This window comes from Glycine soja, chromosome 17 (genome assembly GCF_004193775.1).
Source record: "Glycine soja cultivar W05 chromosome 17, ASM419377v2, whole genome shotgun sequence".
Classification (NCBI taxonomy): Eukaryota; Viridiplantae; Streptophyta; class Magnoliopsida; order Fabales; family Fabaceae; genus Glycine; species Glycine soja.
The window spans coordinates 7,700,799-7,771,694 of NC_041018.1; the positions used below are offsets into that span (position 1 = coordinate 7,700,799).

At 32.2% G+C, this 70,896-nt stretch overlaps 6 protein-coding genes and 1 pseudogene across 16 annotated transcripts; 4 read left to right on the plus strand and 3 right to left on the minus strand.

The window, feature by feature from the left end:
* Nucleotides 1–209: 209 nt before the first annotated feature.
* LOC114393028 lies at nt 210–7,481 on the minus strand (annotated as a pseudogene).
* A 1,366-nt stretch (nt 7,482–8,847) lies between these two features.
* Nucleotides 8,848–17,150, minus strand: LOC114394037 (probable aldehyde dehydrogenase). Its single transcript, XM_028355585.1, has 16 exons — nt 16,935–17,150; nt 16,020–16,099; nt 15,473–15,576; nt 15,001–15,068; nt 14,237–14,294; nt 13,978–14,091; nt 13,590–13,673; nt 12,683–12,787; nt 11,877–11,990; nt 11,477–11,608; nt 11,300–11,389; nt 11,063–11,152; nt 10,149–10,358; nt 9,904–10,014; nt 9,417–9,496; nt 8,848–9,328 (listed from the first exon to the last, which is right to left on the minus strand). Exons 1-16 carry the CDS (start codon nt 17,015–17,017, stop codon nt 9,190–9,192), a joined length of 1,662 nt encoding a protein of 553 aa, XP_028211386.1. The 5' UTR covers nt 17,018–17,150; the 3' UTR covers nt 8,848–9,189.
* Nucleotides 17,151–23,661: 6,511 nt separating this feature from the next.
* On the plus strand, nt 23,662–28,542 carry LOC114392204 (probable WRKY transcription factor 61). The gene is made up of 5 exons (XM_028353256.1): nt 23,662–23,924; nt 25,547–25,624; nt 25,747–26,298; nt 26,603–26,716; nt 27,413–28,542. Exons 1-5 carry the CDS (start codon nt 23,820–23,822, stop codon nt 28,364–28,366), a joined length of 1,803 nt encoding a protein of 600 aa, XP_028209057.1. The 5' UTR covers nt 23,662–23,819; the 3' UTR covers nt 28,367–28,542.
* An 8,847-nt stretch (nt 28,543–37,389) lies between these two features.
* LOC114394009 (ubiquitin-conjugating enzyme E2 2-like) lies at nt 37,390–41,109 on the plus strand. 2 transcript variants are annotated; one of them, XR_003662632.1, is made up of 7 exons: nt 37,390–37,656; nt 38,265–38,407; nt 38,558–38,583; nt 39,251–39,340; nt 39,424–39,512; nt 40,382–40,493; nt 40,693–41,109. XR_003662632.1 is itself a non-coding variant. In XM_028355548.1 (6 exons), the coding sequence occupies exons 2-6, from the start codon at nt 38,283–38,285 to the stop codon at nt 40,819–40,821; spliced, it is 459 nt and encodes a 152-aa protein (XP_028211349.1). In that variant the 5' UTR covers nt 37,390–37,656; nt 38,265–38,282; the 3' UTR covers nt 40,822–41,109. The 2 variants fall into 2 exon arrangements, 1 of the variants encoding a protein (XP_028211349.1); XM_028355548.1 differs by lacking the exon at nt 40,382–40,493.
* A 2,129-nt stretch (nt 41,110–43,238) lies between these two features.
* Nucleotides 43,239–46,119, minus strand: LOC114391871 (muscle M-line assembly protein unc-89-like). Of its 2 annotated transcripts, none has more exons than XM_028352862.1 (6): nt 45,988–46,119; nt 45,749–45,860; nt 44,539–44,917; nt 43,774–44,335; nt 43,624–43,682; nt 43,239–43,540 (listed from the first exon to the last, which is right to left on the minus strand). In XM_028352862.1, exons 1-6 carry the CDS (start codon nt 46,022–46,024, stop codon nt 43,505–43,507), a joined length of 1,185 nt encoding a protein of 394 aa, XP_028208663.1. In that variant the 5' UTR covers nt 46,025–46,119; the 3' UTR covers nt 43,239–43,504. The 2 variants fall into 2 exon arrangements, with proteins under 2 accessions (XP_028208663.1, XP_028208662.1); XM_028352861.1 differs by having other exon boundaries at nt 43,239–43,549.
* Nucleotides 46,120–49,830: 3,711 nt separating this feature from the next.
* Nucleotides 49,831–56,998, plus strand: LOC114393223 (protein IQ-DOMAIN 31-like). Of its 7 annotated transcripts, none has more exons than XM_028354493.1 (9): nt 49,831–50,021; nt 50,139–50,216; nt 50,371–50,410; nt 51,775–51,872; nt 52,583–52,840; nt 53,823–54,026; nt 54,595–54,669; nt 55,334–56,441; nt 56,724–56,998. In XM_028354493.1, the coding sequence occupies exons 4-9, from the start codon at nt 51,789–51,791 to the stop codon at nt 56,753–56,755; spliced, it is 1,761 nt and encodes a 586-aa protein (XP_028210294.1). In that variant the 5' UTR covers nt 49,831–50,021; nt 50,139–50,216; nt 50,371–50,410; nt 51,775–51,788; the 3' UTR covers nt 56,756–56,998. The 7 variants fall into 7 exon arrangements, with proteins under 7 accessions (XP_028210294.1, XP_028210288.1, XP_028210287.1 ...); XM_028354487.1 differs by having other exon boundaries at nt 49,833–50,035; nt 50,139–50,228; nt 51,775–51,875; nt 52,580–52,840; XM_028354486.1 differs by having other exon boundaries at nt 49,833–50,035; nt 51,775–51,875; nt 52,580–52,840.
* Nucleotides 56,999–61,280: 4,282 nt separating this feature from the next.
* LOC114392367 (ABC transporter A family member 7-like) lies at nt 61,281–70,414 on the plus strand. 3 transcript variants are annotated; one of them, XM_028353483.1, is made up of 18 exons: nt 61,281–61,384; nt 61,486–61,894; nt 61,998–62,083; nt 62,528–62,669; nt 63,276–63,395; nt 63,467–63,594; nt 64,106–64,264; nt 65,118–65,280; nt 65,359–65,484; nt 65,591–65,674; nt 66,513–66,868; nt 67,917–68,117; nt 68,345–68,454; nt 68,561–68,645; nt 68,967–69,095; nt 69,189–69,294; nt 69,450–69,538; nt 69,794–70,414. In XM_028353483.1, exons 1-18 carry the CDS (start codon nt 61,313–61,315, stop codon nt 70,091–70,093), a joined length of 2,865 nt encoding a protein of 954 aa, XP_028209284.1. In that variant the 5' UTR covers nt 61,281–61,312; the 3' UTR covers nt 70,094–70,414. The 3 variants fall into 3 exon arrangements, with proteins under 3 accessions (XP_028209284.1, XP_028209286.1, XP_028209285.1); XM_028353485.1 differs by having other exon boundaries at nt 66,741–66,868; XM_028353484.1 differs by lacking the exon at nt 64,106–64,264.
* Nucleotides 70,415–70,896: the final 482 nt, after the last annotated feature.

Genomic DNA, 70,896 nt, shown 5'->3' on the forward strand with positions numbered 1-70,896 from the left:
TTGCTAAGCATGCAAGTAGCATGTTAGATGAAAGAAATGATTGTCAGCTTATTTTTGAAGAGTTAGACTGTATTTAATTACCACAAAAAATCTTTGCATGCAATTGAATCTTGTACGGAGAATAAATTTTTCGATGTGCAGCATAAATATAGTGCCCAGTCCCCTAAAGAACACTAGTTTTGTTTAATGAATGAAACACGATTGCCATAAGAAAGTAATTAATGATTTTATAACCAAAATGGGCAATGAGAAAATGTATGGAAGTCATAATAAACTGAGAACTGATTAGAAATTGATAATTTGAGTTATAAAAAGTCTTGCCGGTAAAAACAAAGAATCACTTGAAACTACAGCAGCTGTTAAATGTTTATGCATTCTTTCCATAGCATCCAATATAACTGATAGTTGACTGTTTTTGTAGTCCGTGATAACCTGGAAATATAAATAGAAAACTTTTATCTCACAAAAAGAGCAGAGTAGAATTACTATTATTATTTTTTTTAAAAAGCATATGAAAACTTTATTTAGTGTTCTCAGTGTCCCTTTCCATACCTGAAAGGGTCCAAATATTTCTTTTGTTACAAGCTCAAAATTCCCATCCTTCATAATTTCCTCGAGAGGAACATAGACAGCTGTTGGTTTAATAGCACCCTAAATAGATGGAATTGAATGGTTGTCTAGAGGACTACCCCCAAAGAGAAGCTTTGATCCTGGTATCTCAAGCAATTTATTCTTGTGTTCAAGCATCAAATCAGTTGTACACTGCAACATATGTGAAGAAAAATTAAGAATTTCAAAATGAAACTTGTCATTGCATGATAGAAAGCAAACAAATCTTCTGCCAAATGTGCACCAAAAATTCAAGAACTAAATAAATATTATAACATCCTGTTTGGATGCATGAAGAAATGGCTTATCAGAAAGCTATTTATTTTTGGATATATAAGGTTCACTATCCACCAACAATGTCAAACCAATGATGCACAACTTACATCAGCTAAGGCAAAAACTTCGAATTTGACTCATCATCCCAGCAGAACCAAAAATGAAATAATATAAATGAGTAAACACAAATCAGTGTCCAAACTTCTTTTAGTGTGTCAATCAATTGCATATCCTCCCATACCCCTCTTCCTCCACCCCCTCCCTTATTTAATCATTACATAAAAGCATAGATACCTTCTCCATATTTTAAATGTAATGTAAAAGAGATGATAATTGCAACTATTGCATTTTGCATATAATTAAAGTTAAAAAATATAACAAAGCATTTGAACTTTCATCGCCTTAAAGAGAAGAATGCCACAAACTTTGAGCGCACCGCCAAAACAGTTCTAAATGTTAGATCCTAGTTCAATAAGCTAAAAGGGGAAAATGATTGACATGTAATACTTACTGTGAGGACTGGGCCGATTGTCAAGTCTTCTAGCTTTCTTCTCTCAGCAAGATCTTTCAACTTAGATAGCAAGGATGTTTTAGACCAGTTCTTAACAACAGAAATTCAAATCCTGAAGTTAGTAAAGATGCAATACATAAAGTGCATCTTACAAAATAAATAATAAATGTACATTTTCATCTTCACCAATGAGATTAACCTTATGCATAAATAATAATGATTGTGCCGAGCATTTCTGACCACTGCATGCATATGCATCCTGATCACAGACCCAAGCAATGTAATCTTCCAGATCCTGAAACCAAGAAACCTTAGAGAAACTATTATAGAACTGAAAATTGAGTCGGTATGACATCCACAAAAAAATTGTAAGAAACCTGATGGACGTCAGGGCCCAGTATTTTCCAGTCAAATCCAGCATCTTCCAATTTAACGCGACCTTTCAAATCAACAGTCAACTTCTCTGCCACTCTTGAACTACCAGTAAAAAGGGTCATTCGTGGATGTGCCTGTAAATGTAATACTACTTCATGATACAATGTCATTGTCATATTATAAAAGGAACATGCAACCACATATAGATATTGATGTATGATTAACACAAAATAAAGGAGCTTGAAAGGCAACACGATCCAACAAGACTAAAAAAGGAGGTCCATATGAGTTAACATTGAGATCATCATAAAATAGAAGCATGAAAGTAAATTGGCAATCTTTCAGGAATAATATTATGCTTTTAAGAATCAATGCCTTGGATGTGAAAACAAAGGTACCAAACAACCAACCTCCAGCAACAGCTTGTTCATTGTCTTCCCATCAGAATTTATGAAGTCTGCATCTTCTACAGGTAGGCCACAGGTATGAAGCAGGCACAACATTTGTTCCATAATGGCTCACCTACATTAATTTGAATCAACAATTCAGAATTATAACTACTGAAAGATTTGAATTTTAAAGGTAAATAAAATTAATATTTCCAAAATCCGATAGATGAAAGAGTAATAGCCAATAGATACAATGATTTCTTTAACTGAATGAGAATCTGAATACCAACCAAATCAAAGATTATTGCATGGCAGGAAAAATACATAATCCTCACACAAACATTTGCAGGGAGAAAAAGCATTGCGTCACAATTATTTTCACCTCAACTAATTGAGATCAATATTTCATGCAGCCTATAGTCTAGCCCTGTATAATGTCATAAAAGTATGCCAAAATCAGAGCCAAAAGAACTTGCCTTGCTATCAACTTTAAGGACTGGCTTGTTGCCCATGTAAAGTGCACCCATCAATTGAAGGACAGCAATCTCCAAGGGAAAATTAAAAGGAGTAATAATTGCCACCTGCAGAACACACTTTCAGCTTTAAGAGTACATCAGGAGGGAAGGTGAATTATTTATTGGTTTGCATCAAGGGTCAACCCTTAGCCCCTACCTTTTTACCTTAACTCTGGATGTCCTCACGGAACAAATCCAAGAGATAGCGCCGAGATGCATGCTTTTTGCAGATGACATAGTCCTCCTTGGAGAGTCGAGGGAGGAGTTGAATGAGAGGTTGGAAACTTGGAGACGAGCTCTAGAAACATATGGCTTTCGCCTAAGCAGAAGCAAATCGAAGTATATGGAATGTAAGTTCAACAAAAGTAGGAGGGTATCTAACTCAGAGGTGAAAATAGGAGACCATATTATCCCTCAAGTCACACGGTTTAAATATCTTGGGTCTGTAATACAGGACGATGGAGAAATTGAAGGGGATGTGAATCATCGCATTCAAGCAGGATGGATGAAATGGAGAAAAGCATCGGGGGTGTTATGTGATGCAAAGGTACCGATCAAGCTAAAGGGAAAGTTTTATCGGACTGCGGTAAGACCGGCGATTTTGTACGGAACAGAATGTTGGGCGGTCAAGAGCCAACATGAGACTAAAGTAGGTGTAGCGGAGATGAGGATGTTGCGGTGGATGTGTGGTAAGACTCGACAGGATAAAATTAGAAACGGAGCTATTAGAGAGAGGGTTGGAGTAGCGCCTATTGTAGAGAAGATGGTGGAAAATAGACTTAGGTGGTTTGGGCATGTAGAGAGACGACCGGTAGACTCTGTAGTGAGGAGAGTAGACCAGATGGAGAGAAGACAAACAATTCGAGGCAGAGGAAGACCCAAAAAGACTATAAGAGAGGTTATCAAGAAGGATCTCGAACTTAATGATTTGGATAGAAGTATGGTACTTGATAGAACATTATGGCGGAAGTTGATCCATGTAGCCGACCCCACCTAGTGGGATAAGGCGTTTGTTGTTGTTTTTTGCTTACTAAACCAAACAATCGTGAAAAAAGTGCAAAACATCTAGCACAGCATCACTAATCACTAATCTAATTAAATCCAAAATGAGAAAACATTCAATTCCTTTTGTATCTCTTTTCTTGAGTAGAAGTTAGATCTATAGGACAAACTTTTTCTGTAGAAGACAAAAAACTATTTTTGATTAAAGATAGCACTTACCTTATAAAAGACATAAGTATTCTTGCAGGCAATGATGCCTGTGCCCAGGGTTTTGACCTCCCATCATATGTAAAAAATTGAAACCTCAAGAAGTATTCCTTTTTCTTTTCTTTTTTGGGATAAAAGACAATTTTTATTTTGCTTAATAACCAAAGGGAAATTAGATACTCCAGCCAAGGTCATCAATTTACATTGGCTTGATATATAGAAAAAACTTGCTTTCATTTTTCATTTCTTCCTTCTCTTAGAGTACACTTAACCAATTACTTCCATAGACTAATGTGCTTGACCACAAGGTAATCGATAATTTTGGCACAATAAACAAGCACCATTGGCAAGAGAACGACATAGACTCATTTTTTGCCTTTAAAATATAGTATAACAATTAAAAGAAAACAAAAATAAATGAAACAAAATCCTTACGGGACCATATGGCCAACGAAAACCATGACTTTGTTGTCTAAGATGATTTCCAGGGACACCAAAAGACCTTGCCAGGAAACGAACCTGAAAAGATTTTGTAAAAATGAAGCAAAAACAATGAAGAAATCACTAAAGGAATTGTGTGAGCTTTGTAAAATCCTAGGGAAACCACATAAGACAATGTTAGTTTTGTGGGCGTGGGTGTGTGCGCATGTACCAGGACTAAATTCTCCCACTAATGAAGAATCAATGACTCAAGGAAATTTATCAATATATACCATTCAATGAGCAGTTTAGATTCTACCATCATTCATTACAGAGAATGGCATATTTGAACTTGGGATTTCATTAATTTAGCAATAACATATCTTATTTTGATATACCTGATCTCCTCAAAAATTCTCTAGAAACTTTTGGGTCACATACACTTCCCCAAAAGCCTGCTGGTAACTCTTAGGAGAAACTCTTTGTATTAACTTTGTAAAGAAATCTGAAACCTGAGGGTCATGCAGTATAGATTATTTAATGTTTCCAATTAAACAAGAAAAAGTTGATCTTGAATACAACAAGTAGCAAAGTAAGATTAAAAAATAATAATAAATATTAAAAAAAAAACTTTCTTTAGTTTGAAATACCTTAGGAAGTGATAGCATGTGAGCTGCCTTAGTAGATATATCTCCATACATAAGATATCTACAAAAGATTTATAACAAAAACTACATTGCATTCATAAAAGATGGCCAAATAAGAACATAAGCATTGATATCATATCATGCTCTAAAGCATAAAATACTTGCAACAAATGTTCAAGTCACTTGTTTTCCTAAAGTGAAAATGAAAGGCATGTGACAGTAGATGATTTATTCATTTTCATTGTTATCATATGTAGGTTTAGAATACTAGGGTCTCATGTATTTTAGTTACTCCTCTTTGCATAAGTTTAAAACCAACCTTGTTGAAGTTCATTTTATAATCCAACCTTTGGTTAATCAGGAAAAATGAAAGCAAGTCTGAAAAGGATAAGTACTCCATTCACACTTTGCGAACCAACCATCTGAAAATTATCTCACGTTTCCATTTCAAAAGAAAAATAAGTGTCATATGCTATCCAAAAAAATGTTGTGTGACTTACAAAAGGTTTAAAAAAAGGCTGAAACCTCTGGGAATAGTCTAGAAACTCTAGATAATCCACCTATGCATAATTGCATCCTCAGCAAAAACCTGTTTGGGCAACAGTTTCCAATAATGGACAACACAAGGCATAGAGGTTTATATTCAACCATGAGGCCCTAATCACTTGTTTCTCTTTTGACCTATATGGAAATCATTAATTAATCCAACCAAAAGAAAGACAGTTTTATGTGTTTCTATTTCTATAAAGAAGGGAAGAAGAGATACAAATGACAATCTGCACTTACCTCTCTGGTGCCTTAAAAGGATTGTGTACACCATGTTTGGGACAGCTGGACAAGCTCTTTATAAAAGGCTGATAAGTCAAACACAAGAAAAACATTAGTCAAGATCTCTGTTTCAAACTAACTGTTGAATTCCAACCAAGTACCAACTCATCTATAGTCTTTAAATTGATTTTTTTTTATTTTCTTTTTTAACAAACTGATGAGAACCTTGTGTCATACAAAGAGGTTGAGGCTTCAAACTTGAACCTCCTGTCAACCAATAGGCATGGTGAGTGGTGTCTAGTAAGATAATGCCTCAGTCACTTTATATTTCATAGTTTGAACTTTGAAGGGTGAGGAAGTAATAAAAGAATAAAAACTTGAACATATCAAGCTGAATTCTCACTAAGAAGCAGTTTTTTGTGTGTGCCACAAAAGGAACATATTTCAAAATAAAATATTAAGTTAACAGGACAAATAGTTCATCACAGGGATGCACCTGAATGCCCGTTTCATCAACTTCAGCAACTTTAATAAACGAGTCTCCATTTAAAGGATCTGCAATTGTGTTCCAATTTGAAGATCCTACCCATTTACCTTGCACTGAAAGTGAAGACAATACAGAGGGATAGTCATCAAAGTACAGCACAATAAGTTTGATTAAAGATGAATTGTTGATAAATATGTGGAGCACAATTCCCAAAAAATATGCAGCAAAAATTTACAATAACTCTAAACTAAGTACAATTCAGATTTTGATGCATGGAAGGAAACAAAATTAAGGGAAATATGTTCAGGAATCCCTCCTTTTCCATCGCATTTCAATTTCTTTGATGAACATAATATTTAACGATCTGCTTTTGGATTTGATAAATACTTGAAAAGCAGGTTGGACAACTTACTGACAGAATCATGGAAAATAGAGATGAAAAAAGATTAAGTGCATCTTATGATGGTAACCCATTTCAATCTTTAATCACCAAATTTATCCAAAGGATTATGAAATTCATAAGAGTACTAATGCTATCTGCAAAGAACAATAGCATCACAGGTTGCTTGCCATACCCAAGTGCAAAACTTCAGCTGGCCTAGAACCTGATACCTCTTCTGCTTCTACTGTGGCAAATGATAATGAATGAGCACACCTGCTATATATTGTAAACAGGAATTTAGTGTTAATGTTTTAGAATTATATAAAATAAATATAATCAAATAAAAAAGAGTCACCAGTTAAGGCTGATACTTTTATCTTTGATTGTTTTTTAAAGGGATGAAACCACAAAATGGCTTTTCTAGCATCCCTGTGAGTGAGTTATTTAACCGAACAAATAAAAATCAACACAATGCCTCAGCTGCTCTTGACTTGAGTTCTGAAAAATGATCTAACCCAATCAGTTTGGATAAATGCAGTCAGACCAAAGTAGCAAAACAATTGACCCTCCCAAAACCAGTAAACTGCTGCCAAAAATATATTTATTATGATACAAATAGATCAGTGAATTGATTAACTATTAAAATTATTAAATTCCGCTAACTAAACGAGGATCAGCATTGCGAAAATCGAATTAAATTAAAATCCTTTGGGAATCAATTTTAGGGGACAAACAAAAACAAGAGATACCTAGAGAAAGCAAAAGAAGCAATGGCATTGTGGTTGCGTGAAATTGAATCCTTAGTAGCTCTGCTAACCAAAGACTTGAACATTCCGTTGGATCAGTTTCTAAAACCTTCACTCACTCACTCAATCACTTTCAGTTGACTTCAAAACGAAGTGACACTCTCTAATCCAATTTATTCGTATAAATATCAAAATAGAAAGGTGTCACTTTCAAGTTCGATAGAGTAGTTAGTTTCTGAACGTAATCTTCTAGATTCTATGACCCACGTGTTGGACACGTACGAGTGAGTCAGTCGCATGATAATATTACCCGGTCTTAGAAACACATGTCACATGGAGATAGCATGGGTTACCGAAACAAATTTGGACTGCGTGAATTAGGGGAAGATTTTTTTATAAATCTTGAACAAAAGAGTGATCTTAATTCTCAAGTATTATTCCTAAAAACCTTTTTATAAATCTTTCTATTATTTTATTAAAAAATACTGCAATAGTGAAAAAAATTAATTACATTTCCTATTTTAAATATGTATAAAATATTATAAAGAATTAAAATAATTCTAAAAATAATAATAATTAACCAAGAAATAAAATTAAGATACATCATATCAAAATATCAGCACATGGCTATGAGTCTATGACAAGGCTATTAATTAATATAAATATAAAATATAGAGATGTTAGAAACATATTGTACTTTTTAATATTCTCTCTTATACTGTATTCATTAAACCATGAACTTTTGTAATTTTCAGTAAATTTCTAGAATTTTTTAATATATAATTCTGCTTGTAATAGGAACCACTCGTAATTTGAAGTTGTTGTTAGCACAGAAGCGTTTCTTGAGTCTCATGAGGTCACACCCATTCACATTCACCTCCACTTCTATCTTTTTTCCTTCAATTCCCTGTGAATTCTCTACGTTTGGATTGAAGACCCGGAGGTATTTTTTAATTCATGGATAAGTATAAAAAAAATCAATGGAAAAGACACTGAAATTAAAACTACCAATGGAAAAATGATATGTTGGAAATTAAAAACAAATGATTGCTCAGGGATTTGAATTTGCATTATGCAATTGTTTTTAGTTTTTTTTTTTTTTTGTTAATTGTTCTTTGTCAATGCAAGTAAATGACTATCTTTAATTCGGGTACAAGCTTTCACTTTTAGCGTCTCCCACACAACACAAGCACCAAAACACAATAAAGAAAGCCATTGGATCAAGTGGCGATGCTTCAGATGATTAGTCATTTGATGCTACTGTATGTCCTCATTGCACACTTATACAACAATACTTCCATATTCTAAATGGTCTTTATTCATTTGACATTCACTTAACATAATAGAACATATTACTCTTAATGGAATTATTTGTCCTACTTTTTTATGCAATGCATTATATATGTTTATATTTTAAAATATTTATATATAGGGGTTTTATTTTATTATTTCATCTAGGCCCTAGGGCCCATAACATGTAAGGACCGACAAGCAAAGGAGCTCTGAGAGCCTGTAAGCCAATTCTTTAAATTATTTAGATAAGATTTTTTTTTTTACAGCATTAGATATGAATTATTTATTCTACACTGTTCGGCATCAATACAATTTGATTCCTTTTATCATGTCAGCACCTCAACCGATGATGATCTCACCAATTATATTTCAGCAATAAAAAAAAAGCCTAATAAAATATTTTTTTTTCATAAATTTATTCTAAAATCTAAAAATGTCATGGAGGGGCTGTGGCATATCCTACATGCAAATATGCTTCCTCTTACATTCTTACTCATCGCTTCTATCATAAATAGGACACACCCTCCTAATTTCGTTGTTCCTATCATAAATAGGACTTTTCTCAAGTAGAAGGAGGAACTTCCCAATTCTTTGGCACAGGCCCAAAATCATAGATTATTTCTCTGTGGCAAGACCATACAAGTTTTATAGCCTCTGGTGTTCCAATTCCTGCACCTCTAGCATCACCAGCGGGTCCAAACCTACAATGAAATTATTATTTTCAACTAACTAAAGCATCATTTCTTAGTTATGTACAAGTAAAACAAGTTGAAAAAAATATCAATTTACCAGTGATTCTGTGGAGCTCCGGTCGTCCTTGCTCTTAAACCAGCATAAGTAGTACCATTTACTGATTTGCCAATGACTTCCTGCAAATACGTGTTTAATCACAATGACCACATCAGAAGATAACACAATTATGTGCTCAGCAGACAAGTAACATGTTGGATATAAGTGTCAGCCATAACTTTGGAGTTGAACTCTAATTACTACAAAATATCTTGCAGGCAATTGATATAAGTAGAAAAAAAAAATTCAGCGTGCGGCATAAATAGAGTCCAATCCCCTAAACCATAATTTTGTTTCATGAATGAAATTATGAAAACACAAGGAAATAATGATTTTTATGACCAAAATGGGCAATGAGAAAAGTTGATAGGAGTCATTCTAAATTGAAACTTAAAATTGAGTCATACTAAATTGACCAAAATCACAATTATTAAAAATTGATAATTGTTCATGTCATACAAATAAATTTCAGTTATAAAAGTCTTGCCTGTAAAAACAAAGGATCATTTGAAACTACAGCAGCTGTTAAATGGTTATGCATTCTTTCCAAAGCATCCAATACAACTGCTAGCTGACTGTTTTGATAGTCCGTGATAACCTGGAAACATAAATATTTATCTCACAAAAAGAATAGAGTAGAATTATTATTATTTTTTACTAAAAAAAAGAATTTTTTTTTTAAAAGGGCATATAAAAACTTTATTTTCATGTTCTCAGTGTCCCTTTCCATACCTGAAATGGTCCAAATATTTCTTTTGTTACAAGCTCAAAATTCTTATCCTTCATAATTTCTTCGAGAGGAACATAGACAGCTGTTGGTTTAATAGCACCATAAATAGGTGGAATTGAATGGTTCTCTAGAGGACTACCCCCGAATAGCAACTTTGATCCTGGTATCTCAAGCAACTTATTCACATGCTCAAGCATTGAATCAGTCGTAACCTGCAACATATGAGATGAAAAATCAAGAATTCCAAATAAACTAAGCTTGTCATTGCTTAGAATAAAGCAAACAATTATTCCGTCAAAGATGCACCAGCTAATTAATAATTCTTCAGTTTACCAATAAATTATTCGTTTTTGGATATATAAGGTTCAAAGACTACCAAATCAAATAGAAGATATCAATTAAGGCATAAACTTTGAATTTGACTCATCATCCCAACAATAACGTTAATCAAATATTATAAATGAATAAACACAAATCAGTATTCAAACTTCTATTAGCCTGTCAATCAATGTACTGAAGATTGCTCTAAATAGCTGAGGACAAATCAATTGCATACCCGGCAACCTTTGATATCTAAAGCCTTATTTAGTTATAAGTTATCCTCCCACATTCCACACACCCCTCCCTCCCTTAACCATCACACAAAAGCATGGATAACTTGTCCATATTGTAAATGTAATGAAAAAGGGATCGAGGGGTGATAATTGAAATTTGAAACTAATACATTTTGCGTATAACTTACAAGAATGAATCCGTTCAATAAGTAAATTTACAAAATATTACAAAGATGGTTGAACTTTCATAAACTTCAAGAGAAGATTTGCCACAAACTTCGAGCAGGCCACCAAAACAGTTTTAAATGTTAAATCCTGGAACAATTACTAGAAGGGGAAAATAACAGGCATGCAATACTTACTGTGAGAACTGGGCCGATTGTCAAGTCTGCCAACTTTCTTCTCTCAGCAAGATCTTTCAACTTAGATAGCAAGGAAGTTTTAGACCAGTTCTGAACAAGGGAAAATTCAAACCATGAAGTTAGTAATGACACAATACATAAACTCATAAAGTGCATAATACAAAATAAAAAAACCAATGTAGTTCTTGGGGACATTTAGTCATGAACAAAGTACTCATAATAACCAATGTAACAAACCTCATGCATAAATAACAATGATTGTGCTGAGCATTTCTGACCACTGCATGCGTATGCATCCTGATCACAGACCCATGCTACGTAATCTTCCTGAAACCAAGAAACCATAGAGAAACTATTGTAGAACTGAAAATTGAACTAGTGCCTTTATGGTATCCACAAAAAATTGTAAGAAACCTGATGCACATCAGGGCCCAGTATTTTCCAGTCAAATCCAGCATCTTCCAATTTAACACGGCCCTTCAAATCAACAGCCAACTTCTCTGCCACTCTTGAACTACCAGTAAAAAGAGTCATTCGTGGATTTCCCTGTAAATTAATACTACTTCATAATCCAATATCATATTGTAAAAGGAACATGTAACCATATAAAAGTATTGATATTTGATTATCAAAAAATAACAGAGTCAAAAGGCAATAAGATCCAACAAAATTATAGAAAGAGGTCAAAATGAGTTAACATTGAGATCATCATGAAATAGAATCATAAAAGTAAATTGGCAATCTTTCAGGAATAATATTATGCTCTGCAGAATCAATCCCTTGGATGTGAAAACAAAGGTACCAAACAACCAACCTCCAGCAACAGCTTGTTCATTGTCTTCCCATCAGAATTTATGAAGTCTACATCTTCTAGAGGTAAGCCACAGGTATGAAGCAGGCGCAACATTTGTTCCATAACAATGCTCACCTACAACAATTTGAGTCAATAATTCAGCATTGTCACTGCAGAAAGATTTGAATTTAATAGCAAATAAAAGTCACATTTCCAAAATCCAATAGATGAAGAACAAAATAAGAAAGAGCAATAGATACAATGGTTTCTTTAACTAAATGAAAGTACCAACCAAGTAAGAAGAGATTGCTTGGAAGGGGACACCCCCCACTCCCCCCCAACCAAACACAAGTACACACTCAGGGACGGATCCACAAGTAGGGGCCTTGGCCCCCCCTCCCCTAGGACCCTTTATGTATATATGAGACAAAAAAAGAAAAAATAAAATTAAAAAAATACTAATTAAGGAAAATATATAAGAAAAATAAGTTTTTGAATTAGTATTTGCTTAATTTTGTTCTAGTAGTGGGTTATATCTCTAATTTTACACAAATTAATAATAAATATTTTTTAAAGCTTATTATTTATTAGAAGTTAAATATTTAAATAATTTTGTAAAAAAAATTTGGGCTCCCCCTTTGATATAGTCCTGGATCCGTCCCTGCACACACTCATAAACAACCCAGAAAAAAGCATCAGATAACAATTACTTTCGACACAACTGATTGCGATCAGTATTTCATGCAGCCTAGAAGCAAGCCCTGTATCAATTTTGTATTAGATGTAATGTCAAAAAGTATGCCAAAATCAGAGCCAAAAGAACTCACCTTGCTATCAACTTTAAGGACTGGCTTGTTGCCCATATAAAGTGCACCCATCAATTGAAGGACAGGAATCTCTAAGGGAAAATTAAAAGGAGTAATAATTGCCACCTACAGAACACACTTTCAGCTTTAAGATTACAATAGGAGGGGAAGGTGAATGTTTATGGTGTGAGAAAAAAATCTAAGCAATCACTTACTAAACCAGACACTCATGAAAAACTTCAAAATGTCTCCACATAGCATTACTAATCTAAAAAATTCAATTCAAAATCAGAAAATGTCTAATTCTTTTTTATCTCTTTTCTTGAGTAAAAGTAACATCTATAGGACATAAACTATTTTGTAAAAGACAAAACTATTTTTTATCAAAGATAGCATTTACCTTTCAAAAGACTTAAGTTTTCTTGTAGGAAAGAATACCTTGAGTCCAGGGTTTTGCCTTATTATTATATGTAACTAACTGAAACCTCAGGCAATATTCTTTTTCTTATCTTTTCTGTTTTGGGATAAAAGATGATTTTTTATTCTACTAAAGAACCAAAGGGTAACCAGCCACTCCAGCCAAGGTCATCGATGTACATTGGCTTGACGTATAGAGGCAACTGAATAAGCATAATAACAGTTATACCACAATCCACCTCCTTGATAACAAATCATAGTCACAACTCACAATTATTACGAATTACTAAGTTTTATTTTGGAAAACTTGGTTAGTTTTTCATTTCTTCATCTCTTAGAATTAACCCATTACTTCCACAAACTCATTTGCTTGACCAAAAGGTAATTGATAATTTTTGCACAATAAGCAAAGCACTGTTGGTGAGAGAATGACATGGACTCATTTTTTTTCCTTTAGAACATAGTATACCAATTAAAAACATATCAAAGCTAAACAAAACAAAATCCTTACCGGACCATATGGCCAACGAAAACCATGACTTTGTTGTCCAAGATGATTTCCAGGTACAGCAAAAGACCTTGCCAGGAAACGAACCTGCCAATATTTTGTTTAAAATAAAACAACAAAGAAATCACTAAAGGAATTATATGAGCTTTGTAACATCCTAGGGAAACCATATAGAATAATGTTAGTTTTGTGTGTGTTTGCATGTGTGCATGTATCAGTGTTAAATTCTGCCACTAACAAAGAATCTAGGTATCAATGATAGAAACAAAATTGATCAATATCTACAAGTCAATGGGCAATTATGATTTTTCTATTATTCTCTTACAGAGAATGGCATATTTTTACTTGGAATTTCATTTATTTAGCACTAACGCGTCTTATTTTGATATACCTGGTCTCCACAAAAATTCTCTAGAAACTTTTGTGTCACATAGACTTCACCAAAAGCCTGCTGGTAACTCTTTGGAGAAACTCTTTGTATTAACCTTGTAAAGAAATCCAAAACCTGAGGGTCATGCAGTATAAATTATTTAAAGTTTCCAATTAAGGAAGAAATAGTTTATCTTGAATACAACAGGTAATAATACATGATAAAGTAACAGTAAAAAAATAATAATAAAATTAAAAAAACTTTCTTTAGTTTGAAATACCTTAGGAAGTGATAACATGTGAGCTGCCTTAGCAGATATCTCTCCAAACATGAGATATCTGCAAAAGATTTATAGCAAAAAACCAGATTAAATTTCATAAAGTAGACAAAATAAGAACATAGGAAATCATGCTCTAAAGCATAAAATACTTGGAACTAAAATAGCCAAGTCAGTTGCTTTTTTGGAGAGAAAATGGCAGCTGGGTGACATTAGAAAGTTTATTTATTCAACTTCTTATCATAGGCAGCTTTAGAATACCAGGATCATGGTATTTTAGTTACTCCTCTTAGCAGAAGTTTGAAAGCAATGGGGTTGGAAATTTATTCTACAATCCAACCTTTATTTTGTCAGGAACTATTGAAACGCACCTGAAAAGAATAAGCACTACCATTCCATTCACACCTAGCAAACTAAACATTTGAAAATCACATCATGTTCTGCTTCAAAAGAAAATTAAAAACTAAATTGTCATGTCATTTGCTATACAGCAAACTGCTGTATTATTTACAAAAAAAGGCAGAAACCTCGGGTTAATCTAGATAATCCACCTATGCTTACATCCACAGTAACATCCCATTTGGGCAACAGTCTCCTATATGGACAATATAAGGCATGGAGGTTTATATTGAAGGATGAGGTTCCCATCATTTTTTTTCTTTCTTTGACCTATATGACAAACATCAATCCAACAAAGAAAAAAGATTTTTATATGTTTATATTTCTATAAAGAAAATAAATAGATACAAAGGATAATCTGGTCATACCTCTCTGGTGCCTTAAAAGGATTGTGTGCACCATGTTTGGGACAGCTGGACAAGCTTTCTACAAAGGGCTGATAAGTCAAACAATAGGAAAAAGTTAGTAAAGATCTCTGTCTCAAACCAACTATTGAATTCCAATCAAGTACCAACTCATATATAGCCTTCAAATTGAAATTTATTTCTTTTCATTTTTCACAAAAAGACGAGAACTCTGTCTCATGGACGGAGGTTAAAGCTTCAAACTTAAACCTCCTATTCAAAAAATAGGCGTGGTGGGTGGTGACTGATAACATAATAACTCAGTCACTCTATATTTCATAGTTTGAAGGGTGAGGAACTAACAAAAGAATACAGCCTTGACCCTATCAAGCTGAATTCTCCCTAAGCAGCAGTTCTTTATGTGCGCAACAAAAGAAACATATTTCAAAATAAAATATTAAGTTAACCGGACAAATAATTCAATACAAGGATGCACCTGAATGCCTGTTTCATCAACTTCAGCAACTTTAATAAATGAGTCTCCATTTAAAGGATCTACAACTGTATTCCAATTTGAAGATCCTACCCATTTACCTTGCACTGAAAGTGAAAACATACATTCAGAGTGATAGCCATCAAATCAGAGCACAATAAGTTTGATTAAAAATTAATTTATTGATAAATATGTGGTGCAGAAATTTACAATAACACTCAGTACCATTCAGATTCTGATGTATAGAAGGAAACAAAATAGTGGGAAATATGTTCAGGAATCCTTTCTTCTTTTTCATCACATTTCAATTTCTTTATGAACATAATATTTAACAAACTGCTTCTGGATTTGATAAATACTTGAAAAGTAGGTTTGACACCTTGCAGACAGAATCATGGAAAGTAGAGACAGAAAAAGATTTAAGTACATTTTATGATGGAAACCCTTTTCAATCTTCAATCACCAAATTTATCCAAAGTACTATGAAATTCATAAGAGTACTAATGCCCCTTCTGCAAAGAACAAAAACATCAAAGGTTTTGGGGCATACCCAGGTTCAAAACTTCAGCAGCCCTAGAGCCTGATATCTCTTCTGCTTCTACAGTTGCAAATGGTAATGAATGAGCATACCTACAAAAATGAATTCAGCACTCAAAATACACAATAAGACTTGTATCACAAGCTATAGAAATGAAATCGAGTAATAGTAAACTATTTTAGAAATATGTACAACAAACATGACCAAATAAAAAAAAATACTGGTTAGTAGTTAAATCTAATACTTTATCTTTGAATTTTTTTTGTATAAAACGTGAATTGGAGGAAATTACAAAATGACTTATCTAGCATCCCTGTGAGTCATTTAACCTAAGAAATAAAAAAATAATACAATAATGCTCCAGCTGCTCTTGACTTCAATTCTGAAAAAATTATCTAACCAAATCAGTTTGCGTAAATGTAGTAAGACAAAAAATAGCAAATCAATTGGGCCTCCAATACGACAGCAAATTGCAGCCAATAAAGCATTATTATGATGCAAATAAATCGGTCAATATATATTCTGGTTTAGAGTTATAGCCTTGCTAATATTCTAAACAGTACTCAGCTCAGGTAATCATTAGCTAAATTGTTTTTTACAAATCCTTAGTTACTCAAATCATTTTTTTTATATATAGAACTAACATCTTAAAATGTTCTGTAACAAACAGTACTCTCAGAAACATCAGTGTTTGTAAGCAGAACACGGACCTAATCATAAACCTAAATACATATAATATTTTTTATTAGATAACCCGAAGTTGATCGTGGAACGAATTAAAGTTCCAATGAACACAATTTCAACTGTTTCGCAGATAACTGGAGGCTATTTTTCATCTAAATCACAGAACAAGCTGGGTATCGAATTGATTAACGATTAAACTTACTAAATTCAACTAACTAGACGAGAGAAGATAAAAGAAGATACCTAGAGAAAGCGAAAGAAGCAAAGGCATTGTGGTTGTGTGGAGTTGAAACCCTAGCTGCTCTACTAACCAAAAGCTTGAACATGCTGTTCGATCACTTTCTAGTTTAGTCCAAAATGAAGTGATGATCTTGCTGAGTACACGTGGGATTTATCGTGTTTCTCTTGAGTGAAAATATTGGTTAGTAGTTACCGTGGTGCTGGCCTGCTGGGAGGTGGTTGATAATTTTTGCTTGTGTTAGTTTATCTTCTTTTATTCACATTTTATTTTGTACGGATATAATTGTTAATTACCTCTTTTTGTCAATGATTATTATATTGTGACTAATCAAGTTAAGCTCAAGTAGTAAAATAGATTTTGACTCAAGCTGATCTTCAACTAGCGAATAATTTTAGGCAAAAATATCAAATGGGGTTCTTTTTACAAATTATTTATCTAAATGGGTCTGTTTTGAAATTATTTACCTCGTGAGTCTCTTTTTATACTACAAGGCGCTTCTCCGTGTTGAACGCACCCCCCGAAATGGTGACACGTGACATGGGTTAGGAAGTGGTGGTCTGTCAGACGCGACCACACGTGGTGGCCTGCTGTCAGGCGTGACCACACGTGTCAGGCGTGACCACACTTCCTTTCAAATACTTTAACGTTTCAATCTTATTGCGCAATACTTTTAAAATAAATAAAAATAAATAACGATAATGTGAATGATACATAAAAGAATCGACATTTATTTGTAACGTCTATGTAAATGTTGGTTATTAAAAAAATATACCAACAACATCAATAATTATGAGCTTAACTAATAATAATAATAATGTGGTGGACATAAAAACAACTACAATAAATAATTATTGTCATCAACAAACAAATATAACATATATAAACACAACATAATTATAACCAAATATTAAATTATTAAGTTACAATAAATTACTATTTATCACACAAAAAATATAAACAAAGTTACAATAAATTTATCGTCCGTGTCAATTTGTTTATGCACCTACAAAATATAATCATTATTATCATCAACAAAATAAATACTAAATAATGCTATAATATATCGAAGATAACAACATTTATTAGTTTTGGGCAAAATTTATAACCGGTATAAAGCAATTCAACAATAATACATACAACAGTAAGGAGTGAGACTCAGTTGAGCGTAAAACACTTCAACGATTTCGTAGTGCAAATGGAACGAAGGAGGAAGAGGGGTTTTATAGAGAGGCGTGGAAGGAAGTGTCTGACAGACCAACATGTGTGATCGCGCCTGGCAGGCCACCACGTGTGGTCACGCCTGGCAAGTCACCACTTCTTAACCCATGTCACGTGTCGTCATTTCAAGAAACGCGCCCAACAGAGAAGCGCCTTATAGTATAAAAAGAGACCCACGAGATAAATAATTTCAAAACAGACCCAACCCATTTAGGTAAATAATTTGTAAAAGGAACCTCATGTCGTATTTTTGTCAATATTTTTATCATGCTGATTTTGAACTAGCCTAAATCATACGTAAGTTAACTCATTAAAATCTAACTTTAACCAAAATGCATTTTATTAATTTAAGTCAAATTTTGTTTTCCAAAAAAATTAATCATATTCAAACTTGGGAAGTTTTTATTGTTGAGTAATGCTAAATTATAAATAAAAATATTATTATTGTATCTACTTTTTTGCTGTAATCATTTTCACATGTGATTTTTTTTTACGAGCACGTGTGATATCAATTATTTGTGACTATTTTTTTTATGCTACCAATATAAATGTAAATTTGGGATAATTAGCAAAATACTAAAATATGTTAGTTTCAACTTTCAACTCTTCTTTTTCTCCTAGAAAAAAAAAATACTTCCAACATTTTTGCGGAGAGTCGAGAACCAAACTTCTTTTCGGAGGATGAAAACCAAACTTGAGATAAATTAAGAAGGGCCGAATTCCTATTTATTGGGAACTAGTCCGTTTTTATTTGGATTATTTTTTCTACATTATTTAAATTTTATACACCCAACATATTTTAAAAAAAAATAACTTTTTCTCTGTATAGTCTATGAATTAGCAATCCGTAAGACCAATCCGTATGAACTCATACGGATTATTAAAAATATATTTTATGAAATAATTTAAAATTAATGACTCAGGTCTCGAATATGTTATTTTTGTATTATCAAAGTTTAACCAATTAAGGTAATAAATCAATTATGTTAAAAAATAATTAATATCGTTATATATAACATTAAAATTTTTAATGTTTATTTAATATACATATAAGTTTACATAATAAATTTTGTATCAATTAATTTTGATATAGTAATGTATTTTTTTCATATATAAATTTTAAATAAAAATCATAAATTTAATAAAAATTTCTAACGTGTAGGACTTACGGATCCGTATGAGACGTACGAATTGACAATCCGTTGGGACTTACAGATTTACAATCCGTATGAGACTTCAATCTGTAAGTCTCTTATGGATCCGTATGAGGCTTACGAATCACCAATTCGTAAGCCACAATCTGTATGGATTGTATGTAAGGGTATTTTTTTATTTTTCCCTCTCATTGTTTGGTATATTGGAAAAATGTAGGTGCAAGATGAAAATCCCTTTTTATTTTGGACTTGGTAGGTTATATTAAACAAAAAGGCCTATGTTGTCCAACACATGCTCCATCAAGGGAGCTGCTATTCTGACTATCCTAACTGCTATTCTCACCGGTCACCATTACATCATTGGTCAGGTTCGTAACAAACATATTAAGTTCTCACATCCAAAGAGTTTAACATGTATTTCTTTTTTGTAATTTATATTTTTAAATTTCTGATCAACTAATCAGAGGATATCAACTACTTTAAAAATATGAAGAATTAAAAATACTATTTATTTAAAAAATTACGAGCAAGTATCATGTATTTATGTTAGACTCATTGATGACATGATAAGTTATCATTCAATGTTATTACTTGATAATATGAATTAAAATTATAAGAAAAAAATTAAAGAATTAAAATCAAAACAAAAATTTTTAAGGACTAAAATAAAAAATAAAAATCTCTTATTTTACAAGGATAAAAAGTTATTTAAAGTTAAAATAAATTATTTTAATTTGCTCAAATCATTCTCAAAGATCACTCAATTAGATATTATCATAATCGAAATTCCTCGAATCATTAGCACATTAAACAAAAGGAATCATTTTTTACCGATACATCTATTACTATAATTATACGTGTATTTGATAAGACAGTCGTATCTTAGGGATCCCTCAAAATTATATATATTGAGTAAGAAAAAATTAAAGAAATTAACGTGTTCGAGTTAAAAATAAGTAAACATATATAAATAAATAAATAATAACTAATGTTTTAAAAGTTGAATTAATGAATCTGTATTATTAGTATAAATTAATTAATTTAAATTCTTCATTGATAATTTAATATAATTTTTTAAATAATAATTATAAAAATCAATAAATTTGTTTATCAATATAAAATTGATTCATACGGTTAATATATATATATATATATATATATATATATATATATATATATATATATATATATATATTAATTGATTTGCACCGCTGTAAGAAATAAATTATTTCACTAATCTGTTTTATCTCTCTCTCTCTCTCTCTCTCTCTCTCTCTCTCTATATATATATATATATATATATATATATAATGGATAATAGATTATAGTCAGTTAATCACTTAGTCACTGGTAAGAGTAAAATCTCATTAGAAGAGTTGCATCCTTAATGGATAATTTAATATACGTATTCAACAATATCAATGTTTTTGAATCTTTTTGGTTCTAGCTCATAGAAGCACTATTGCAAAAAAAAAAAAAAAGAAGATATTTAACGATGATTAAAAGACACCTTTAACAACAATTATAAATTATCTTTATATTTAACATCCTTTAAACTTGAGACTTTTAACAACAATTATAAGACAAACCATTATAGAAAAGTCTAACTTTCTCAGGCTAGGAATAAATGAAATAATTGAACGTGAACGGAGTTGATCCCTAGATTGTCATTGCCATTTAAACAAAAAGAGAAAAGTTGTCTATATACTATATTACATACATTTAGAAGTACGGTACCAAACAATTGGATAACTAGTAGGTTAAATTATTCTACACATATACAAAGTATATGACCTTGAAAGTTCAATAGTTTTTTATATCTGTCATTTGCCAACCTAACTTGCCTCCCTCGTTTTCTATGGCTGCGGTGACGCAAGACATGTGTGATACATTGATACTACTATATTAACTAGTTGTCATTAAACAAATGTGTGATGCACATTAAATACGTAATAATTAACACGTTAATTAATTGTGATTACATATGATGATACATGAATATTAGTTGACTAAGATTATTATACTCTCTTTGGACTTTTCCATTGACCAATTTATATGGGTGTGCCTCGTTTATTCCACAATCTTACAACTTTTATTTTAAAGTTCATTTGATTAGATTAGGTTATATATCATATTAATCGTCTTTCTAAGAATTTGATCATTCCTCCTATATTTTTCACTTTGTTAGTCTAACACTAATTAATCTTCTTAGATTTTTAAAATAAATTAAATTCACATCTCGGACTAATCTTTAATTAGAAAACGTCAGAATAATTTACTCTTTACTTATGTACAAAGAGATAAACTATATATTATATATGAATGAAATGTATTCTAATAAATTTATAATTTGTTACACGTTAGTAATGTAACGTCCGTGATTGATAATTTTTTCGGTTACTCATATTTCATGGTATTTTTTCAGTATCAATAATTGTTCTCACAAATCAATATGAAATTTTTTGACATATTTTATTCTTACTTAGACGTTTTTTTGATAAATTTCTAAAAAAATCACTTATCTTGTAACTACTAAAAGTCATACACACTTAAAGGTAAAGTTTTTAAGTGACTATCGAAAAAGTAAATCCATCTTATTGGTATGAATATTATCAATTAATTATTTTTTTCATATCTACATAATCTTTTTATCATTCTCTTTTTAGTGTGATTGGTGGGATGTTACATAAATTAAATCAAAGCCCATGGAATTGATTGAGTTAAATAATATAGAGTTTTGCATATACTCATAATACACAAGTTGGAGCTCCTAGAGTTTCGTTCTTCTCTCTGTAGGAAGGTAAATGAAATATTTTGTATGTTCTTCAAATTTAACTGGAATACTCAATACTGTCCTCTCTTCTTAAATTTATTTGTATATTTTTATATCCAACAAAGTTAATTTAAACCTTAAATAGTGTTTAATTAAAACTTGAATAGCAACATAAAGAAAAATTAAAATTTCAAATAGAGAGAAAAACTGAATTAGCATTAAAAACGTCTTCCTTCAACAGTGGGCACTACACTGCGTTCAAAAGTCTATCTTCTAATGCTTATAATAGTACGTAGTGACCCAAAAAAAACAGGCGATGTGGGGGGCTCGTAGATATTAAACTTTAAATAATAATAATAATAAAATGAAAAATGGAGGAAGTTGTCTTCCCCTAACCCGAATCAAATCTAAATGAAAAAGAGAGGCTGACAACAAGATCGACTTTTTAGAATGAGACATTAAAACTCTTTTGAATTAATAAAAATAATTCATCAAAGTCATTATAAATTTGTTTAAAAATTATCTTTTAAATTTTTAAAGATATAAAAGTTATAAAAAGAGAAAAAAGTTATAATATCATTATTTGACCTGATTTTTTGAATCTTAAAAGTATAAATAATTAAGTATTTAAAAAGGTACTGGTGGTACCCAAAAGAATGTACAAAAAAAGTTTAAAAGCTAGCAACATAATTAAACACCTCCGGCCAACCGGTTACATTGCATTTATACCTCTCTCTTCATATAAAGTAACCAATTGTACAAAAAAAAAAAATCATCACATAGCATATTAATGCAATGACAAATAGATTATTCAAAGTAACCAATTATATTCCCCATGATCGTCCATTTATCATTCCTTTCCCTCTGTAGTTGTCACGTCAGTGAGCCATGACAAACAGACTATTCTTCATATCCACGAACAAGTTGCTAGAACTAGAAGTTTAAAACCCTAGATATTATCAAGCTAAGATATCATCATCACTACATCAGCATGAACCAATGAGGAATTCTCTCATATCATAGCCCTATACTTTGACCCTCGCTTGTCCCAGTTCTGATCGAATTTTCTTTTTCCTATCCAGATGATGGATGTAGTTGGGTGACTTGGGTCCATTGCAAAACGGGGAAAGTGAATTCTTGTAATATTCACACCCAGATTTATATTTACACTCTAATTCGTACATATCTTTTTCTCATAAGTTTTGTTAAAGAAAATGGGAAGAGACAAAAATTTATTTAATGTTTTACGTACAGTATTATATTCTAAAATGGTGTGTATATATACGCCAAAGGCAAGGAAGTCGCACTTGGTTAAAATACTTGACTCGAAGAGAAGACCAAGAAATAATTAAATAATATATGTTGATAAGCATAGGAAATTAAGTCCCCTAAAAAATATACATAGGAAATTAAGGGAGCTGGTTGCGGCCACTAGTGGCAAAAATTTGACCTGAAAACCGTTGTTGTCTTTTGGGCCATGTGACTTTACAAAACGTACGAAACTTCAACGATGGCACCAATCACTAATTTTCTTTCTTTTTTGGTTTAATTAGTCAATTCTTTTCATGCGTCAAAAACTTCATGCAGGCCCCTTTTTCTCTAGTCTCTATATCTCTATAGTCCATATTAATATAAAAGGAGGGCTTTGTTTGAAGACTTAGCAGAAGAAGAAGAAAGCTGAACAGGAATTGAAGAAGGGCTAGCGGAGAAGAGAGAAAGATCGAAACTTCCTTTTTCCATATATGGAGATTGCTTCGGAGAGATCTGGTGATGGATCTAGCGGACTCAAGGAAGAAAATAGTGTTGGTGATGATGATGGTCGTCATAAACAAGAGATTATTGTCGAGGTGAAGATTAATATTCTCTTCCTAATTAATATCCAGCTATTTATGGGCCATCAGTTTTAACTTTTGAATGGCAAAAGTATCTTTCTTTCTATATATAATAAGTCTCTTTTTTTTTTTTTGTAAGCATATATAGATCTTAATTTCTGTTAGTTCATGTTGGATTTGGTTTTTTCTAGACAGCCTTTAAGCTTTTCATAAATGACCAATCGATGAAATTAAATAGAAATTATGGAATAATTATGTTTAAAACATAATAATTTGATCATTTTAATGTTGGTTTCTCCTTAATTAATTCCCCCCTCTGCTATCTATATTTATTTCCCAAAATTTAAAGGGGCTCTTCGGTGAATTCGTTTCATGTCTACGACGCAGATAATCTTTACAAAAAATTCAATCCGATTAGTTAGAGCATAATATTATTGTAGGTTTTAATATGCTTTTATTTCGAAAACATACTTAATTAGGTTCTATTTTTGCCGTATCATCATCATCATCTTGATCGGTATAATTTGTACGTTTATCGTAAAATCACAACCTATAACATTAATCTTTAGGATGTTTGGTATAATTCATAATAAATATAAAATATAATTTATAGCTCCAGAATGATTTATCTCTTAGCAATAATAATAATAATAAAAGATTATGTATATATATCTACAGCTTGAACATTACATTTATCAGAGTAAAATTGAATTAGTCAACTCAAAGATAAGATTTATTTATCAGTGAAATCTAGTTTAGTTAGTTAATTAAGCAGAATGTGTAGATATTATAAATACAGGTATCTTATCTAGTTCCTATATAAAAAATAAAAAAAGATAAGATTTATTTTCAAAAGAATCTGTTAATATTAACGTCTATTAGCTCAAATGGTAAGGAAGTTAATTTCCTATGAACAAAATTTTAAATTCTAATTTTGTAAATAAAAATGAACAAAGTGAAAGAGCTTTTTCTCCCTTAAAAGAATTTATCTTATTCAGCACATATTAATCAAGAAGGTGTATCTTTTAAATAAGTTTATACTGAAAGTCTTGAACCAGTTTTTTAAAAAGAAATCTTAAACCAAAAGTTAATTAAAGAAAGCTGTTGGTTGAGAAACTAATACAAATGTCCAATCATACATGTCCTTTGCAAAAATTATTGAAAACATTGTCATTTTTTTTGGTAAGCATACTACTGAAAGGGTTATTTCAAATCTCTTATAAGAGTTGACCCATGCATGTGCCTGAGAAGAAAATTAATGATATCCAAGACATGATATAATTCATCCTGCACGTGCAAGTTAAAACCAATAGATTCTCACTGAGCCAAATAAGAAAGGGAAAGACTCTGGAATCAGTTTCTTAATAGCCACATATTTCCTCATTGCTCGCATTTACTTCCTTTATTAATTCGATTGTACGCATGAATTCTCATTTTCTTTTGTTATGACATTGCCGGCAATCAAAAGTACTCCCAAATTGTTTTTTATTTTATGTAGAAGGAAATTAACATTTGGAAAAACCTAATTGAATGCTTTGCATCCATGAAACATATTAGAGAAAAATATGTACCGAAAAAAATCACATTAGTACATGCATATTTATTTGATGAATATTGTTGATGCGATATATATACAGGAACCACTCGTGGCTAATACCGAAAGATCCATACTAGAGGCTGGACCTAGCACATCCCCAAACAAAAAGGAAGACGAGGTTAAATTTATAATGATACAATTAGTTTTTTTTTTTTTTTCTCATTTTCGTTGTTCAGGTTGAGGAACTAATTAATTATAAGAACAATTAGTACTCATATGTATCTATGGCTCGGGTTGTAGGTTGATGATCAGCTTGAGACTGCTAAAGCTGAAATGGGTGTGGTGAGAGAAGAAAATCAACGGCTAAAGATGTGTTTGAACAAAATAATGAATGAATATCGGACACTAGAGATGCAATTTCAAGATATACTAAAGCAACAAGGGACAAAAAAGAACGTTGATAAAGGAAAGGCTGATAGCCATGAAGAAATATTAGAGGAATCGGATCTTGTTTCCCTCTGCCTTGGAAGAGTTCCTACCATTAATGCAAGAAGTGATGAGAAAATCAAAGTTTCTAATAAGCCATTGAAGGATGATGAAGGGTTTAATAACGAAGAGTTGACTCTTGGACTAGAGTGCAAATTTGAAACATCAAAGTCAGGAAGCACGACTGAAGCTTTGCCTAATAATATTCCAAGCCCAGAAAATAGTTGTGAAGTACCAAAGGAAGAAGGTGGGGAGAGTAAGGAGGCACTCAAGACTATGAGAGACAGTACAGAGGATGAAGTTGCTCAGCAAAATCCTACAAAGAAACCTCGAGTTTGTGTTAGAGCAAGATGTGACACTCCAACAGTAAGTCTCGATCTCTTCTCTTAGCTCATTTTATTTATTCTCTATTAAGCATTCTTTTATCAATAAATAGTAATAGTTAGTTGGTTAATAATTATATTTGTTAGTGAGTGAAATTAACCTTTTCTTCTCTTTTAATTCTTGTATGATGTCTAAGTATGATACTATTCCTACACATGAGAAATATGATATTTTCACGCACGCCCTCTAATTTTTACATTAATGGACTCCTTTAGTATTGAACAGTTTTAAAATATAGAAAGCTATTTGTGTTTAAGCTTTGAAATATATTAATTACTTGAAACAGATGAATGACGGATGCCAATGGAGGAAATATGGACAAAAGATTTCAAAGGGGAATCCTTGCCCTCGAGCTTACTATCGTTGCACAATTGCACCGTCATGCCCAGTTAGAAAACAGGTATCTATATTTGGGAGTTTATACACTCCATTGAGTAAAAGAGTTAAGAAAAAGATAAAAAAGAAGAATAAGAAAAATTATAATCTATTTCTTGTTTTTCATTATAGCTAGTGCTATAACTTTTTTTTATATTTTTTTCTCTTCTCATTTATCTCTCCATTTCGTCCCAACCTACCCAAAAATAAAGTGAACTTTTATTATAATTCAAAATGAAAAAAGAGAAAAGTAAAAAATTGTAATAAAGTGACAATAAAAAAAAGAAAGATATAAAAATAAGCAGAATTGTAAAAGATATATTAAGAGAGAAAAAAAAACTAAAACAATAAGAAAATTATAACACTGGATCAACTAACTTACGATTGTTCTCATTTAATCCGTAATATTGATTTCAAGTTCCTAGTTAGTTAAATACTTAACTAAAGAATATTTATATACAATTGTGTTAAGGAAAATATTTGATGAAAAAAATAAAAAATAATCATAAAAATATATAAAATAAAAATAATTTATATATCATTACTATTGTATTAAATACTTAAAAAAAATTTATATCACCTATAATAGTTGTACCCACATTACCTATAAATGTCTGTGGTTTAGTCACACAAAAAATACTAGAATATAATTTTTTTTATATAGAAATACTACTATTTATATTATTAATTAAAATGTACCTGACTCATTTACATATTTCAGGTGCAAAGATGTGCTGATGACAAGTCGATTTTAATCACCACCTACGAAGGGACCCACAACCACTCTCTTCCACCAACAGCCACTGCCATGGCATCCACAACTTCCGCAGCTGCCTCCATGCTCTTGTCTGGTTCATCAACCTCTAACTCTAACTCCGCCTCAATACCTTCAGCAACCCCCACAAATCTCCACGGCCTCAACTTCTATCTCTCTGAAGGTTCAAAGCCAAGACAACTATACCTATCCAACCCTGCACTATCGTCTTCACCTTCACATCCAACCATAACTCTAGACCTCACTACTTCACACCCTGCAGCATCTTCCTCCTCATCATCACCCTTTTTCAGATTCAATTCAAACTACAACAACAACAACCAACCCAGATACCCTTCTTCCTCATCAAGCCTAAGCTTCAGTAGTAATAATTCCTCCCAAATTGCCAATGCTATATCTTGGAGCAACGGCTTCTTAAACCACAATAATAGGGACATCCTTAGTAGTGTGAACTTTGGAAGACAACAACAAATGGAGAACGTGTACCAATCCTACATGCAAAAGAACAACAGCAACAACAACAACAACAACACAAGCCTTGTTCCTCAAGCTGATACTATCTCTGCAGCAACGAAAGTGATCACAGCGGACCCCACTTTTCAGTCAGCTTTGGCAGCAGCACTTTCTTCGTTTATTGGTGGCGGTGGTGTTGGAAACACGCGAGGAAGTCAAGGTTGTAATTTCGGAGAAAGTTTGAGTTTGGGTCAGAAAATGAAATGGGGTGAGGTGTTTCCAGTGTCGGAGAAAGGTTGTGCATCGAGCTTCGTGAACAAAACGCCGGTAGCGAATACACAGACGGAAAGTTTGATGTTTCTGCCGCCGTCGTCTTTGCCGTTTTCTTCTACCACCAAAAGTGCATCTGCATCTCCTGCTGATAATAGCAACACCACCATCAATTGATTGAATGATCATATTTCGATCTATATAGCTATCTAGTGACTTTGTTTTAATTTTTTAATTTTTTTTTTTGTTGGATTGCATTGATGTAATTATAATTAAGATGCTAAGTAAAATTTAGCATAGACAGGTAAATAAAGTATGAACATAGATGTTTTTCCCTTGATTTTGGGATGAAATACGCTACCGATCGATCGAAGGTTCAGTCAAAAGCTACTGCACCAGTAAAATAATTTTGGGTAAATTGCATGTTGTGCAGCAAATTAAAGGATTGACTTTGACCTATTAAATTGTATGGCCCGATGATTATTGAAGGCCTAGAGCGTGATAAACGGATTAATAAGATATGTTTTGATAGTAGGTCAGAAAATGAGTTTGAACTTTAATTAATTTTTATAAAATTTTGCTAATAAGATAAGAATTGATTTTTATTTATATAATCGATCTTGATATTATTTTTATTTGATATGAAACTTTAATATATTTCATTTTCTCATAACTACATGTGGGAGACTTTCAACACATAAAATAAAGAAAAACTCATCTAGCTTAATTTCCTTGGGAATGGGCGTTATTATGATACTATAAAGCAGAATCAAGTTATATATATAGAGGAATAAGTTTGTAACTTTTATTGATGAATTTGATATTAGTTTACAGTGATATATATACAAGTGAACAGCCCTAATATGTAGTGAATCAAGCTACCAATCTCCTAATAATTCTCAACAAATCAGAATTGAAAATGACAGATTTGCACGGCTAAATAATTAAAGGAATTGAAAACTAATTATTATGATTGATATCCTCCCGCAAGTTGTATAATCTGGATGAGAGATGCAACTTGGACAGTAACGATTCGAACCGAGGGCGAATCAGAGGCTTTGTTAGAATATCAGCAAGTTGATCATCGGTAGACACAAAAGACACTCGAAACTTGCCATGTTGAACATGTTCTCGGACAAAGTGGTAGGCTAAGGCTATATGTTTCATCCGAGAGTGGAAGACAGGATTAACACTGAGACTTGTGGCACCAAGATTGTCACAGTATATGACTGGATTGGCAGTGGGCATGTGACCAAGTTCTGTGAACAAGGAAAGAACCCATAATAGTTCACTAGCCGTGTCAGCCAAGGCTTTGTATTCTGCTTCAGTTGATGATCGAGCAACAGAACGTTGTTTGCGGGAGCTCCAGGAGATGGGAGTGTTACCGAGATACAACAAGTAACCAGTGGTTGAAACATAATCATCCTTGTCACCAGCCCAATCAGCATCCGAGTAGGCATGAAAGGTCAAAGGAGCAGTCGCTGAGATGAAGACTCCTTTATCACAAGAGCCCGCCAAATATCGGAGCACTCGTTTGAGTGCAGACCAATGCGCCGTTCTTGGATTTTGCATGAACTGTGCGAGTTTGTTAGTGCTGAAGGCGATATCTGGACGTGTAAGACTCAAGTATTGAAGGCTTCCAACCAGTGTGCGGTACTCCTTTGGAGAGGGTAGGAGATCACCAAAATCTTTAAGTAATTGAACACTCGCTGACAAAGGAGTGGATGCTGGTTTTGTATTTGTCATGCCTGATTTATGTAGCAGATCAATGATATATTTCCTTTGTGAAAGAAACATTCCTGCAACGGAAGGAATTACTTTGACACCCAAGAAATAACTGAGACATCCAAGATCTTTTAACGAAAACCGAGCAGCAAGTGTGGCAATGAGTTTGGACAACTCTGCAGATGAATTTCCAGTGATAATTATATCATCAACATATACTAATAAGTAAAGTGTAACCTCTGGTTTTTGGTATATGAAAAGAGATGCATCTGCAGTGGAATTGACAAAACCAAGGGAGAGCAGGAATACGCGAAGCTCCGTATACCAGGCGCGGGGTGCTTGCTTCAGCCCATAGAGTGCCTTTTAGAGGCGACAAACATGATCAGGAAAGTTTTTGTTGACAAAACCAGGTGGTTGTATCATGAAGACTTCCTCCTTAAGTGTCCCTTGAAGAAATGCATTATTGACATCAAGCTGACGTATGGGCCACCCTTGACGAACTGCAACAGTTAGGACAATGCGAATGGTCACCGGTTTAACAACGGGGCTAAAAGTTTCTGTATAGTCCCAACCAGAGCGTTGGTGAAACCCTTTGGCGACTAACCGAGCCTTGTAACGATCAATTGATCCGTCTGGATTTCGTTTGATTCGAAATACCCATTTACAGCCAACCAAATTTTGATCAGAGGACCGACTGACAAGATCCCAAGTGTTGTTGTGGTGTAAGGCATCAAATTCGGCTTGCATGGCTGAGCGCCAATCAGGGTCGCGAAGGGCCTGGGTGATGGTGTTGAGTTCAATGGGAGAGGAGGCTTGGACATGGAGATTAAGCTTTTGGATGAGTTTGATAATGTTGTTTTTAGACCGAGTGATGATCCCACCTCCATTTGGGTGGACAATGGTTTGGGGTGGTGGAGCAGAGAGTTGCGGGGATGATTGTGAGGTTGGAGGAGGAGATTGAGTGGGGTTTGTGGGTTCGGTGGAAGACTGGGCCATATATGGGGAGTTGGTGATGGATGGGGAGGAAGGGGCAGGAGATGAATCTTCCGGTGGGTTCATGGGTTGTAAGATGGAGAGTTGAAGTGGGCCTGTTTGTTGCTCCGGACTTGGACTAGCGTGAGTTACTAGGGAGTTGAACGGGAATTCAGATTCAACGAACTTCACATGCCGAGAGGTGTAGATCCTTCCTGTTGTGGGATCGAGACACAAATATGCATGTTGATCAACCGAGTAACCTACAAAAACACATATAGCAGACTTTGGTGCAAGTTTATGGTTAGCATATGGTTTAGTCCAGGGAAAACACAAACATCCAAAACACTTTAACTTATGATAATCCGGACTAATGTTGAGCAATTTAGAATAGGGTGATTGGTACCCAAGAATTGGAGTTGGGAGGCGATTTATGAGATAAGCGGCGGTGGTCATGGCGTGAGGCCAATAGGTGAGGGGCAAGCCCGAGTGATGGAGAAGAGAGAGATCGGTTTCAGCAATGTGACGATTCCGGCGTTCTGAAATTCCATTATGTTCAGGTGTATGAGGTGGCGTTGTATGATGACTTATACCATGCTTTAGTAAAAAAGGGCGAAGACCAATATATTCGCCACCATTGTCTGTGTAAAGAATTTTTATTTTGTGATGATAGAAATTTTCAACTAGCGATTTAAATTTGGGAAATATAGTTTGCACATCAGATTTTCGTTTCATTGGATATAGCCAAATATAACGAGTAAAATGATCAACAAACATGCAATAATAACGAAGACCATCAATTGATAAAATAGGAGAAGTCCAGACATCAGAGAAAATTATTTCTAATGGATAACAAGATTGAAGAGTGGATTCATGGAATGGAAGTTTATGACTTTTGTTAATTTGACACGAGTGACAATCGAATTGCGGAAATTTATTTGAGCCTAAGGAAAAATGTTTCTGAACAAATTTGAAAATAGAAGATGAAGGGTGCCCAAGCCTATGATGCCATGATGCAAAGGATTCTGTTCGAACCGTGTGGACGGAGGGTGAGGTGGCGGGCCAGAGATAGAGTCCATCCACACATGAGCCTTTATGGGTTGTGTGACCCGTCTGCAAGTCCTTCACATAAAAAGAGTTTGGCAGGAAAACAACAGCAGAGTTGGTTTGTTGGGTAAGTTTAGAGACAGAGATTATTTTTTGTTTCATGGAAGGAACACACAGAGCATTAGACAAGGATAAATCATTAAGTAAAAGTGTTCTAGAATGAGTGATGTTTAAACCTGAACCATTACCCATAAACAGTGAGTCAGGAACAGTGTACGAATGATGAAGCGCCAGATTATCGAGATCATTGGTTACGTGATGTGTCGCTCCAATGTCAAACAGAAAATCATGTTGTGATGGGCCGGCAGTTGCAGTATTGACCTGAACCTGTCCAGTGTGAGCCGGAGAGTTACGAGGTGGCGGTGGGACACTAGGATGCTGTTGTTGGAAGGTTTTGCACTGAGAGAGAACATGACCTTTGATGTTGCACCACTGACAGCGACCGAGAAAAGGTTTGCGAGATGCTTTGGCATAGGTGTTTTTGAGAAGGATCCAAAGATCATGCGAGGTCTTGGTGTGAGACACTAGGGAGGCCACTTCATTAGAGAGAGTGGTGAGGAGAGCACCATATATAAGGCGGTCCTGTCGGCGCCAGGTTTGGTAAGCAGGATTCTGAGTTGTTACCGGAAGTGATGCAGTAGTGGGGGTCGTTTCCGACGACGCAGGAAAAGATCCATCTGGATATTGGAGGAGATCATAGCCATCAAGGAGAGCTTCAACTTGTTGTTTCCAATTAGGATAATTGTTGGGAAGAAGTTTGGTGACATTGGTGAAAGTGATGCAAGCAAGGGGTTTGGATGGCTCATGGGGGTTGGGAATGAAGGAGTTGTTGTCGGCCATGGGAGGCAAGGGTGGGGAACGACGTCCTTAATTGAAGAAATAGGGAATGGGTGGATCGTTTAGGCTGATACCATATAGAGGAATAAGTTTGTAACTTTTATTGATGAATTTGATATTAGTTTACAATGATATATATACAAGTGAACAGCCCTAATATGTAGTGAATCAAGCTACCAATCTCCTAATAATTCTCAACAAATCAGAATTGGAAATAACAGATTTGCACGGCTAAATAATTAAAGGAATTGAAAACTAATTAATATGATTGATAATATATACTAACATGTTTGGTTCCATATCTCAATCTAGTTTTTCACGTCGTAGTTATATATATATATATATACTCTACATTTCGGACAAGATTTATGGCTTCTTAACTGTTTTTTGATATTAGCAAGGTACCTTTGGGATATATGATAAGGTCAATGCTATTGCTAACTAATGTGTTAAGGGAACTAATTAAAAAAAAGTAAAAGAATGATAAGCAGCACCATATCAGAACAATAATCTTAATCCACCTTATTCAGAAAAAAAAAAATCTTAAGAAATTATATAAGAGCACATTAAAAGTCATTAAGAGTGTATTTTTACACATTCTAATAAAATGTTGGAGAGCCATTACCCATCCATCCATCCACCTTTTTTTTCTTCTACACAGTCTCGTGTTTTTCATTAATTACAGGCAAAGGGAGAAGAAGAACTTTTTCTTATTACCTCTTTTTACCCTTGTTTTGATTTTGAAGTCTTTCGCTGTTACAAAATTTTGTTCGTACTCAAATATTTCAGGTATCCATACCTACGTCCTCCGTTGCATCTTCTAATTAAGAAGCATAGAGGAGCTAGCACTGAAAGTCTGAAGAAAACATGGATGAAAATCAAGTCCGGCATTAATTATATATCTTCTTACCTTTTTATGTATATACTACTCAATTTTTATCCTCTTTTTATTCTGGCATCTTTGTTTGTCCCCAATTTTTATTTTGTTCCTCCAGAAGCTTGTTCTTAAATTAATCTTACTATTTATTTATTTTTTGACTAAAAACCTTACTATTTATATAACACGTACTGTGATTTGTATGGAGAGCTGAGTTGCAACAAAATATATTATAAATTAAATTTATGTGATTAGTATTGGTTTATTGAAAATTTCAAAGATATATATATATATATATATATATATATATATATATATATATATATATATATATGCATATATGATTTATGCTAGCTGATTTGTATTGGTTATTTTATGTGATTAGTATTTTTTTTTAATATGATAAGTGAGATGAATTCATTGAATATATCTGCGTTGTCGAATTTTATTTTCCTGCAACGACTGTAAAATATATTTTTTTGAAATTGACCTTAGTTTAGAGAATATATAATAATATTACCCAGATGGTTATAACCAGAAAAATAATATTATCTGGATGGTGGATACATAGATATGAATTAATGTGATGTTCAACCAGTGCCCCGGCCCGCATCGGTTTCTCTCTCCGTCAATCATTGTTATATAAAAATAAATAATTTTGAAAGTCCTAGTGCGATGTTACTTAGGTAAGGTAGGTTGATTAAAATTTATCTAGTCTTTCTGTTTTTAGAGCCAAATTATGCGACGCAACTGTGACATTAAGGGTCCAAAATAGTAATCTACGCATATATGAAAGCATATAATTTAATTGTGTGACATTTTTAAGTCTTGAATTCAATATTATTACAATGACATCTTTTGATTAAAACTTTAATTACAATGATTAAAAATAAAATATAAAATCCATATTTTTTTATAACGAATTCATATACTCTTGCACACAAAATAAAGTGGCATTTTGATTGTCTCTTTTAATTATAAGATTGTTTTTAATTTTTTTTATAAGTTAAAAAATTTGTTTGACTATTCGATAAATATTTTTAGTAAAATTTATATTTTTTTAATGTTAATTGAAGTAATATTTTTTTTAATATTAATTAAAGTAATATTTTTTAAAATACTAACTTACAGTTTTTTATATTTTCTTTTATTTTTATCTTCAAAATATTTATTTATTTTTCTAATTACTTTTTTATAAATAAATTAATATTTTTTTATTTTTTTATTATTTTATCTTTTTTAACTACTTTAGCAAATAATTTTATTAAATATTTATAATTTATTAACTAATCTTTTTCCAATTAATTTTCTACCTTTAAATTTCAGTTGAGTTTTGTCAAACATGAATATCTCCTGCAATAAACATTTGCATGTATGAGAAAGAGATCTACAATAGTTGACATCGTAGGACCCATTGCATTGAAGTGCTTTGAAAAAGACTTTTGTTATTTATACCTTCCTTTTTTCCATGTACACACCGCATTAATATTTTTGGTGTAAATTATTAACATACTCCAACTGAAATATTATCAATGCGTATTTCTCAATAAAATTATTAGTTATGCAAATTATGATTATGAAATTACTCTCTTTGATAAAATTATCTTTATTCAAAAGTAATTATTAAATCATTTATCAAATTTTTTTAAATGAGTTATTTATTTTAAATTTGTGTGTCATACAATATTACATATATTTAAGAACTTTATATAAAAATTCATTCTCTAATATTAAAATTGTTAAAATGAGTGTTTAAGTTAAGTCAATTTTGTGACAATTTTTTTTATTGGTATTAGTTATGTAGGTAGGTAGAGTTGCTTATATTTAAGCAATTGTTATAAGCCACGCATTACTAAATCACGTGTTTTAATGGAAAGATTTGTTAAATAATGCATTGCTTAACTGCTTACGGGCTTGATATCCTCTTACAAGTTTATTTAAATACTTACTTGAGATATCAATTAAGTAGATATTACCAAAAAAATATATTTTCTTAGTTTTTCTAAATAACAAATATTTTGAAATAAATTAAAACATCCAATGAAACACGCAATGCGAAAAAGGAGGAGTACATTGATTAATTAATTATAGGATAAATATTTATTTTGGTTGTTGAAGTGTGAAACTATGATAAATAATCCTTCAAATATGAAAATTTTGAATTTAGTCATAAGTGTGTGTAATAAATGTGACAAATTAATCGTGTGATTAATTTAATGATAATTTAATTTCTAAATTTTATAACTTAATTTTAAATTAATCCTAAAAAAATTAATTTATTTTTAAATTGATCATTGAACGTTATAACTTAATAATAAGTGTAATTAGTCATTTTTATCCTTGAAATTGTGTGACCCTAGCAAATTCGTCATTAAAAGATGAAAAAACAAAATTAAATCCCTAAAAATGAGATAAATTTATCCCACAATTAACTTTCATCCATCAACGTTAAGGAACTCACCTACGTGACATGCATGAATGAAAATTTTCACAAAATTGATGCTCAGGTGGATATAGGAACTAAAGTTACTAACAAATATGTCTCTAATACAACTTATTAACATTTTCATCCTTCAATTATATAACTAATTGATAGATATATCCATGAAATATATAAACCTGATTAGTTGTGATTAATAACAAGATACATGCACCAATAATACATTAGATTTAAAACCTTTTGATTTTGTCATTGCAAAAATTTATAATAATGTATTATATATATATATATATATATTTTTTTTTTATAATGTCAACTCATCACATAGAAATATTTTCAAGAGGAGCAAGATAAGGATAGGCTATCAAATAAAAAAATTAATTTGTCAAATCTTAAATGGATCACCCACAAGTATAAGAAAACAAACATGAGAGATCTAGCTACTTGAATTTCGATGTTTTAGAATTTTCCTACTCAGTTAGTGATCACCTAAATTATAATTATATAGGTGGTTACTAACTGAGTAGGAAAACTATAAAACAGCGTAGTTCTAGTTACTAGACCTCTCATGCTTGTTTTCTTCTACTCATGGATGATCCATTTAAGATTTGACAAACTTATTTTTATTTGAAAACCTACCATGTTTTTTTTTCCTCTTGAACCTTGATTCATTTGTGATAAGTTGATATTATAAATATAATAAATATTTGCAATAACAAAATAATAAACTTCTAAGTCTAATGTGTTATTAGTGCATGTATTTTGTTACTTATGTCAACTAATTAGATTTATATAAAAGACGAAAATGTCAATAAATTATAAAAGTTAGAGATGTATTTGTTAATTCTATGATATTTTCGTAGATGAGTTTTCTGACGTTAGTGGTGAAACAATTTTTTTTTTTTTTACACTTTAAGGAATGAAAATAACCTATTTATCATAATACAAAATAATGTTATATATTTGATGGCATAATCAATCTGTTGTATTTTTTTCACATTCCAAACCTAAATTTAATTTTCTCACTATTCAAGAATCAATCTATCATCTCCTCATCCTTTTAAGACCAAAATGAATAAAGTTCACTAATAATGATTAACATAAACCTCGTACAATAAATTTATTTTTTGGGAAAAAATAAATGAATAATTTTTAAATATTTTGTAAAACTTTCTTACTAATTACTAGTAGTGTTTATATTTATCAAATAAATATATATTTTTTCATTTAATACTTTCTTGTAAGGCAACATCGATGCTTTCATGGGGTATAACATTCCACCGCCAAATATATATGATATTTTAAACGATGTGTGGGGAAGGGTGATTAGACCTCCATTCAATTACACCACGCTTCTAAATTCTGAGAATGAATATCGTAAGATCGAAGCAATAACCTTTTTTCCTCTGCCGCCACTGGTTTCGATCCCACACCCACAACCCTCCATCCTTCGAATGCTCTTGCGTTTTCCTTAAACTGCCTCATTCCGAAGCCATACACACATAACGGGTGGGGTGACTCAATTTCTTCCTCCATTTTCAATTAAACTGCTTTTTATTATTATTTGTTAATTTTGTTGTCTTGTTTGCTCGAATTTCCGTTTTCTATGACCTGAATGATTGATGATTGCTACAGAGGGTGGATCTATATCGAAGCCCCCTTTTTTCAATGTCTCTTAGAAATTTTTTATTTTGTGGTTTATTGTTGTGTTGCGGATGAAGCCGTGGTGTGAGATTAGTGAAAAAATTAATTGCTTTTTTCTAAATTTGGCGTGAGTTATTGCCCTAGGATGATTGTGAAAATTTTTCAAGCTAAACTCTTGAATTATATCTTCTAATATGTTTACCCCTCATTTTCAATGCGTTTGGTCGGTGTTGGAATCCGAATTGCCTCTTGGTTGTGCCTCTTATGCATACAGTGAACTAGGTTTCGCCTTTTTCTTTTTAATCGGCAAATGTTAGTTTGTTAGAATGGTAGTTTTGTTAGCAGAGGGATTGAACCTGTGAACTTCCCCTCTTCTCTTCTCTTGTTCCTTAACCATCTAACTCACCTTATATCTCCTTGTTGTTGTTGAAAAGAAAATTGAAGTTATTTCCATTTTTTCTTGTGGCTGTTAGTTTTTCTAGGTGCTAGCAATGTCGACTCCTGCTAGGAAGAGGCTCATGAGAGATTTCAAGAGGCTGCAACAAGACCCTCCTGCAGGAATCAGTGGCGCCCCTCAGGATAACAACATCATGCTGTGGAATGCTGTCATATTTGGGTGAGCTGAATTGAAATTGGATAAAGATAAAACTGTTCTGCTTACTTGAATAATATAGTTACTTTGTTTTTTATTTTATTTTTTTTCCACACTTTGTGTAAGTATGGATGGATAAGCAATTTCTGCTTTCTTGTCTGCTTTGGATTGCAGTCCTGATGATACTCCATGGGATGGAGGTGAGTTTGTCTTTTTACCATGGCTCCTATCTTGGAAACAATTTTGATACATGTCAACTCAGTTATTCAGTTTTTTAGCCATCTTGAGCGTTGCGTGCAGTTTTAATGATTCTGTTAATATTGCATGAACTTGCTTTAGAGGTGATAGTAGGAATTAGGGTTATGTTGCAAAGAATGTCATATCACTTCCATCCTTTAAAAGATTTTGGGAAGCTCTCGACAAGTTTCTAAATTATCTTAAAATTGATAATTTTTTTAGAACTGGCATGTAAATGTTGCTTGGTGGTTTGATGGTATCTTGTTTTAATTCTCTTTTTTGTTGTTGGTCTCCATTGAGTAAAGAATTGGTTGTTGTTGTTATTATTGCTTTCTTTTTGGTTTCTGATATGGTGATATTAATTCTAATTTCTGTCTATTATATTGTCTTATGTTTCTGTTAGAGGTGATGGCATAGTGGAATAAGATTTTTGTTGTTATGTTTGTGTTAGTGATTGTGTTTATTTTTGCGAGAGATATAATTTTTTCCTCATGAAGCTGTATTAGGGTTTGGAAAAGTTAAATGAAAATTGGATGATCATAGTCAGATAATCTTTATGTATATGCTTGAGAGTCATATTTTTTCTCTTAACATTATCACAATAATGTCTACATATTTTGAGTTATCCAGGCACGTTTAAGTTGATTCTTCAATTTACTGAGGATTATCCAAACAAGCCACCAACTGTACGATTTGTCTCTCGAATGTTTCACCCAAACAGTAAGTTTTAGGTGGAAAAGATTAATCTTCATGTCCATAAATTACCTATGTAGCTACTAATGCCATTTTTCTACTCTGGGAAGTTTATGCGGATGGAAGTATTTGTTTGGATATATTACAAAACCAGTGGAGTCCTATATATGATGTAGCTGCTATACTCACTTCTATCCAGGTATTATCTTGTATAGTATAGTCTACAATTCTACATTTCATCTTTAGTATATTACAAATGAAGATAGCATGCACATATATCTACATAATTAACTCTACACTTGAGGTTTTGTTTTGTTTGCATTGACCTATGCATGGCCGCACCATCATTTTACACAAATTAATGCAGGATCCTGTGTCTCTTCAAATTACTTATGCTTTTTTATTTATTGAAGAGTTTATCTACTTAAAGGCATTACTTTTGTTGTAAAATGTCCCATTCTGTTTGCTGATTCATGTCTTGATTCATTTGTTATGTTAACTTGGCTTTCCCTTTTCACCATTAAGTTTTGCATTTTCAACCAATTTTGGAGTATGCAATTCTGAACATGAATTTTTTAAAAGATTATCATTGTCTTGTTCTCTTTACAAATCTTAAGGCACTTTGTTTTGATTTACCAGCTCTCTATTTATAATGATTCTTATATTGTCTGCCAGTCCTTTCATGTCCCAGTTAAATGTTTGATCTCATTGACTGTCAGTTCAGTTGTAGTATATTTCTAGAATTGTAAGCCTTGAAATTTGCAACACCTTTTATAGAACAGGCTTGTTTTCCTATCTTAGCTTCCTTGTTTGGGGGCATAAGGGGCTTGTAACAGTTTTTTTTAGGTCTGACTTGCTAAGAAACTGCATTATTGTTCACAGATATGATCATATGATGTATTTTCACTTTTTCTACTTTCATGCATATTGTATCTTTAGAAGGATTTCGGATCCTCCTGTTTGTAGACTTATCTTAATGGATTATTTTGCTGATAAAATTTACAGAATCAAAGATAGAAGCTCATTATATTTCTTTTACTCATTTTAGTTTTATTTTTGTTTTGGGAGGGGGTCCATTCTTGTTAAGAGGGATGTCCTAAGACATGGTGAGGGGATGTGAAGGATGGGCTAAATGTGAGTATCAGAACTCATCGGAGAATGGGAATTGAACTGGTATAAGGTGCCTCCCAGAACATTGTGTGCCACTACCACTATGCTACAAGGCCATCATTGGCACATATATCAGTTGTTTTACTTTTGCTATATAGTAGTCAGTATGTTATATATTATCTTCATGATTCTACTCTTTGGTATCCCTGTTATATAGTAGTCAGCATGTTATAATTATTTTCTGAAAGATACATATTACTCTGCGGCAGTCATTGCTTTGTGATCCCAACCCAAATTCTCCTGCAAACTCAGAAGCAGCTCGAATGTTTAGTGAGAACAAGCGGGAGTACAATCGAAGAGTTAGAGAAATTGTGGAGCAAAGTTGGACAGCTGACTAAGCTTGTCTTCATATGCTTCTGGGCCTTTGAAGTCACGAATTAGATTGCACTGCTACCTATAAGAATCATTGTGCCAACTTACTGAATTTTATGTCACATTCCTTACTGTTTTGAATGTTAGGATCATCTTATGTTTAATTCATTGTAGTTTGTGCATTGTCCATGTCAGTTCATGTATTATAGAATTCTGTCAATTTGCATCAAGATTGTTGTCAACACAATGTATAAGTTGTAGTTTCCAGAATTGGTTATGATCACAAGGCTTCAATTTCTATGGTTTCCTTGTCACGTTGCATCTAGGATTTTGCTTTCAACCTCTTTGTCGTGACCGTGAAATTGATCATACTATGATGCTCTGGCAGATTTCACTGATACTTGCCAGAATAACTTTTGCTTTCGATTTATATGATTTAGAGATTTAGTTTCGTATAGATGGGAATTTACAAGATAAATATGGCTTTACTGATGGCATATTACTAATCAAAAAGGTTAGACGGGATCATATGCGGGAATAATTTGCATGGCAAATATTATGGTGCTGAAGTTGTCTACTATAGTATTATCATGTGAAAAATAGATGGAGGGGGGTTGCTAAACAGGGGTCTGTGCTCTATTTTTCAAGCACAGGTTTAATCAACGGATAAAATTTGGCAGTTTTTTAAAGTGTTCTTTGTATTATTTTTTAATTAGAATTAGAGTTCAAAGGATAACATCTACATGATTAAAGTTTGCATTAAAAATCAACACCAATTATTTTAGTGAAACTTAATATTTCAATTGGAGGTCAATACTAAAATCGCCTAAGGAATTGTATGTAAGTTTAATTCTTGATCAAAATGTTGAATTTAATAGGCCAAGATCAGGAACATCAGTGTTAGTACTAGTCAATTCAAATTAGGGATCAAACATGCAGTTGGTCAAATTGATTGAATAATATAATAGGTGGAAAATATGGTCGGAAGTTGTGGAGAAACACTAATCGTTTGAGAAACCCGATTGAATGGCAATTAGAAGTCTCAAGGAACATTTGTTTCACATATTTGATTATATTTTCGAACGGGTCTAGGGTGGACCACTCACTCAAGTGATCTTTAGTGGATTTTTTATTAAATATTAAATTAATCAAGGTACATGATTATACTAATAATTAATTTACTTATACTAAAATGATAATATTTTTTATTACTTTTTAACAAACATGAGGATATAATTTTTATCTCTAAATTTTCAGAAATTGGATAAGATTTTATGAAATAAATATCCCCTTAAATTCTAATATCTTAAATAAATTATGCATTTAATTGAAACTATTTCTTTTTAAGATCGAAACTTATTTTTTAGTCTGTACATTGTATGGGTTGAATATAATATGCAAATTTTATGGTTATAATTAATTAATTCTTCATAACTCATTAGATTTTTTCGACAGATTCATAACTCATTAGATATAATTAAAGTAGATAAAGTTCGATAATTTTGTTTCTTATATTATTTTTTTAATACAATAAATATTTTTTATAAATGCATTTTTTATCATGGAAAGATTAGTCAGTCATTTTTTCCTATTTCTTTATTATTATTTTTTAATTATTTTCAATATAGCAATTTTTTTTAAATCCTTATAAAATTAAACAGGATAACTATATTTTCTTGTTATAACATAATTCATTATTTATCATGCTAATAGGATATGATAATAATATACTATCATATTGTTCTACTGTATTTTTTATTATGAGAAAGGTTGTGATAGTTCTCTCTATCTATTTATATTATTTAATTTATTAAATATTATAATAATTATTATATATTTAATTATATACAATTTAATTTAATATATTATATAGCATGTGTACATTATAATATATTTATATAATAAAATAATATTATTATAAAAATATAATATTTATATATATAGTACTATCTTAATTTATAACAAAATACATGTACATATTATAATTTTTTTAATCAACATATTATCTTCTTACGTATATATTTAAAACATTTTAAAAATAAATAATAATTATTTAAATATTTTTCAAAGATAAAGATTTGAATGGCAATTATATTTTTTTTAAAAATTAAATAACTTGTTTATAATTTTAAGTAAAGTAACAACATAAGTAAAATATAATTTTGTAAAATTTAGTTAAAATTATATTTTTCAATAATTTTCATAATTAAAAAAGAAATCAAAATTTAATTTTTAGAAAATCATATGTAATTTTGGTGAAATAGTAATTCTTTTTCATTTGAACATAAAATATTCAGTTTGGACGACCTTATCATATACTATGGTGGTATCATGTTCCGATTTAAAGATGAAATTTAACGCATGTTAACAAAAATATAAAAAAAGGTTGAAATCCGCATAAATATAATATGAGAATAAATAATAAATTTACGAAACTTGCAAATTATGTCATAAATCTAAGTCTTTGCATATACTATTATAAAAGCGCATAGACAAGACAAACCAGAATATTCAATTTAGTTTGGTTTGATTAACAATTACACATTACAAGCACAAAACATGCCTATTTCCAGCTGATTAAATGAAATGTAATGCGGCCTTGGAAAGCAAACGGTGAGAAAACAATTTTCATCTGTTTTCCTGTAGAGAGGCACAACTGCACACACATAAAACATAGAAAAAGTTTGAGAATGTAAAAATTCAGCTTGTTTACGCGATTTCTGTCAAACTCATCTCATCAGTGGTCTGAACATCCTACAACGTAAGAGAAGCAATGTTAGCCAATAAGCTTTTTCACAACTTTGTAAAAATTACACTTAGTGACTTACCATATTTTCTTTGTTTCCCTGTGCATTATTATTTTCAGCATGCGTAGGGCTGATTGGAGCTGTGAAAGAAAATAATCATGAAGTGTTAGACTAGCTGAACTCCAAAAAATAATCATCGGAATCAAAATTGAAATATTGCTCCATTCTTGCCTTTAATAACATCAGATTTCTTTCCTTCTTTCTTGACCTCGCTTTTTCCCTTATTGGTTAGTTGCTTAGTTGGTTTTTCTGGTTTTTTAAACAACCTAGAACTCCCATTGTCAGAAGCAGGTCTTGAATTTGCAGAGTTCTTCTTGAGATTTTCTCTCAACCTGGATCCAGGGTTATTCTTTTGGCTACTTTCCTTCTTGATTGACTCTATTTTAACAGGAGTAGGTTGAGTTGATTCAGTGTCCAAGGGATTTTTCTTTTGGCTAGTTTCCTTCTTGGTTGACTCTATTATAACAGGAGCAGGTTCAGTGGATTCAGTGTCCAAGGGTTCGGGTTTCAGTTTTACAGTCTCCATGGTGGATGCAGAACTGCAGTGAACTTCTTCATCATCAGAGGATCGAGTTCCCTCTTCTGGCACCTGTGAAATGCTCTCAGACACTTGTGGCTGCTCTATATTTTCAGCAATGTCATAGGTTTGAAGCAGCTCTTTCACTTCTCCAAGTTCAGCAAGCTGATGTCGTTGCACATAAGACTTTAGCTCATCTTTCATCTTCTGGAACGGCTATAGTTGATGATGTTGAAAAGGGTTCAATTAATTAATCGACAAAAAAATAAGAGCAAGGATAGTGCTAACTGCTGCAATCCATAAAGTGAATTAATAATAAATCTATTTGAACTAGAAAAAAAAAAAAATTAACTAGATTGATATGTGTGTTTCTGTATTTTTGTATTTTCCTAAGAATGAATATGAATTTATGGTTTTACCTCACATCTTGCCTCCGAGGCAAGTTTGAAGAATCCAAGTGAAACTGTGTGCTTATCAGCAGACTCAGAGAGCTTGATCTGGTTTAGCCAATATGAAGAGGAAGATAAGAGATTGAACTTCATTCTGCTCGATGTTCTGGAAATGTCAGAGGCCGGTGTCTGGCTTCTGCTTTGAGACACTTGACCTTTACCAGACCTCATTGTTCTGCTCTCTGAGATTGGGGTAATGTTGCCAACCAACTTAGGGTTTGGAGTGGGAGATGCTGCTTTCACAGGATTGGAGAGCCTTCTTGGTGGTTTAGCACTAGTAGACTTATCCTTGTTGCCAGAGAAATCAAGACCACCTACACTTCTGCTTACGTGTGGAGTACTTAACCCCCTGAAAATGAAAGTGAGAATTTTTTAACATATATATATATATTCCAATTTCACATCTCAGAATCCCAAAAGCCAGTTGTTTCATGTTGTCTTGTGAGGAGACAGTGCAAACAGCAAAGCAATTAAAAAGTACTGAAATTAATGTCAGAACTTAGAAGTAGTGAGAAATATAAGAATACAGATAGATATAGTCATTAGAATTGGTAGAATATTTGGAGATCCCCAAAATTGTTTGTTTTTCTTTTAGACACTTCGAAGTTCCAACATTATTTTTGGTCCCAATTCCCAAACACGTGATAGATGAAACAATGGAACATCGGTCTTCAAATTAGAGAATGTTTAAGTCCTGAACTTCCAGAAATATACAAAATTTGCAACCTCTTCGAAAATAAAGTTTAAACTAATCATTTTTACTAGATTAAAAACAGCCTTGTACCAAAGTCACTACTGACCAAAACTTAACTATTTTAGGCACTAAAACTTAAGAAACATTTTTTATGTGGTGCATATAACTCAAGAAACATAGTAAATAAAACCGTGTAAAGTCCATAATATTTTTTTTTTCACACATGACTTATTCAGTTATTCCTAAAGAAGTCTCACATGTAGGGAGCAAAAATGAATATTTGAAACAAAAGAAGCAAAGAATACACTGAATCACATTTTTTGTATTCCTTATTGATGCAGAGAATTCCATCCATATGAAAAGCCTAATTAGTAAGGTCGAACTTCAATATTTCAAAAACTATATTACAAATCAAGTTCCTCCAATTCCGATAATGTAATCCAACATAATAACAACAAAAGGTAAAAAAAAAAAAAAAAGTGGTACCTCTTAGATTCAGAAGAAATGGAGAGATCGGGTGCGGTGTCTTGCTTGTTTTCCTTGGATTTAGAGGACGAACGAAGCGCGTATCTCTGAAGCTTGGGTCGCGCAGAGTTCCCTGAAACAACAGAACCAAAATTCAATTGCCATATCCTAGTTTACTAAACTTTCGCTATCACTGTCTACAAAGACACGCATAAATAATGAATAAACAGAAACACTCAATTGGGTGAGAGAGAGAGTACCAGCAGAGAGGGGCTGTTCCTTCACGGGTTCTTCCATCGTCTCCTTCTGAATCTGAATTGAAAAAACAACACTGAACGTTTGTAACTGCTCTTGCTACGTTTTGTGTTTTAATGGAATCATAAAAATACGAGAAACGCGTTTGATGGGGATTTATAAGGTTGTCTCCTTTCGACACGTGTCCTAGGCTGTTGGAGCGGGAAAAATAGGATCGCAAAACTCAAAATTTGGTGTAACGGATGAGATGATGACGTGGAAGAGATAGGGTTTCGCAAAGTGGGAGCGCGGTTTCGTGGGTGGGACCCATTGCCACGTAACATTTTTTTGTTGGAGTTTTCAAATTTCAAAACGCAATAGTTTGTGATTCATTCGGTCTTTGTTCCGTTTCGCTTGGTCAAAAACTGCTTTACGGTTTTGCATATTTCTGGCCCACTCTTCTCATTGTTCCGTTCTGTTTTTACATTTTAAACATGTTAACCTTTTTCTTTCATTCTTTATTTTTTCCCCTTAAATATGTTTTTTCCGCTCAAATTTGAGTAACTTTATTTACAGTGTTCCAAATTTAATAAGAAATAAGAAATTTATAATAATACCTTTTTATCACTACAATTTGATTTTCTATTTTATATCTTAAAATAGTACTTCCTGCTGTCAATAAAACAAAAAACAAAAGTAATTAATGTATTTTTAATCTTTTTTTACTTGATTCATATAGTTTTTAACTACAAAATCATTTTTTGATGGCAAAAAATTGTCATAAATTATAAATATCTTATCATCCGTATGATTCACCTTATATTATACAAAAAAACTGTAAAGAACATTTTGCATTGTTCAAAGACAAAAAAATAACTTTAAATTTAGAAGACTAAAAAGAAAATTTAAAAGAATAAAAACATATTTAATTTTTTTCCTAAAAGTGAATTATTCCATTCCATTTATTTATTTTAAAACAATAAATACACTCAGGTATATGAAGATAATCCATAAGACTAGCATATCTTGTTCCAGCCCTAGCAATTGAATGAGCCACAACAGTTGCTTTTCTTTTACAAACTCGACTGAAAAAGTTTGGATAAAAAGAGACTAAGAATTAGTTTATTTAAACTTATTTATTAAAAAACGTTTATTTTAATAAAATAATATATATATATATATATATATATATATATATATATATATTAGTGTGTTTGTCTAGATTTATTTTGCTTTTAAAAAATAATTTCTTGTTTACTTTGAAAAATAAATCCTATTTGCTTATTAAATAAACGCTTTTTTAAAAAGGTTTAAAGTGGATTTGTTTGAATTTAAAATAAGTAATTAAAAAAAATAAAAGCAAATAGGATTTGTTTCTTAAAAAACAAAATAATGCTTTTTTATTAAAAATTCCACAACCCTACACTTTTTCATCAACTTTGTTGACGAAAATAAATATTTTATAATGGTTTACAATACAATTGGCGTAAAATAATAAATTTTTAAGTTGATTGTCAATGCAATTGATATAAAAGTTGAGTCATTAGCATGTGTTGCATATGTAATGAGATATTTTTATATTTATTGTCATTATAATCAATGTAAAGATGTTTATTTACACATCTTTTTCAATTAAATTAATAAAGTTGATAGAAATTATACGATTGTAGTGTTTTTAAACGATTTGAGGAATTAAATTTTTTAATAATTAAGAAATTCAATTAAACTTTTAATTTTTAATTATAATTAATGAATGGATTATATAATTAAGCCTTTTAAAAAAACATTTTTTAAAATTGTTTATCTTAAGTTTAAGCAAACTGATCATAGGTTTCTACATTGAGTAATAATTATCCCTATAATGTTCTTATCTTATCCACCACCAACTTACAGTTCAACTCAATTATCACCTGAGTCAGACCAAGGCTGGGTGCAAGGTTCTTTCCACACAAATCTTGCTGCCACAAATTCACCATTGAAGTTATGACCGCACATACCCTAGTTGGTTGTGTTAGTTTGTGTTATGAAATGTTGCATCTATGTTGCATTGAGTGATCCCATCATGAGGAGCCTTCCACTTAACCCCAACAACAGTCGTACCTCGTTTTGACTTAGTGGTTATATGTTGTGATGAATTGCTTCTATTCTCTCAAAGCTTTTCATTTCTTTTTTTCCACATACTCCATATGATCGTGCCCACTAAAGCCCATTGTGTCATGGTTCAACAATGCATTAATTCTATGTCTCAAGCCTAACTCATGCTAACACAGGTGGCTCTTTCCACAAGTGAAAAACAAGTGTCAAATTAATCCATGTACAAAAAGCCAACAAATGATTCTTTTATTTTATATTTAACTTTTTGTCCACTCAAGAATAAAGCATTTGTTAATGGAAATATTACACATTGCCAAACACTTCCAAATAATCATCAGAGAATGATAATAAAACCTTCTCTACTCATTAGTCACTTCATTCAACTAAGATTTGGAGTATTGATTTGCTGTTGTTGAGATTTTCTTACAACATAGATGATATAGTACCTATAACAACCAATCAATGAAACTATAAATGACATTGAGATTGAACCAATGATGTCAAGTATTCTTCGAAGGATAAAATATTGAAGGTTTGTCAAAACTAAGCGGGTGTCTTTTTTTTTTTTTTAAAAAAAAAAAACTTAAGTTGGTGCTTGTTTCAAGTTATCTTGGTTTATATTCGGAAATAGAAGTTTCAGAATTTTTTTTGCTGACTTCAGAAAATCTATTTTTATGTTTGTTAAAAGATTATAACTTTTTATTTTTTTAAAAATGATACAATAAATATTTTTTACTATATTTTATTTTCGGGAAAGTAATATCTCCACATTATACTCTTTTTTATTCTAGAGAAAGGGGTTGGGAAAGTGAATTCCAGGTTGATGGAAATGCTTCTTGTTGAGTGAGATATTATAATTTTGTAGACACTCCAGGTTCAATTTTTTTTTTTTTTATAAATACTCATGCATAATGAATATAATAAAAAATATGGGTTAATTATATTTTTTATTTTTAAATTTTAACTTTTGACTATTTTTATAAACTAATTTGGTGTATTTTATTTTTATTTTTTAAAAAAATTATAACTTTCACCTTTGTAGTTAAGTTAACGTGACAATATAAAAATTGAGATAAAATTTGTGAAAACATAAAAAAATTAAGTCTAAAATGGGTAATAAATTAAAAAATTAAGGATAAAATTTGTAAAAAAAATAATATAAAAAATATAATTATTTTCACATGCGGTAGCTTGATGATAAAAAGTAAAATTTACTTGTTAAGAATAAAATTTGTTAAAAAATAAAAAATTAGCATCAAAAGTACAATTATGTCAAAAATTAAATATAATATTAGTTATTATTTTTAAATAAATTTAAAATTCTGCGTTGATAACTTTAATAATAAATAAATGACATTTAAAATTAAAAATAAACTTCAATTTTTAAATTAATTAAAGTTTAACATAAAAAAAACACCTATGCCCGCCCTTAAATACAAAACCGGCACGAATACGGTGCGTTTATTACGAGGAGTAATAAGGTGGGGTCAGTAACTGCACTACTCTACCGTCGCCTACATCCTCCTCCATGTCTCACACTCGACCACACTATTCCTGCCAGCGTGGCTCCCATACCTCGCACCACGCAACCCACCTTCGCAAAACGCCACGCGCTTCCACCTCCGCCGTCCATCTCATTTCACCAGCGGCTCAACTCTACCAAACGCGCTTCCGCGCGTGAGTTTATCCATGTCCCAGGGGGCCTAAGCGTCATTTCGCTATGCTTCGGAATAAAGATTAAAAGAAACTGGAACACTTGGTTTTGAAGTAACTGCACTGGGACTCCCCAGAAACAACCCCTTTTAAATCACACCCACTTCCTTTTTCCCTCGGCGTGTCCTCGTGTGTAGCACAAACTCTCATTTCCACCCTCCGATTAAACTATTCATTTAGGTCGAGATTCAAACCGCATCAAGTCATTGCATCGGACGGTAAGAGTGAGGGTTGTAAAACATGTAACGTGAGCGTGAGTGGCACCTGGTGACTCCCCTGCAAATTATCCAATCTTTTCAGTTTCCATTCAGACATTTTTATTTTTTTTATTTTTTCAAATTTCACTCATCCAGCTAGCACAATTTTACAGAAAGCAGCAACAAACAAAGCAACCACAAAATTTATGCAGCTGATCAATCTCTTTCTCTCTCTATCTGTCTCTTCCATGGTACACAACTTTGTGTGTTTCTCTCTCTACTCTTGTTTACTTCAGTGTTATATATTTCTTTTCTCTTCTTGCTCTAAAACAGTAAACAAAAGCAAATGAGGAAATGAAATAATTATTTTAATTTTGTAATTCATTGTTTGGTTCTGCTTCACAGGAATGGTAGATTTGAGGTGAAAAGGTTCCACATTGGTCAGGTAATCCTCAGATCTAGCTTCACTCTAGCTCGTTAACACCAATTTCATGCACTGATTCATGGACCAAGCAGTGTTCTGTGCCTGCTAGTCTTCTTGCTTGTAGCAGATCTTGTGGATTGACGAATTCTAGGGTTTCTATATTTGTGCATTTTGTAATTCGTTTTTCTTTTCTGTTCGTTAATACATTCTCCAGTGTTACGGCATTTTTAGTGAAATGTTTTTATTTTCTATTTTAGTGAATTCGTCGTATGAGAGATTTTAGTGGCTGTGTTTTCTGCTTCTGTTTCCTTGATTGATTACTGTTTAGCTTAAATTTGTTTGGATTTGTTGTGCTTAATCAGAACTCAACAGGTAGGAGTAGGAGGAGTTCGAGAGATCGAACGTAACTTGCATTGTGATTTGTCTCATCATTTCATTTTTCCGTACGCTATTATTGTCGGTGGCATATACTCCACTTTTCTTTTTCTAGTAGCGGTTTTGCGGTGGAGGTTACGAAAAAGTCAATGCACGGTGCATCACATTAAAAAGGATATATAGATATGATACCATTTTTTTTGGTGCTGTATTATTGCATTAGAGAAAAGATGGTATTAATTGTGCATGATGTCTATGTCCATTTACTGTTGATAGTTGATTGGTCATTAATTATGTCATCCTTAGTGGCTGATAATGCCTGATTTTTTAGTAGGGAAATTATATTTTTCTATTGTTAATTACATATTCATTAATGGTTTTTCTTTTTTGATAAGGAAAGCTACTATTTATTCTCTGAGACTAACATTATCCTCATGGAAGAAAAAGCTGCTGTTCGGTTTCACATAAAAGTATTGCCGAAAGGGAAAACAAGTTACCAGTATATGAGTTATTTTCTTAGCATAATTAAATTTAATGAGATGGCATCTCCAGATGCACTTTCATAAATGGGGACAACTGAAATTTATATTCTCCTATAACATATTTTTGCTAAGGTTCTATGTTATCTTTGACGCGTTTCTTAAGGTATTTCTTGAATATTACTATAAATTTAATGAGATCTCCTTTCCTGAACTCCTAAAAACTTGTCTTTTTGAAAATCAGCATTTTGTTTTTCTGAATACTTTAGGTTACCAGCAATGAAGCGCATGAGTGTTTCAAGAATTTATCCCACCAATATGCTTGGGTAACTAAAGGAATTGAAGAGTTTACCTTTTTTTAAGTTGCATTGAGTATAGTTAATTGAATTTGGTGTTCTAGTTAAGCAGCCAGGCAGGCATCTTGCATGTTTTCAGGATTATTTACTTGCCTATTTACAAATTTACAAATATGAAACAGTAATCATAGGATAGGATCAATTGAGAGATTAGTTTTACCTTCTTCTGTTACAGGTTCCGATCTCACAATGGGGAAGTCACCAGGAAAATGGATCAAAACTGTATTGTTTGGGAAAAAGTCATCCAAATCAAATATTTCAAAAGGCAGAGAGGTAGTAGTAATATTATGATAGTTAAGGCAACGTCACAAGTCTGTTCAATGTTAATCTATATTCATATTTCTTGAATGCAGTCACAAATATGCTTCCAAATTACATCTTTTTTTGCATGACATATATAGCCAACTCTATTTTTCTTTAAGAGAAATGCAACACACTCTCTAATGCACTCTTTCTACTCTCTCTTTTATTGGATAAAATTTATTGAAAACTACAAAATCATGAGTGAGGTTCATTGAGTAAGAAGTGTGAGATCTACAGAATTTTGTGATTTCCATCAAATTTCAACCAATAGGGGAGGGTGTGTTGCTAGCACTCCTTTTCCTTTAAATTTTAATGCAAATTGCATCATCAGAATTGTTAATCAGCTGTTGTCATGGATAGAGAGAATAAAGGCAGAGAGAAGAGAACACATATTCTCTTCTCCATTAAATATTTAAATGATAGTATGATACATTTTGGTTTGGTGCTGTTGTCACGGGCTTAACTTTTGTTACTATTTTTGCCCTGTTCTGACCTTGTTAGCACTTAGCAAAATTTGCAAATAACCTAAGATTACACATAGGAATTATAAATTGTTAATTGTTATGTTGTTTAAACACTGTTAAACTCATTTTTCTTAACAATAATGATGGTATTTTGATATGATCTTCCCCTTCTGTTGTGAAATACCTGACTTGGTTTACTATAATTTCATTTAGAAGCTTGTTAATCAAGAAGAAGGAGTTGTAGTTACCTCCAAGGTGCTAGAAACTGGTTTGGCTTTAGAACCAACCTCCGATACTATTGCCAGACATGAGGAAGACCTAGAGCTGGAAAATGAAGAAGCAGAAAATGTTATACCTGGGAATCAAGAAATAGACACAGTGGGATCAATTAATGAAGATGCTGCACTAGATCCAGAGAAAATAAGGCTGGAGGAAGCTGCTACCAAGGCACAAGCTGCTTTCAGGGGTTATTTGGTATGCAACTCTGTTTTATAAAATACTTTACTGATTAAAGCACTTCACTGATGAAATTGTGTGCCTTTTAGTCTAAAAACAAATTTGAACTGCAAATATGAAAAAGATGTTTTAATCTGTACCGCAAAAGAATAGTAAATGAGTGGAATTGTTTCTGCTATGCTTGTTAGCATCTGACTCGGAGGATTTGGTGGATAAAAAAATGAAGAGGTTTAGAGGATTTAATGTTAATTATTATTAGAGCTCAACCTTGAAGCTTAGTGTGACATTTAGAGTTATAATCCCTGGAGACTGTAATTTGTCTTTCCCCCTCCCCATTTTGTTTTTTCAAATTTGGGACCTTATTTTATAAAATTGATCTGAGACTCTGACATGTTTATTTGTCGAGGGAAGCTGCCAAGTCTATGTTGCAACTTTGTTCATTTTCTCTAAAACAATGTCATTAAGTTAATATCTTTCATTTTATAATTATTTGAAAAATTGCTTTTTTGAAGATAAAATGGGGTCTGTTTGTTTAAACTTATTTGTCAAAAAAAGTGATTTTTTTTAATAAAATAAACAGTTTTTTGCTTTTCTGGTTTGTTTGTTTAAACTGTTTTTGCTTTAAAAAAATAGTTTTATGCTTTTCTTAAGAAGCAAATTCTATCTGCATCTTAGAAAATCACTATTTTAAAAAGCACTTTTAAAAAAATTTTTTTTTAAACAAACGGGCTCAAACTCTGCCTGATTTGGTGGTTCCTGCTGCTATGACACTCTATGGAAACCATATTTCATCGGTAAATTTGTTGCTTTCTTAAGTTTTGCATTGCTTCTGTCTCTAATAAATTGATAAGTGATAAGTATGTCCATGGAAGGTTGGCATATGAACAATTTCTTGACTTATTTGAACTATCTTTATCAAGTTTTGATTGTATGACTTATTTATTTATAAGTAGTAATATTTGATATAATTCCCCAACTAATGGGAGTGTCTTTCATGAAGGCTCGGAGAGCATTTAGGGCCCTAAAAGGCATTATAAGGTTGCAAGCACTCATCCGTGGGCACTTGGTTAGGAGACAAGCTGTTGCAACATTATGCTCTATGTATGGTATTGTCAAGTTTCAAGCACTTGTTCGTGGAGGAATAGTTAGACATTCTGACGTTGGATCTGAAATCCAAGAGAAGTGCAACATATTGAACCCTCTGGTAATTTTTTCAAAAATTGAATTCTCAGTATGCAAGTGATAAATTTGCATGATTGTCTTGGTCAATTTATTCTTCTGATTTTTTTTCTTGATCAAATTAGAGCTAAATGGCTTTATTAAATATGAAAGCATCTGGCTGAGCTGACAGCATATTAAAAAATGAGCACTTATTGTACCAATAGACCGGTTTATTTTGAGAACTATTCACTACTACAATAAATAAGATGGTCTTTTTGTTGTCATTCACTACTTTTTCGTCTTAATCAGAAGAAGCTGGTGCATTATACAGGCTGTTAGGATTGTCTTCATCATGTTTTTTTTCAAACTACTTATATACATGGTGAAATATTGCTACAAGTCAAACAATCTCTATTAAACTATTTGTAAAATTTCTGATGAGTTTCTTTTGGTTGTTGGGTACTGCACCAGTTAGTTATTGTTAGATAACTTCCAAGTTTCTGAGTGTTCACAAGTCAGGGATGAGAGTAGGTGAGGGAGATTGCATGTATAATATTTTCTAACTGTTGCTACTGCTAATTATTTTCCTTCTCAACGTGTTGTACCTTTAGGATGGCAAGCTTGTCAAGCCAATTGCTATATCCATGAAAATTACCAAGCTGTCTGCAAATGCTTTCATTCGTAAGGTAACTTACATTGCACCATGTATATGTTAAGTTCAGTTTTTATGTTTGGCTGCTTATTCTGTATAAGTGTCATTCTAGAATAACAGTTGTAAACTCCCTCTGATCCTCTTTTTAAGAACCAAATTAAAAATTTTGTTTGGTCCTTTTTAGAAGAACCAATCTAAAATGTTTCATGGATTAATTATTTTTACAAAAACACCCTTAATCATGAGTCATTTCTCTAATTCAATAAGGTGATCTTAAACTGAGAAAGTAAGTGATTTTCTAGTTTCTGCCTTGGTTTAATTTAAGTTGTATGGTGATCTTAACTCACTAAAATTTATGGGTGGATATAGTCCCCTGCCGCCCCATATTATTGCGTCAATACTCAATAATCTAGGGCATTCTATTACAATGTCTTTTTAATCTGTCAGTTAACTTGGGCATGTGATAATGTTGGTTTGTTATTCCAGCTTCTTACTTCGTCAACTAGAATAATGGTGCTGCGGTTGCAATATCTTCCTGGTGATCTTAACTCACTAAAATTTATGGGTGGATATAGCCACCACCCCCCAAATTACTGTGTCAATAATCTAGGGCATGTACTTATATAGTTCTATTACAATTTGTCTTTTTAATCTGTCAGTTAACTTGGGCATGTGATCATGTTGGTTTGTTATTCCAGCTTCTCACTTCATCAACCAGAATAATGGTGCTGCAGCTGCAATATGTTCCTGGTGATCCAAATTCTGTCCTAAGTTGGTTGGAGCGCTGGTCAGCATCTCATTTTTGGAAACCAGTTCCCCAGCCTAAGAAAATTCGGGATACTAAGTCTCATAGAAAGCATGGCAATATTTCAGTTGGAGATACTCATATGAGCAAGTCAAAACGAACCAACAGGAAGCTTCCTACTGCAAGTTTTGACTCAGTCCCAGTGCAAGCACATCCTGAATTTGAAAAACCAAAACGGAACATGAGGAAAATTCCAAGCCAATCCTCAGATCCTCCTGTGCAGGAAAATCCACAAAGTGAGCTTGAAAAGATTAAACGTAACCTGAGGAAAGTTCATAACCCAGTTGTTGAGAATGCTGTTCCGTCAGAAGTTGAATCGGAGACGCCAAAGGATCATTTGGAAAAGGCAACAGTTACCTCATGCCTTGCTGTTTCAGAACAAGAGGTCATTAGTTCTAATGAGAAGATCAAGAAGGAAGCAACATTAATTGTTTCTAGTGTGCCAGATATAGAAACTACTCCAAGACTTTCAGTTAGTAAGGAGGTGTTAGACTCACCAAGCAGTTATCAAGTGACTGTGGAATCAAAACCATTGACTGAGATTACAACTAAAGATAAAAACATTCATGTTTCTGATGAAGTAAAAAACGAGCCCATAGATTTACCAGAGCCTATTTGTAAAGATGAAAATTCTCACTTAACAAATGGAGATTTGAGTCACAAGGAAGATCAAATAGGCAGTGAAAACCAGAAACCAAACGGAAAAGCCTCAATTGTAGCAAAGCAGGAACGTGCAGAGAATGGTATACAGAATAGTCCAGCACTACCAAGTTACATGGCAGCAACTGAATCTGCAAAGGCAAAGTTGAAGGCACAAGGATCCCCGAGATTTGGACAAGATGGAAGTGAAAAAAACAACCATACTCGGCGACATTCTCTGCCATCCTCAACTAACTGCAAAATTAGTTCGCATTCACCTAGGACACTGAGACAAGTTCAATCAGGAGGCAAAGGTGGCCACAGAAGTGACAGAACTGTATCATCTTCTAGAGATGGGAATGGTATGATATAGTGGTTTGGAAAATTCACCCAAAAAGTATGATGGTTTAAATATATTGCACAATAGTTTAACGTATTTAAAATTACTGTTAGCTGAATTGCTAAATTAAATCATGCCAAACTAGTCTAGATTGCAAATTCCAAAACAGTACAGTTCCTTTTATTTACAGGAAAACAACTTAGCAGACGTGATCTTCGTAATTTCAATTTGAATCATTTAATTCTTGTATATGTCTTTTGTTTACTGTGGTTGATATTCATCAATGGTTCTGTTCATCTTGCAGGAAAGGTAATTCAAGCAGAGTGGAGGCGGTAATTTGAGGAAGGCAGATGTTCTGGAGAGGAACATGAGGAGGTTGAAACTGTGTGGTTTATATGTATCTTTGATGAGAATTGTTGAATTGATGGGACTATAGGTGTGCTTGAATTCAGGTTATTTCTTCATTTGCTGCATTTTGGGCTTTGAGGGTGATTTGTACATTATAGGTTTCTAGTTTTTGCATGATGCAACTATACCTAAATTTAATTTATGCTTTAAGCATGATTTCTGAGCTTTCCATATTGTGCTTTGTTTTTCGTACTTTTGAGTGTGTATGGTCATTATTAGCACGTACCTTGGTAGGCAAATTGATCTTAGAGGGTTTCTTTTAGAAACTAATCCCCAACCAGGGTCTGATTTGAAACATTTTGCGATGAGTGTTTTGTTGAGGGGAATGGCGAAAGACATATTTCGCCAAGAGGAACAGCGAAATAGGTGCATATTTCGCCATGGATTTTGCCATCTCATTGGCGAAATAGGTGGTGCTTTGTGGATTTTGTGTTGTTATTTAATTTTTTTTTGTTATTATAGAGGTGTATGATATATTTATTTTGCATGACTAAATTTATTTATATCTTCTCTTGTATGTATGTATTTTTTATAAATATAATTTTGATATATTTTTTTATATGTATGTTGTGTTCTTATTTTTGTTACATATATATTTTGGTATTAGTTTATTATTAATAGGTTAATATTATAAAAGTATTTATGTTAAGTTATTATTCTGTTTATATATATATATATATATATATTATGTTATTTGTTTATTAATTTTGTGCATATATTGAATTTAGCTTTTATAATGTTTAGTTATTATTAGTTTAGCTTTTGTGTATGTATTTTTACTCTGGGGGACCGAAATTTAAATGGTGCAAAAGAGCAATCCGATCACCTATTTCGCCAATGAGAATGACAAAATTCACAAGAGTGTATTTGGATAGAGAATTTTAACTGATGAAAGTAAGTTATTAGAAAATTTAAATTTTTGTGATCTAGAATTCACTGTTTGGATGTTTTTTATCAAGAATTTAAAATTTTTGAATTTTAAAACAGAATTTTAAACAACTAAAAATTTGAAATTTCAATTTTTTTTCAAAATGTGAGAAATTGAAATTTTTTTCTTACAATCTTCAAGAAACACGGTCTGAACTCGTGGAACATCGATCGAGTATGAGCGTAGAGGAACATGTATAACTAACATATCAATTATATCTTTTCATTTTTTTTCATTCATCTTTTTTTTCACCTTCATAATTTTAATTTTTTTTTATCCAAACACAATTTTAAAAATAAAAGAATTTGAATTGAAGTATTTGAAATTTTTAGAATTTAAAATTCTCTTGGCGAAATATGCACTTATTTTGCTGTTTCTCTTGGTGAAATATGTGTTTCGTCATTTTTCTTGGCAAAACGTTCACCCAAACCAAACTCTCTTCACAAAATATTTCAAATATTTTAAAACAGACTTTGATTGGGAATTAGTTTCTAAAAGAAATCCTCTGAGGTCAATTTGCCTATTTTGGCACGTGATACCGAGAACTTGGTTCGACCTTGAGTATGGTCTGATAAGTGGTAAAAATATGCTCGTACCCTGAGTATGGTCTGGTAAGTGGTAACTAGAATATGCTCGTTCTACATTTCTTCAGATGTTTGTATTTTTGAAATAGGAATGGTGGATTTGAGTGTGGAAACAAATTCTAATGTTACGTCGAGAATTGGCCACTGTATTTCCATTCATTGCATCCATTTAAGAATGACACATTTCATAGGATTTCCACAATTGTTAAGACATTTGGTTTCTGATATCATTATCTTTTTGTACTCCTTAGTTGAGTTGAGTAGGGATAAAATGACGTCAAATGGCAAAAGCTACAATTTAGAGGTGGAAAATTAGGTCCACACGCAATTCTTCTGCCTTTTTATTTTGTTTTAACTCCTGATTTGAGTTAGTTTGCATTTAATTGCATATTAATGGTTTCTCAAAAGTGTACTGCAATTGTGGTAATGTTATTGTTTGAGGGAAATTTCTTGCTCCATAAGAAAGGAGGTATTAAAAGAGATAATTAGTTGAGAAAAAAATTCTGAAGATCTTAGAGTTGAAGAAACATTTTTAAAAAGGCTCTCGATGAAAAATCTATATTCTATATCTATATAGAAAAACAAACCCTAGGAATATTACTTTTTCTTACCCCTTTTAAAATGCTGACGTGTCATTTTCATGGTTTTTTGTCTTTTACTAAAATTTGTTTTCTTTTGCAAATCTCTTTCTTTCCAACTTTTCTTTATTTTTTATTTTTTATTATCTGTTTATTATATGTAAGAAAAAATAACCCTTTTATTATTTATCTTATTCATTTTTCTTTATTATTTTTCAGTTTTTTTAACTATTATTCTTTTTTATATTCTTTCTTTTCTTTTTCATTTATGTTTTCCTTTCCTTTTTTATATTTTTCTTAAAAATTTTTTTTCTCTTTTTCTTTTTTCTTTTAAAGTTATATTATTTCTTTTTTGTATTTTTTCTATTCAACATTTTATTTTATTCTTTCTTTTTTACATTTTTTCTTTCTTCATATTTAAGCTTATACAACTATTTATAGGTAATAACTATATTCAGTTTTTTAAATTTTAATATTATATAAAAAATTTAAAATTTAATTAGTTAATATATTTATTACAAAGTAATTTATTATTATAAAATAATTTTAAAATAGTTACTCAATACTATCATAAGTTAAATTAGTTTTATTTTTTAAAGATAAATATCACATATTATTCATGAAAAATAATCTTGTTTGATACCGTTATGGAGAAATCATTATGGTTCATAAATGAATATTATGTGGTTTAAAATTTTATACTAAAAAATAATTTATATCTAATTAGTTAATATATTTATTACAAAATAATATTTTGTCTATAGGTTTAATAACTTCATATATTAAAATTTTGTTAATTAATATTTATATATTAAGGTTAAACATCATTTTTACATAATCATATAATAAATATATTAAAATTAATTTGTTAAATATATTATTATTACAAAATTTATGTACACAATAAATTAAATTAATTCTAGGAATCACAAGACTCATTCACGAGAAAGAGAATGAGAATCTAATTACTTACTCTATACATATTATATATAATTTTATTTAAATTTATGTATTGTTAGTTACTCTAGTTACTACAAAATAATATTTTAACTATATTTTTAATGATTTCACATGAAATAATCTTATTGGTTATATTTATAGAATCATGTTGATTTGTTTTTACATTAATACATAATTATGTCTTTTTTAATTCTTTATTTATTACATAAATAAACTTCAACTATGCATATATAACAAATAACTCTAAACTCGTCTCAATTTTGATAAAAATTATCTACTTTAACTAGATATTGATATGAATATTAATGAGATTCTTTAAAAAGAGACAAAAATAGTATCTAACTACATATTTCATACCTATTATATAATATTTTTTTAAAGAAAATGCATGTATTATTAACTAATATTCTTATTACAGAATAATTTTTTGACTCTATCTTTAATAATTTAATATAAATTAATATTATTGATTAATATCCATATAATAGTGTTGAATTATTTTACATAAATAACATAATAATAAATGTATTAAAGTAAAATTTATTAAATATATCTTTATTGGAAAATAAATTTAATTTATTTTCATTTTTATTGTAAATAAAATATTTTTATTTATTTCATAAATAAAAAAATTACTTTTAGAGAATATTAATAGCTAATTATATTTGTCTTTATATATAAATTTAATTTTTTAAATAAGTGTATTTTAAATATTTGTGAAAATGAGAATAATCCATGCAAATGAACGGGTAACTTGCTAGTAGCTTCCGAAAATAATCCCGTGGAAGATCATTATTTTTATTTTCAAGATAATTAGTTTGATAAAGTTATTAAAAATGTATTAACAAGTGCAAAAAATTTTTAGAAAAAAATATGTCAAATCGACAGAGTAATTATGATAATGTTATGGATGTCCCGAAGGGACGAGTAATTATGATAATTAACTTAAATAAAAACGTATTTTTCTTCTTAAATTTGTTAAATATTTACTAATTAGAAATACGTTTTAAATTTTATGAAGATAACCATTATGAAATTTCGTGACTTTTTTTTTATATATAACAGCTTTTATTTAATTAAACGATGGTGTTACTGTACGTATTATTTATTTATTCGTAGTAGTAATTTATATGTCGACTGTGAAAATTTAATTGACAGCATACTTACATTATTGTGCAAGAAAAAATTATTTTAAAATAATGATCATATTTTAATTTTTTTAATATAATATCAATTATTTTTTATTTATAATATTAACGATAAATAATAAAATATATAAATAAATTAATGACGTTACTTAATTAAAAGAACCTAGACAATTAGTTTTTTGGCATGGTACTTTAGTGCTCCCTAATTAAAAAATTAAAAGGCGAGGTAGCAAGCGTGCACTATATATACGCAAAACAACGGTAAGAACGCTGCTCCCATAACACTAATGGCAAATCCTGTTCCCGCGAGCTTCTGGACTCAAGCAAACGCGCTTCTTCGCAAGAATCTAACCTTCCACGTTCCAATCCCTTCTCCTTTTTCTTTTTCATTATTCTTTTCTATTCGCCTCATTCAATTGCGCCATGCAATGATACTTTTTTTTAAATTAATTATTCATAGAAACGGAACGTGAAAACGAACGCTCAGCTGGTACTGTTCCCGCTGATCCTCTTCTTGCTGCTTTTCGCGCTCCAACGCCTCATCGATACGCAATTCGGTGGCTCCATCTTCAAATGCGGCTGCGTCTGCGCCAACAACACAACAACAACCACCCAAGAACAACACTCTCACTGCCCTGACTCAGAAAAAGTTTGTGGGATCCACTATTCCGATTCCATTCAAGCTGCCTTCTGCGCCATTCCCAACCCCATCGAGTGGCCACCGCTCCTGCAGCTTCCGGCTCCGCCCAACCGCGCCGCGCGAACCCCTTCTCTTCCCCTTCCGGATTTTCCCGATGCCTCGTGCCGGAGAACCGACTCGTGTCCTCTTACTCTGCTCTTCACCGCACTCAATCACTCCTTTGCGGAAAGTATGTCGTAACATACAAGGATGGATCAATTCACATTATGCTCACACTGTTGTTAATTTTCACTCATGACGTGTTTGCTTGTGTTTTTCTTTTTTTGTTACAGCTGTGTCTGCTAATATGTTTGGGAGTGCCTTGAACGTAAGTGATTTCGGTAGTGATTTCTTGGCTAGTTTGGCCATGAATGTACTGGTGAGTTTCTTGCATGCTTTTCTGTTTTCATTTTGTTTGAGTTTAATTTCTTTGGACTGGGAATGTAATTTTCCTTTTTTTGCACTGTCAATCAATAAAAAAATCATGCTATGGATGACTGTGGGGTAGTTGATATAAAAGTTGACAAAATTATCATACATGATTTCTGATTGATTGAAGATGTTCCACTATCTTTCCATGTAGTACACTAGTACTATTTATTTACTTTTTTTTATATTTAATTTTAGAGATTAAGAAACACGTGTTGTCATTGTAAAAGGTTTTACATTGACGACAAATCAGAATAACATTGTTACTGCATGTGTTATTTATTTAGTTTAGTATTGACATTTCAGTTTGGCTGCTTTTGCAAGTTTTTTTATTTATTTATTATTTATTTATTTTGTGAACTATGTTGCTGGTGTCAAAATGGTATTGATATAGGGATCTGAATCAACGCCTGGGAGTAACAATTTTATTGAACCTGCTTTCTCTTCTGGTCTCCCCATTTATTATCTACAAACAAAGTGCACAGACACAGAGAAATCTGGACTCTCCTTTCCCTCGCTGCCGGCAGCAGACAATGGTATGAAACATTCTTGTATTGCTGATGTACCTTGTGTTCATTGTGCCATTCTTGATGGTTCCCACAAATTGCGTTGACTGTAGTGTATCCTGGATGTGTTCATGGCCATATGTTCTTATGGTTTTGCTAGTTTGGTGTGTGCTTGATGATGACTGGTTGCAAATGACAGGTTGCCAGAATATTTTGCTGCAGGCTCATCATGTCTTTTACAAAACTATTGTTTGCACTTTTTTATTTTTTTTTTTGTGGTAGGAGGGGCTAGATTGTTTGCTATTTTATTCCTGTGGCTATTTGACTTGAACCTAAATGTCCATTTGTGTTTTTTGAAAAGCTCGGGGAACCATAAGGTTCAGAATAAAAAATACTCTAAGGTTCAGAAAAAAACCATAAGTGCAACCTTCGTCATGAATTTGAAATACTTGCACAATAATAATAATCTTATAGTCAGTTTTCCCCAATAAATGCACCCAGAAATTATTTGAATATTTTTGCATGGAGTACACTGGCATTTTATATACACAATCTTGTTTCTCTCTAGACATGACTAGGGCCTTCATCTGAATTATTTCGTATTGTTACTAATTGAATTTATTTTCCTTGATCTAGAGATCAAGTGTGATCAGGCTCTAAATTTATGGCGTAATAGTTCTTCTGAGATCAACAGTGAACTATATAAAGGTTATCAAAGAGGTAACTCAGATGGACAAGTCAATGAGATAGTTTCAGGTACTTAATATCATTTTGTTTCAATTCATGGAATGTGTGGAATATGGTACTTATTTTTGTTTTTTTGGCAGCTTTTGATTTTCTAAATTCGAACGGGAATGGATATAATGTCTGTATATGGTACAACTCAACCTATGAGCGACACACAGGATTTGGTCCTAGTAGTGTGTTATTGCGGATTCCTCGCTCTATAAATCTGGTATATACATCTAAAACTTGTTTCAATTGTTGCATCCTCTTTGCTGTTATCCTAACCATGGATACAACATAAGGAAACAGACAGCTCAATCTCCGCTTATAAAATAAAAATGTGCTACTTGCTAGCATGTACTATGAGTCTATCTATTTTTTTTATTATAGGATTAAATTTAAAATCAAAACACATACTCGATTCATTATTGATGGAATACATTTGGACTAAGGAACATCATACTTTCTAAAGAAAAAAACTTGCTTAAGCTTAACCATTAAATTTTTCAAATGCATGATTTGAATGGAAGAAGTAAGTGGAACTATGTTCATGATGCACATGCAGTATTCAATTACTGTATTGCAAATTTCAAAATTAATTGCATCAGTAAATTTCACTAAGCTAATCTAATAATAGTAATTTCAATCAATAAACATTTTTCCTTTTTTTAATAGTATTCGGTCTTTATTTATCTGCTCCTGACAGATGATGATAGGGACTGACATCTATATGCATGCAGTTATCAAATTCCTACTTGCAGTTTCTGCTTGGACCTGGAACCAAAATGTTATTTGAGTTTGTAAAGGAAATGCCAAAACCTGAGACCAGCTTTAACCTTGAGTTATCTTCTCTTCTGGGCACTATGTTCTTTACATGGGTCATCCTGCAACTTTTTCCTGTAAGAGCACATATATCTGAACATATGTATTCACTACCATAGACTATAGTTGGATAAATAGTACTACAATAAAACTATCCTTTGAGCTTGGTAGGAACTTTGCGATTACAAATAACCCCCAACGTCTTTCTCCATTTTAACCATTCAACTTGTATCCTATGTGTAACCTCTTCAATTATCTTTTCATCATTTTGTAATATTGATCCCAAATATTTTAAATTTAGAAACCTGTGGCAAACATCTTTTCCTATTTTTACTTACAAATCATTTTTCTCTTGGTTTTGGCTAAAATTGCATTGCGAAAAACTCTTGCATTCCAAAGTTTATCTTCTAAACAAGTTTAGAGTTAACCTCTTCACTTGAATCCTCAATGAAAACTATATTATTTGCAAAAAACATGCAATTAAGGATAACTTGTGCACAACTCTGGTAACCACATCCAAGACTAAATTAAACAAGACTCAAGGATGAGCCTTGATGTAATCTTATCCTTCTAGGGAAGTCCTCTATCTTGCTTTCTAGAGTTCTTACACTAGTAGTTACCCCATCAATATCATACATGTCTTGTATAGTTCGGAATAAGTAACGCAATGATCGCAATCACCTTTCTTTTCTTAAGTCTTTCACAATATTTCTCTTGGCATTCAATCATATTCTTTTTCCATGTCGATAGAAACCATATGTTAGTCTCTTTCTTTATTTCGATACCTTTGCATCAACCCTCGTAAAAATAAATGGTTTCTGTTGTATACCTTTTAGGAATAAAACCCAATTGATTATCTGCAATCCTATATCTTTCCATCTAATAGCGCATTTATCTGTTCAACTTGATAAGCTCTATATGTTTGTGTAGGTTGTTCTGACATCACTAGTATATGAGAAGCAACAAAAATTAAGAATCATGATGAAAATGCATGGTCTTGGTGATGGGCCATATTGGATGATTTCATATGGTTATTTTCTTGCCATATCAGTAATCTACATGTTGTGTTTTGTGATATTTGGCTCACTCTTAGGTAAGAGTATAACCATTGCACTGTTTTCTCTTTTTGGGATTTTCTCATTTTCTTTAATACTGCTGACTTTATTTTCAGGATTAAAAATCTTCACAATCAATGACTACAGCATCCAATTTGTGTTTTATTTCATCTATATAAACTTACAAATTGCACTGGCATTTATGGTGGCTTCTATATTTTCAAATGTTAAGACTGCTACAGGTTTGATGATAGCTACTTTTATGTTGTTCATAATAATGGGTGTATTACTATTTTCTTTTTCCAGATCTGATTAGTGATTACTGACTTGTGTTCTTGATAATTGCAGTAACTGCATATATTGGTGTCTTTGGAACCGGGTTATTAGCTGTCTTTCTTTTCCAATTCTTTGTTCAAAATACATCATTTCCAAGTAAGTTAAGTGACTATGGAATGATACCCATTATGGGTTATTCTTATGGTTTTCATATATGACTTTATGTGCTCTATCTAGTCAATATCTCTAGCCATTGCTTCAGTGTAAAAGGGAAATCCTTAGAGGAAAATGTTCTCCTTGATTTTTTATTTCAATAACAGAAATTTTTATCTCTCCCCTTAATCTCTTTCCCTATCTATGAATTTCCCTGTGCTCCTCTTAGAGTTTGGGTTAGGGCCTAACTCAATCTCAAAAGCTAGCTCATGAAGTAAGGGTTACCCTTGAATTATATACATTATTTTGACCATATCACTAGTCAATATAGGATCTCCAACACACCCCTTTCACATTAAGGACTGGACATTTAGAGAGTAAAGTTTGGATGACTAGGTATTTGAGGTTGTTATGATAACAACTCGATAATTGGTGACCTGATAGGTTCAATAACAATTATTATAATAGATTCTGATATCATTTTAGAATTTGGGTTAGAGGCTTAACTCAACCCCAAAAGTTAGCTCATGAAGTGAGGATTGTCTCCCACGTATTTACACTATTTTTTGGCCATATTACTAGTTAGCGTGGGATTTTCAGCAGTTCCTATCAGAATAATGATTTGGCATTTGAAGTTGTATATTTGCATTGGAGGAAAATCTACTGTATGACTACCAAAGTCTGAAATTATTTGATTATCCATGAATTGTAAATGATGGACTCAAAAGATCACTTATACCATAATTAGAACTTTTAACTACTTAAATTTCACTTCAGCGGCCTTAATGAATTTTGTCTGTGTTGGAAGTTTGTTATCTTCTAGCCTTTTGATTTTCTTCAGGAGGGTGGATAATTGTTATGGAGTTTTATCCTGGGTTTGCTTTATATCGTGGGTTGTATGAGTTAGCACAATTTTCCTTTCAAGGGAGTAGTTCGGGGTCAGGTGGTATGAAATGGCAGAATCTGAGTGAAAGCACCAATGGCATGAAAGAGGTCTTAATTATCATGTTTGTTGAGTGGATAGTGATGCTTTTTGCTGCCTTCTACGTTGACCAAGTATTGTTGTCAGGAAGTAGGAAAAGTCCGCTTTTTTACTTGAAAGGATTTCAGAAAAGGCCTCCTTTCCAAAAGCTTGATGCCCAAATGCAGGGGTCAAAAGTATTCTCTCAAACGGAGAAACCAGATGTCATCCAAGAGGTGAGTATTACTTAATACTGAATGAATGTATACTGTGCTTATGCGTTCACCTGGATTATTAAATTGAGTATACTAAGGTCTGTCACAAGACGCATTTCACATGTTGGTTTTAGAAATTCATGTAATGGTGCTGCCTCATTGACGAGTAGTATTGTGATGCACAGCACTTCAACAACTTAGTAGTACAAATAGGGTGAAACCTTAATCAGGCACACATTCCATAGTGAACCAAATAACTTTTGTTTCAATCACAAACTTTTTCTGTTTTAAAAAATTATATTTGTGCTGAAATTATGTGGGTTAAGGTGTTGAGGGAGGAAAAAGAGAGAATAGAGACTGAATATTCTAAAATTAATGTCAAAAAGTGAATTTTGAGCTTAACTCAACCCTATAAAACCCGGGTTGTATAGTGAGGATTGCTCCTCACTTATGTAATTTATCTCGGCACTATCTTTAGTGAATGCTGGACACATGTCTCCTTTTATCCACGGCTACCCACCATGTGGGACTTTCAACACACCCCTTCTATCTATGGTTGACCATAATTTAAGTGACTTTTCCAGCATCCCCCTCATGCTCAAGGCTACCTTCCTAGAGCGTGACAAACACAGGAACCCATCTAGGATGAGCTCTAATACCATGTCAGAAAGTGAATTATGAATTAATAATGACTTAATATGATATGATCCATTACGTGTGTTTTGATGTGATATAGGAGACTTACAATCCTCATTAAATTAAATATGGAAACAAATCTGAGATTCCTAACAATTTGTAACATGAAGGTTTGAGGACTTAATTAGCTTTTTCTAACCCGTTAAGGTTTGGATATATTGTACAAGGTCCTAAATTCAAACCTTGATGCTACTATTGTGCACACACAAAAAAAGCTTGTATTTGTCTCATAAATGTTACTATATATTTTCGCTGAAAGACCTTATTCATGTATCATGTATGTGTTACAAGTTTGGTTGTACTGATGTACTCAATATGTCAAGACTGAGTTATACGTGTAACATGTTTAATGCTTTCTTCTTTTTCTCTTCAGAAGGAGAAGGTGGAGCAACTGCTACTTGAACCATCTATTAATCATACAATTGTATGTGATGATGTGAAAAAGGTCTATCCAGGGAGGGATGGAAATCCAGATAAATATGCAGTTAGAGGGTTGTTTCTTTTTGTGCCTCAAGGGGAATGCTTTGGTATGCTTGGTCCCAATGGAGCTGGGAAGACCTCTTTTATCAACATGGTTAGTTAAAATTGTTCAACTGATATGTGCATTGGAATTTGCTTGAGTTGTCTGAGCTGACATAAGAGAACAGAATAAGTTCGAACTTTGAAAAATAGCTTACGAAAATAGACTGTAATAGGATAAATTCACCAAGTTATGAAATTCTAATAGAATGAATCACGCTACTTTCTTTGAGTGATTTTCTCCTTAAGTCATAAATCGAATGAGCTTTTGTGTGCTTATAGATGATTGGTCTCACAAAGCCAACCTCTGGTAGGGCGTTTGTTCAAGGCTTGGACATAAGAACTCAAATGGATGAAATATATACTACCATGGGTGTATGCCCACAGCATGAGTAAGCTGGAAAATTCTTCTAATTCATATTTTTTTTTTCTTTCTAAAATCAAACCTATAACTACTAAAAAAATGTTTTCTAACTTACCATTCTCTTTATACTGTAGCTTGCTGTGGGAAAGCTTGACAGGTAGAGAGCACCTACTTTTTTATGGCAGACTTAAAAATCTTAAAGGCTCACTCTTGACACAAGTAAGTTAATTTGAGAGAATTTTTTATTTTTTATTTTATTAAGATTATGATCAATGTGTTAGGAGTCTTATCATTTAGGACTTAAAAAGTACGTAGTATTTAGTTGTACTTCCCAAAATATTAAGTATAAATAAGTGCTTAAAGTTATGGTGCTTCTACAACACGTTCTCAATTATTATTTATTGCTTATTGCTTATTTTCTACCAAGAGCTGGGTCTATATAGAAGACGATTGCAGTCATAGAATTTGAACAACTTTTTTTTTAGCTATTATTTGGCAGTGAAGACTTAAGTGAATTTAGCTACCAATCTATTGCTGCAGGCAGTAGAAGAATCTTTGATGAGTTTAAACCTTTTTCATGGAGGAGTTGCTGATAAACAAGTTGGAAAATACAGTGGAGGGATGAAGAGGAGGCTTAGTGTTGCAATTTCGTTGATTGGGGATCCTAGAGTATGTTTTAGTTTTCAATCCATTCTAATCACTTTTCTTTAAAGAAGATTCAACTTAGGTTTCCTTATTCTGCACGTGCAAAATTTTGTAAAGGTTATTTACATGGATGAGCCAAGTTCCGGGTTAGACCCTGCCTCAAGAAAAAGCTTATGGAATGTTGTCAAGCGTGCAAAACAGAACCGTGCAATCATTCTCACCAGTATTCTCTCACTCTTTTGTAGATTTGATTTTGAAGCACGCTATTCTGCTCGTTGTCCATTATTTAGATATACTCGGCTTGTTTTTGTCTCATGGTAACATAAAACATTTTGACTATCTCTACAATATTGATAATTCTTGGTTTTATGCTCTCAGCACATTCCATGGAAGAGGCAGAAGCCTTATGTGATCGATTGGGAATATTTGTAAATGGTAGCTTGCAATGTGTAGGAAATGCAAAGGAGGTAACATTGCTAAACTGATTTGCTGTATCAAAATCTTTTGCAAAATAAATCTGTTGGGTCAATGAAATTTATGCGAAACCCATAGATTGCACATGATTCTTGGATGCAGCTTTGAATGTAGCAGATCAAAATTCCTATCGGATCAAATACTTTCACTGTCTATCCTTTTACTGCAAAGCAGAAAATGCAAATTTGAACTGTGCAGACTTTTTGATTTCTTATATAACACTTGCTATTTCTGTTGGTTTCTCATAGCTGAAAGAAAGATATGGAGGAACTTACGTGTTCACGATGACAACATCTTCGGATCATGAAAAAGATGTGGAGAACATGGTGCAGAAACTCACCCCAAATGCCAACAAGATATACCATCTCTCTGGTACTCAGAAGTTTGAGTTGCCAAAAGAGGATGTTAGAATAGCAGATGTATTCCAAGCTGTTGATGCTGCCAAGAGAAACTTCACCGTTTCTGCATGGGGTCTAGTTGACACCACATTGGAAGATGTCTTCATTAAGGTTGCGCGTGAGGCTCAGGCATTTGACACCTTGTCATAACTGTCATACAAAATAAATTCTGCTCAACCAAATCAGTAAATAAATAAACTGCTACTCTATGCTAACCGTGTAGCATAGAGTAGCTAGTAGTCAGGATAAGTAGTTCGGTCTAGTGATATTCTATTTACCCATTATCCTATAGCCCCTTCCTAATTGTGAGATTAGTATAATCGATTGGTCTTTACAAATGCAAGCGTTTAAGTGATTTTCCTGCTGAGGAATTGCTTTGCTGATAACATCAAGCCTGAATATTGTATGGCTGCGGATGAACAATTGATTATTTTGTTAAAAGAATGGTTTTACACTGTGCGCTATACTAAACACATGTGAAATCTATATTCTATTACTTTTTTTTAGAGAAACATCTATATTCTATTACTTATTTTGTCGATGTGAGTTTTATGTTCATGTATTATAGAAAGAAAAAAAAAAAAAAGAGAAGGGAGGGGTTGGGGCCGGGAGTAAATGGAATTTTAACAAAAAAATTAATTAGAATATACCATCTGTTATTTGATAATATGATGATTTTGAACAACTAATTTAAAAGTCAATAGAGATTAAGGGTGAGATCCATTGGCATCATGTATAAGTCTAAAAATTTAGCTAAAAATTGAAATAAAATGGGTCAAGTGAGTAAGGAAAAAAGTTTAGGAACGAAATTGTAAAAAAAAATTCAAAGATTTAATTGAAAGTTATCAAATAATTCAAGGATTTATAGATTAATTTAACCTTATTTTTTTTATAATGGAATTTTACCTCAAATTTACATTAGTATTTCTTCTCTTTAATTGTATTATTTTTGA

What these genes read in the sequence shown, in the direction of transcription:
- LOC114394037 (XM_028355585.1), bottom strand. Translation starts at nt 17,017, where the DNA reads ATGTTCAAGCTTTTGGTTAGTAGAGCAGCTAGGGTTTCAACTCCACAC. An exon ending in TTCGTTGGCCATATGGTCCG is followed by an intron (nt 12,788 to 13,589) that starts GTAAGGATTTTG and finishes TGTGTTCTGTAG; the next exon opens with GTGGCAATTATTACTCCTTT. An exon ending in TGAACAAGCTGTTGCTGGAG is followed by an intron (nt 11,609 to 11,876) that starts GTTGGTTGTTTG and finishes ATTAATTTACAG; the next exon opens with GGAAATCCACGAATGACTCT.
- LOC114392204 (XM_028353256.1), top strand. Translation starts at nt 23,820, where the DNA reads ATGGAGATTGCTTCGGAGAGATCTGGTGATGGATCTAGCGGACTCAAG. An exon ending in CAAACAAAAAGGAAGACGAG is followed by an intron (nt 25,625 to 25,746) that starts GTTAAATTTATA and finishes CTCGGGTTGTAG; the next exon opens with GTTGATGATCAGCTTGAGAC. An exon ending in CATGCCCAGTTAGAAAACAG is followed by an intron (nt 26,717 to 27,412) that starts GTATCTATATTT and finishes TACATATTTCAG; the next exon opens with GTGCAAAGATGTGCTGATGA.
- LOC114394009 (XM_028355548.1), top strand. Translation starts at nt 38,283, where the DNA reads ATGTCGACTCCTGCTAGGAAGAGGCTCATGAGAGATTTCAAGAGGCTG. An exon ending in TGGAATGCTGTCATATTTGG is followed by an intron (nt 38,408 to 38,557) that starts GTGAGCTGAATT and finishes TTTGGATTGCAG; the next exon opens with TCCTGATGATACTCCATGGG. An exon ending in TGATACTCCATGGGATGGAG is followed by an intron (nt 38,584 to 39,250) that starts GTGAGTTTGTCT and finishes TGAGTTATCCAG; the next exon opens with GCACGTTTAAGTTGATTCTT.
- LOC114391871 (XM_028352861.1), bottom strand. Translation starts at nt 46,024, where the DNA reads ATGGAAGAACCCGTGAAGGAACAGCCCCTCTCTGCTG. An exon ending in CCTCGGAGGCAAGATGTGAG is followed by an intron (nt 44,336 to 44,538) that starts GTAAAACCATAA and finishes CATCAACTATAG; the next exon opens with CCGTTCCAGAAGATGAAAGA. An exon ending in GAAATCTGATGTTATTAAAG is followed by an intron (nt 43,683 to 43,773) that starts GCAAGAATGGAG and finishes TTTCTTTCACAG; the next exon opens with CTCCAATCAGCCCTACGCAT.
- LOC114393223 (XM_028354487.1), top strand. Translation starts at nt 51,789, where the DNA reads ATGGGGAAGTCACCAGGAAAATGGATCAAAACTGTATTGTTTGGGAAA. An exon ending in TTTCAAAAGGCAGAGAGGTA is followed by an intron (nt 51,876 to 52,579) that starts GTAGTAATATTA and finishes AATTTCATTTAG; the next exon opens with AAGCTTGTTAATCAAGAAGA. An exon ending in GCAACATATTGAACCCTCTG is followed by an intron (nt 54,027 to 54,594) that starts GTAATTTTTTCA and finishes TTGTACCTTTAG; the next exon opens with GATGGCAAGCTTGTCAAGCC.
- LOC114392367 (XM_028353483.1), top strand. Translation starts at nt 61,313, where the DNA reads ATGGCAAATCCTGTTCCCGCGAGCTTCTGGACTCAAGCAAACGCGCTT. An exon ending in CAATCACTCCTTTGCGGAAA is followed by an intron (nt 61,895 to 61,997) that starts GTATGTCGTAAC and finishes TTTTTGTTACAG; the next exon opens with CTGTGTCTGCTAATATGTTT. An exon ending in AACCAGATGTCATCCAAGAG is followed by an intron (nt 66,869 to 67,916) that starts GTGAGTATTACT and finishes TTTTCTCTTCAG; the next exon opens with AAGGAGAAGGTGGAGCAACT.